Source organism: Micromys minutus (genome assembly GCF_963924665.1).
Source record: "Micromys minutus genome assembly, chromosome: 9".
Taxonomy (NCBI): domain Eukaryota; kingdom Metazoa; phylum Chordata; class Mammalia; order Rodentia; family Muridae; genus Micromys; species Micromys minutus.
This window is the reverse complement of record NC_137978.1, coordinates 44,629,102-44,699,521: the sequence shown is the minus strand read 5'-3', so window position 1 is coordinate 44,699,521 and position 70,420 is coordinate 44,629,102. Positions and strand designations below refer to the sequence as shown.

Genomic DNA, 70,420 nt, shown 5'->3' with positions numbered 1-70,420 from the left:
TGACTCACCCTGGGGCTGATAGAGTACACGGAGGCCAGCCAGGTTGTCATACACAGCCAGGCGATTTTACCCTTGAATAGGATTCTGTACCTCTGAGACTGGCCTGCACGTGCCCCAGTAGGAGAATTGTGGGAAGTCCTTCCTGCAGCCGCCCACAGCCTGCTATGCTCTAGGCTAAGGAGACCCAAGCCTGAGTAGCTGTGTTGAAATACTGTGCCTTTTTAAGGCAGTTGCTTGCCTTCCCTGAGCTTCTTCAATTTATTTCCTAAAGCTCCTTCCATGCAAGTCCCAACTCGTTTGAGTGACAAAGGGTACTGGGAATGTCGTGGCTGGCATTCAGGTGAAACGACACGGACCCAGGCGGAGTCCCTGAAACAGCCTGTGTGTGGCAGCTTTCGTGGCAACCTGTGGATGCCCTAAGATGTAGTCTGTTTCTAGATTCCATTGGGTTGGGATTACCAGCAACCCCGGGAGGTTTCGGGCTACCCGGCCTTGAGGATTTGGCCATCTCTTCTTCTCTCCCTCTGGTAGGATGCATGCACGGGGGCCGGATCTACCCAGTCTTCGGAACCTATTGGAACAACTGCAACCGGTGGTGAGTATGAGACTGGGGTGGGCTCTCTTTGTCACATGGCAGATTTGGCACCAAACCCTGTCACCCATTTCCCAGGGATGAGTCCTTTCTGTTCTCCGGGCCTCGAGTGTTTTCATCTGTAATATGGAAATTTTTAAACTGACCACGCCATCTCGTACAATAAGATTCTAGGCACAAGCCTAGGAGCCGACAGTCATCGTGGCCTGGCTGGGGGGGCCACACCTAAGCCAGGAGTTTTCCTCCACTCCTCCTGGTTTGGGCTGGCCACCCTCCCAGATGGCTTGCTGTCACAGGAGAGTCCAAGGGGGACGCCAGGAAGGAAACCTCTGCAGCATCCGCTGTCCTGGGCGGGATGAGGGGTCAGGGATGACTGAGCTGGCCATCAGCCAGTGGCCTGAAGCAGGGCCTTCCCTGGAATGTGCCCTCTCCCTACCCTTAAACTTCTGGTTTCAGGCAGGGGGAGGAGGGGGCCATGGCTGGCCCATCCTCACTCTGAGCTGGGAAGCAGAGCAGGTGGGAGCTATAGATGCCTTCCTGGAAACTGCAGAGTCTCTGCTGCCCCGAGCCTGCCCCACCCCTCCCTCTGCCTGGACTGGGAGGCCCCAGGGAGAAGGAAACTTTTCGGAATGTGTTGCGCATAGCTGTTCGCTTTGCTTCACTGGGTGAGGGGTGCCGAGGTCACTGTGGGAATGGGGACCATGCGTGTGTGTGCGTGGGTGCTGGCGTGTGTCTGGGTGAGGGAGTGTGTGTGTGTGTGTGTGTGTGTGTGTGTGTGTGTGTGCTCAGAAGGGCGGTGTCTGCAGAATTCTGCCATTCTGATAGGGTGACTGCCAAGGGGTTAACGTTTCCATCGCTGTCCCAGGCCCCTCTGGAATGCTGGGACCTGCCGCTGTGAGTCCTGTCTAGACCTGCTTGAACAGCCCTGGGGCTCAATAGATGGGACAGGAAAGCATTAGCTGACCCCTTCAGGACTGGCCCTGGTGGCAGAGTGCCCCAAATATTCTAATTGAGAGGGGAAGATTGTCTATGTGCTTTCCAGGCTGAACACCACAACCAGGGACTCTTCTGCAGGTCGTATTGAGGGGTGTTGAGGAAGGTAGAAAGGGGGTCTCCCTACTCCCACAGGCTCCTCCAGCTCTCTTGAGCACCACCCGCAGGCTTGAAGGCTAAAGAGCCAGCCATATTGGGGCTTGACTCCCCTTGAGGCTCCTTATAAGGTGGCATTATAGGCGGATGCCCTGGGTTGCTTGGAAGGAGGCTGGTTAGCATCTTGTAATAGCAGAGTTATGAGCTTGTAAAAACATTGTAGAACCCCTAGAATTCATGCCTCCAGCTGATACCTAATCACCAAAGACCTGCTGTGTCACTGGCACTGTGTCAGGCTCAGGAGGTACAGCTGGAAAGAGACAAGCACAGGCCTTGACCCGTGGGAGCTTGTAGTCCCACAGAGAAGGGCACGGGAGAGCAACACACACAGGAAAAAAGATAGGGGGGACCCTAGCTTTATGATAGAGTGTAAGACAAACCAGGGACTTATGCACGGGGAGCACTTCTTGGTGAGACCCTCAAGCATCAGAGACTGGAGAAAGCTCAGCCATGTGCCAGCTTCTGAGTATCTAAGGGGACTTCCTTCCAGACCTCGAGTCTAACTGAAATCACTTCTGGATCTGCCTGGCCTCAGAGCATCTGGGGCAGGGACTGCTGAGTGAGCCAACCTGGTTTGGCACCAGAGGAGGAGGGGCATGAGGATGGGTTCATGATGTGTGTCTTTGGCATTCACTGATGGGGGCACATGTCAGATGTCACTGTAGACCCCAGCATCTGACAGCTAGGTACCATGTTCTGAGATGAGGATTGTGGGAGGAGCAGACCAGGGGAAGGCTGGTGGCTTTAATCTGAGATGCCATTGCACACCCAGAGGTGTGGTCAGCTGGACGTGAGCTGTAGAGCGGGAGTGGGGGCGGGGGTTCCTGATGCATGAACAATAAAAACCGAAAGCACCCACAATGGGTCAAGCCCTTCAGGGGCCTGCCACGGAATCCCTGGAAAGTACTGTCCTCCCTTTGCAAATGAGAACATAGGCAGAGGGGGTGGGGCTCTTAAAGAACCTCCCTAAGGCCACAAAACAGGCCAGCGTGAACCAGACCACAGTCTGAGTCACTTGGCAGTACTACCTCACTCTTTCATGCACTCAATGGCTATAAACTGGGATGCAGGTCCATGATCCCAGCTATGCTGAGGCAGGAGGATGCCAAGTACAAAGGTAGCTGGAACTCCAAAGTCATTTCCAAACCAGCCTGCACAACTTAGTGACACCCTGTCTCAAAAGACAGTTGGGACCGTGGCCCAGGGAAGAGCATTTGCTTAATACCCATGAGGTCTGGGTTCAGTTCCAAAGACAATAAAGCGTAATATTTACTGGATGCTCACCGCTTATGCCTTCCTTCCCCCCACCATGGGGGTAAGTGAGCTGAGAATGTAGCTCAGGTTGTTGAGTGCTAGCCAAGTAGGGAAAAGCTGATGTGGCAGACAGGTTTTTTTTTGGGGGGGGGGGCAACATATGGAATTCAAGGCCAGCTTCTGATACACGAGAGATGTTGTAAGAAAAAAAAAGCGGGGGAGGGGATGAAAACAGAATAAACCCCAATAGAACACCAGGTATTGGTGGCTAAGGGGCACAGTGAGGCAGGGATTGGGACAGTGGAGACCACTGAGCTTTAAGATAGACAGCCAGCCAAAGAACATAGGCTCATCCAAGGCCCACCAGCACTTATGTGCAGAGGGCTGCCTGGTCTGGTCTCAGTGGGAGAGGATGAGCCTAATCCTGTAGAGACTTGATGTCCCAGGGAAGAGGGATGCTGGCCTGGGTGAGGTGGTGCTGGGTGGGGAGGCACCCTCTCAGAGGCAAAGGGGAGGAGGAATGGGGTAAAGAACTCTTGGAGGGAGAACCAGGAAGGGACCAACATTTGAAATGTAAATTTTAGGAAGTACAGGGGAGAAAAAAAAAAAAAGATAGGTGACCAGAGAAGGCTTTTCTGGAAGGTGGTGTTTGAACAAGGACTTGGAGAAAATAAATGGGAACTGGGGAAGATGTGGTGGGAGAGCTGCTCGACTGGGCAGTAGTTTGGCAGGTGTGAGACGGGATGGGAGAACAGATCGAACAGATCACAGCACTTGTTGCCGCGACGGACTCTGGCTCCTTTTCTGTGGTGTGATGCCAGTGGAGGATTGGAGCAGAGGCGTGATGTGCCTTAGACTTAGCAGGATGGCTGAGGCCACCAGTTTAAAAATCTATTTCAGGAACGTGGGGTGGCGCAGGGCAGAGGCTAGAACAGGGAGACGGCAGCCGTGATCAGGTGAAAGGTGGCTGGACGGAGGTGGCCCTGGAGAGAATGAGGCATGGTCTGGATCTGGAGTGCCCTGGATCAACACGTGAGGGGTCAAAGGTGACTGCAGGCTTTGAGTCTGAGCTGCAGGAAGTAACAAGATCCGGAACTCACTCTGACCCACATGAAGCAGAACCTGCTGCTACACCCCCACAATGGCCATGTTGAGGAACCATGGGATCCTGACCAGCAGAGATGAACTTAAGACTTGTGAACGTGACTTACAAAGCCACCAGGCTGGGTGGGATCATTCAGGGGAACCACTCTAAAGATTGGTTCACAATCCCAGGTCCATGTGGACCTCTGGGGCCCCCTGCCCCTATTCACGTTTTTTTTTTTTTTTTTTTCCTTTTCAGCACTTGCCATGAGAGAGGACAGTGGGAGTGTGACCAGGAGCCATGCCTAGTGGACCCAGACATGATTAAAGCCATCAACCGGGGCAACTACGGGTGAGAGGCCCTGGGCACCAGAGGGTACAGGAGGGTCCATGCATGTTCACATATATGATCATCAGATGTGGTCATTGGGCTAGGTGCCCAGGCTGGGAATGACTTATTTCTATTATAGTCCTCACACAGAGGTTACAGGGCTTCTGGCCTTGGCAGGTCTGTGACGTCCCTTCTCTCCTCCAGGTGGCAGGCTGGGAACCATAGTGCCTTCTGGGGCATGACCCTGGATGAGGGCTTTCGCTACCGCCTGGGCACAATCCGCCCATCTTCCTCTGTCATGAATATGAATGAGATTTATGTAAGTCTGTTCTTGCCCACATCCCTACCACCTACCTCCCAATGGCTTAGCGCATGGGGATTGTATCTCCGCTTGTCTTGCCAAGGGCCTGTCCTCCAGGATGAGGCTGTGTGTCCTTGGGCCTATCACTGCCTTCTCTGTGCTTCTAAACCTTCTGGTGCTTGCAGCAGCCCCTCCTGTCTCCCCAGCCTGGGAAAAATGTTGCTGGGTCCAGTACAGCGAGGTTAAGACCCAAGGGGCCGGGGTGGTCACCTTGGTATTTTAGGAAAAGAGGGACAGACAGCTCTGGCCAGAAAGCAACAATTCTCGGAAAAAATGCCGACTCAGTGATGCCCCTAGGGAGGAGGGGGCTTCTGTTTTTCCACCAGACTCTGCCAGTCTTAGGGAGGGTGGGGTCTATAAAGACTCCCATGCAGCAGTCCTGGGCGGAGCTTTACTGTCCATTAAAGTAGACAGAGAGAGGCCAGGGGACTTCTGCTCAAGGCCAGGGTGACCAGCCTCTGGCCCTGCCTTTTCCCTGGGGCTGCTTGCTATTTTCTGCTGTTTGTCTTGGCGCCCCGCCTGGTCACGGGACCTTACTGTTTCTTCCCGCCCCTGTCCTTTGGGGCTTGGAGGCCACTACCGCGGCAGGAAGGAGGGTGTGGCTGATCAGAAGGTACAGAAGAAAGTGGCAGGAGAAGAGAGTGGGAAGTGGGTGGCCCCGGCCTCGGTGCCTCATTACCCACGTGCGATCTTTGGGGGAGGGGACCCTGAACAGTACTGATTATTCCACTCAAGTTCAAGTTGGAAGTAACAGGCATGCCATGCTCAACCCCCAGAAGCAGGGCAACACCAGATCCGAATGCTGGAGGTTCTGGCTTCTCATTGCGCCCACAAAGCCTGGGCTCGAGGCACTGCAGGACCATGCTAGGAAGCAAGTGGAATCGCCATTGTTTTACAGACGGTGCTGGGCCAAGGGGAAGTGCTACCCACTGCCTTTGAGGCTTCTGAGAAGTGGCCCAACCTGATCCATGAGCCGCTGGACCAGGGCAATTGCGCAGGCTCCTGGGCTTTCTCCACAGCAGGTGTGTCCAGGGGCAGGAACAGGTACCAGCGAGGAGGGCCACACCTTGGCTTCTGACAGCCCTTTCTGCCTTCCCCCACTAGCTGTCGCATCTGACCGAGTCTCCATCCATTCTTTGGGACACATGACACCCATCCTATCACCGCAGAACCTGCTGTCCTGCGATACCCACCACCAGCAGGGCTGCCGAGGCGGGCGCCTGGACGGTGCTTGGTGGTTCCTGCGACGCCGAGGGTACGCACACAGGGGTCGTGGGCTGGAAGGAAACAAAACACCCCGTGGGGCCTGGGCTTTGCTTTGCCACAGTATTAACGGCTCTTGATTCCTTCTCTAGGGTGGTATCTGACAACTGTTACCCCTTCTCCGGCCGAGAACAGAATGAGGCCAGCCCTACTCCTCGCTGTATGATGCACAGCCGCGCCATGGGGCGGGGCAAGCGCCAGGCCACTTCCCGCTGCCCCAATGGTCAGGTTGATTCCAACGACATTTACCAGGTCACTCCAGCCTACCGCCTGGGCTCCGATGTAAGTCGAAATATGGGGAGGGAGCAGAAACAAGAGGTGGGGGCTTGGTCTGCTAAATCTTACACTGATGGACCTCCCTTCCCAGGAGAAGGAGATCATGAAGGAGCTAATGGAAAACGGCCCAGTTCAAGGTAAACATCCCCAGGTTTTCTCTGGTTCCAGAAACTTCCTGCGGAAGGTTGAGTGTAGGGCCTAAGAGGTCTCTACAGCTTTAGGTACCAAGGGCAGTTGTAAGAGGAATAGGGAGTCTGTTACCCTTTCTTTGCAGGAAGCCCCTAGTTAATCCCATGTCTAATGTGAGGCTCTGGTGTCTGGATGCTTAGGCTAACAGGCCGAGCCCCGTCTTTGTTTCTTCCCACAGCACTCATGGAAGTACATGAGGACTTCTTCTTGTACCAGCGTGGCATCTACAGCCACACACCTGTCAGCCAGGGGAGGCCGGAGCAGTACCGCCGACACGGGACCCACTCTGTCAAGATCACAGGGTGAGGTTCTCGAGGGTACCTGGGGCCAGGAGCAGCAGCGTTTACACTGGGAATTCTTTGAAAATCTTTGTGTTCTCTGCCAAGCTGAGGCTGCTCCTCCCTCATCCCATTGCCAAAGAGGAAACAGACGCAGAGAGGAGGGGCTGCTTGCAGGGGTGCATGGACCCTGGGGAGCTTTGAAGGGTGAAATAGAGAATTCAAGAGTTAAGGGGGGGGTGCGCAGGCACATCTGGGATCTCAACACTGGGATGTGGGCTGAAGGATTAGGAATTAAAAGGCCATTTTTTTTGTATAGCAACTTCACGGCTAGTTTGGACTATGTGAAACCTTGTCTCAAAAAACAAACTTGCCCCAACTCTGGCCAACCACTGAGTGGCGGGCTCCGCAGAGAGGGGCAAACACTCATCAGGTCCCTGGCTGTGCTCAAATTTCAGAAGCCACAAGTGTGGCTTGGGGGTGCTGCGTTCCAGGTGTTCAGACTAGGTGCGAGCAGCACCCCCTCTCCCTCTTGCTTTGCCGCTAGGTGGGGAGAAGAGACGCTGCCAGACGGAAGGACGATCAAGTACTGGGTGAGTCTCTGGTGCCAGGCTGAGCCCCAAGTCCCCTGCCCATCCTTTGCCTCATGTCTCTCTCCTCTTCATTCCCAGACGGCTGCCAACTCGTGGGGACCATGGTGGGGTGAGAGGGGCCACTTCCGAATCGTGCGTGGTACCAATGAGTGTGACATCGAGACCTTTGTGCTGGGCGTCTGGGGCCGCGTGGGAATGGAGGACATGGGGCACCACTGAGTCTCAGCCACTGGGCTAGGTGGGATCCACAGCCGTGAACGAGGCCTTGGGGGCCACGCCCGATGAAGCCTTGGAACCAGGTGCTAATCCCCTCAGACTCAGATCCTCGAAAACACAGAGCCCCACCTGGGAGCCAAAGATGTGGGAGGCTGGCGGAGACCCCCAGACATCACAGCCAGAACTGGAAAGGGCCCGGTTTGGAAACTGCAGGGAATATAGTTCCCAGGCCCCTGGTCGGTCAGCCCAAGACCACGGGAGCTAAGACACCCCAACCTCTTCATCCTCCTACCCAACCTCAATCTCACTTTCTCGTTCTTTTTGGTGGATTCTGCCCTTCTCCCTGGCCACCAGTCCAGCTGGACCTTTCCACCCTCAGTACTGCTTTCTTACTCTTTAAAGATATTTATTTTTCTTTTCATTAAAATAAAACCAAAGATTGATAATTACAGTGTCTAGGAGTCTTCAAGATGAAAAAAACAAAACAAAACAAACAAACAAAAAAACCAACACCAAGTCAGAGCTGGGGTGGCCCATGGCTAGACAACAAAAAGAACTTCCTGAAAGCTGGGAACAAGCGTACAAGCTTGTGCTTCGAGCTCTGGGGAGATTGGAGGTACAGGGGTCTGAGTTTTAGGTTTTCACTGGATGAGGTAGCAAACTTGAGGACAGCCTTGGAGTGTGTGAGACCCTGACAGAAAGGGAAGGGAGGGATGGGAGAGAAGAATTACACATCACCGGGTGGCAGGCAGGGGTGGGTAAACAAGAAATCTTAGTGTCCTTTTTATTACAATCCTTGGTGCCCAGCCACTTGCAGGAGGGACATGGACAACATAACCTTTGACCTCTGGAGAAGCCCCAGCTTGGACCTTTCAGATGCTGAGGCAGGGACTGACCTCACCTTTCCCTACTCCTGAGACAAGATAGGCCTACCTCTCTACTGTGCATCCCAAGGTTTCCAGTGCCTAATAGCTGGTGGTGGGCAACCCTTCCCTCCCCTCACTCCCCTTCTCTTATCTCTCTTAGCCTCCCTCCTTTTTCTGTCAGGGTCTCCTATGATCAGTGAGATGTTCTCCCATCCCGGGCCCTAGCCTAACTTCAAGGACCCAGAGACCTATGTGACGAGCCTCCTACCCTGTGCCTCAGTGGTACAATCCCAGAACTTGGTGGGGCAGGAGGCTACAGAGCAAACAAGGCTAGCCTGGACTACATGAAACTCTGTCAGAATATGACAGCCCCAGGTCCTCACTGCTCCTCAAATGAGCATGTACCCAGACTGTTGGCTTATAGGCGATTTTGATAAGGTCCTCCCAGGGACCTAGCCACTGAGGCCACTAACTGGCCACCAGGTGTGTGCAACAAACCTGTAAAAGGACTGTTCCCTGTGGCCACCCCAGCTGGCTCTCTCTTTTCCTCTCTCTCTGTTCCCACATGTTTCTGCCTGGTATCCCCCCAAGCCTCCCTTTTCTGTCTGTCCTTTCTTTTCTTCTCTGTCCCCACTTCTCTGTCCTCCCTGCTCTGCTCCCATCTGTCTGCCTCTACCCCTTCCCCAGGCCCTCACTCTCTTCCCTTCCCCCAAATAAACCTCCTTTATACCAGGCCCGTTGCATGGAGTGGTTTCTCAGAGGACACCTTAGCATGGGCCTGCCAGACGCCCACAGCCCCATCATGTTTCAAAACACAGACTAGAGTCACTTTCCGGTTCCCAGTCCAGACACCTTCTCCTGCCACTCAGCTCTGCCCTCCTCTTACTTCAAAGCCAGCTCCTGGATTCTTTATTCACACAGTACCTATAAGGATTGGCTAATAGGTTGCTGAGCAAGGGATGCCCCCCGGACGCCCATCCAGCGAGGGTTAAACATCTCCTCCCACCATTCTCCTCTGCCAGACTTTTCACCTAAGACTTGCCTGTGTAGACTAGAAGCCCCTGGACTCTAGGCTCTAGAGGGAGACTAGGCCTGGACTGTGGGCTGGGTCCCTGTTCTTCCACCAGTAGGTAGGGTCTCACATAGCAAGTACCCCAGGTAGTACTCCAACTCTATGGGTAATGACTCTGAACACATAGATCCTCCTGCCTCTACCTCCCAAATCTTGAAACCATCGGCAAGCAATGCCACACCCTGCTGACCTTCTAGTTTGTTCTTTCACACCCCCTCCCTTTCAAAAGTACCTGTGGTACCCTCTGAGTGCTGATTCCAATAATGTGCTTAAGAGCTGCCTGGAGGGGTCCCTGAGTCACCCGTGAGGTCCTCACGGGGGCCCAGGCATCACCTGAAAGGAATTCGGGGCAGCCCGATAAGCGGTCGCCTTTGTCTCATTTCCTGTTTGCCAGGACGTCCCGAGCCCGTGGCCCTGGCCAGTCAGCTGGACTCAAGACCCAGGGCAACCTTGGAACAGCACAAACAGAGAGTCCCAAGGGGGCAAGGAGGCCTTGTCCTCCCTTCTGAAGCTGCAGTCCAAGAGGCACCCCAATGGAAAAACCCCTGTCCTGGGAGAGGCTGGAAATTTCTGCCAAAGGTCCTTTGGCGGAAACCGTAGGGGGCAGGGAAGAAAAGGGGACCCGAGAGGGAAATCGGGGAGTCGGTTGTGGCTGGGTCTGCAGGCTGAGGCTCCAGTATATCCCTTGGACCCCTGAGGACTGACCCAGCCCTACCTGCACCTCTTCTGAACTGGAGGTTGGAAGGGGTGAAGGGGGGAGACCTCAGCAGGTGTCCTGTGCCCACCAATCAGAAGCTACCCCTGTCCTCTGCACTACCGGTGAGCAGTGTCATGCTAAGAGGCAAGCCTCACCCCTGCTCAGTGGACCTCGGTCCTTAAGTGAGTATAAAGACACCCTTCCAACGCCATCCCCCACCCTTCACCGTGTATTCTCAGGCCAATCACATCCTCTCTGTTCTGGCCAAAACTCTTTAAACAAAGAGTCTAAAGAGTCCGTATCTGATCCACATAGATGGGTGTAACTTACGTCAGGTTTGTCTGTCTTGAGTGGAGACAGCAGTGGACTCTCAGTGCTCAGAACTTCTTGGTTTTGACCAAGGTCTCATGTAGCCCAGGCTGGCCTCAAACTGTCTAAGTAGTTAAGAGTGACCTGAACTTCTGATCCTCCTGCCCAGTTAATGAGGTGCTGGGGAATCGAGCCCAGAGCTGTGTGTACGATCTCCAAACACTTGACTAACGAAGCTTTGAAGCTCAGGAAATAGTAACAGCCACGATCACTTGAAGGAATCGTACGTGACCATGTAAAAGATTTCATAATGAGCTATATACATTTGCTGAGTGCTTTGCCCACAGATGTCTGCAAACAGGCTGTTTGTGGTATTTTACATATATTACCTCATTCAAGTCTTTAAAGCAAACAGTTTCTGGGGCTGGGTAGATAGCTCAGCACTTTTTTTTTTTTTTTTTTTTTTTTTTTTTTTTTTTTTTAGATTTATCTATTTTATGTATGTGAGCACACTGTCACTGTCTTAAGATACACCAGAAGAGGGCATCAGATCCCATTACAGATGGTTGTGAGCCACCATGTGGTTGGTTGCTGAAATTTGAACTCAGGACCTCTGGAAGAGCAGTCAGTGCTCTTAACCACTGAGCCATCTCTCCAGCCCAATGGCTCAGCACTTAAGAGTGAAGGTCTTGGTGCTCTTGCAGAGGCTCCAGGTTCTGTCCCTAGCATCCTCTCAGGCAGCTCACAGCCACCTGTAACTGTAGCTCCAGAGGATTCATACACTTGTGGCATATACAACACACACACACACACACACACACACACACACACACACACACACACAAATAAATAAACTTTAGAGTTTCTTTTGCATTTAAACAGAGAGTGGGAACTAGTCTTAAGCTTGGTAAGTAGGGAGGCAGGAACCAGTCCAGGGTGTCTCAGTCCCCAGACCAAAAACTAGGTCTGGACTAATTTGTAGTTAAGATGGGTAGAGAAGGGCTGGGGAGGATGGCTTCTTTCATAAAGCCCTTGCCATGCAAACATAAAGACTAGAATTCTGATGCCCAGCACCCACGTAAAAGCCAGGCAAGTGTGATGGCCTGCCTGTGATCCCAGCTCTCAAGGGTGCAGGCAGAGGCAAGGGATCCCAGAGGGCTAACTGGTTAGCATCCGGGAAATCATTGAGTTTCTGAGCTTAGGGCTCAGCCAGAGTCCTTGCCTCCATAAAGTGGGGAGTGATAGAGTAACATGTTCTGTGTCAGCCCCAGGCCACATATACCACACACAGGTAAACATACACACAAATACACAACACCCTTTCCCAATCTTTTTACCTGCCTGGAACGTTCTTGCTCATCCTTGAAAACCTAGCTTACCTGTCTCCTTCTTCCCTCCTCAGCAATACCTGTCCTGACTGTCCCCTTCTGGGTCACAACTGATATAAACTCCCAGGGACAGAAGATGCACTTGCTGACAACTCCCACAACACATTGGAACGGGATCTCTGTTATCTCGGCTCTAAGCTCTGCAGCTCCCAGTATGGTGCTTGGATTTCATACTGGTGTCCCCAGGGACTCCGAGGCATCTGACTCAGAATCCCGCAACCTTCGTAAAGCTCTGTCACGTCGAGAGAAGTGAGGCTCCATTATCCCCCGGATAACTTGCCAAACCCTATCCCTGCCTGGTGTCCATTTAGGGAAAGGAATTCGTGAGTCTGAGCTAGAGTGTGGGCCAGTCCTTGGAACTAAGCACCATCCCATTAGCTCTCCAGGTCCCGTCCATGCTGGTGGGGAAGCATAGCTCTTGAAACCCAAAGCCAGCCAGTGAGAGACTTAGCATAGCTGCTGTCAGCACCCCAATACTGCTGGATGATTCTCATACTCTCTCTTTTCTTCTACCTTTTAACTTACATTTATCTAACCATTTTTGTGCGCGTTTGTGGGTGCGTGTGCATACGTGCATACCCATATGGAGGTCAGAGGACATCCTGTGAAGGTTGATTCCTTGTTCCTGTGTGAGTCCTGGGGCTGGATTTCATATTATCAGGCTTGATGGCGATCAGCAAGCACCCTTACCTGCTGAGCCACTCAGCAATCAGCTGCCTTCTCCTCTCTCTTTAGAACAGTCTTCCGAGAAGAGAAGAGGGGTGAAGGGCCAGGGGCCATTCCTGAGCCTCTGGCTCAAAGCCCCTTTCTTTGGATTAGTTTAGCTCTAACCCGGTGTCAACCAATAGGCCAGTCACATATGAACAAAGGACAGTCACAGACCCTTAGGAATCACCACTATCGGAGGAGATCTCCAAGGACAGAGACGTCTACTGTCCCCCTGGAATACTGGACAAAGGACAGAGTGTGTCCACAACAGCCAGGAACTGTTGTGATACTGTAACTCGATGGGAGATAAAATGGAGACTCAGGAGGGTGTGGCTTGGCAAACATTGCGGACAGAGCCTGGAGTGGACCGTATCTCCTTCTGCTGAACTTGAAGTTCAATCTAGAGAGATGACTCCTGCCTCAGTTTCTCCCAGGCAAACCCCCTGGCCCACAATGAGTTTGTTTTTTAGAATCCCACCCACATGGTGAATTCACTGTGCTGAGAGAGAGCAGCTTTAGCAATAGCATCCTGTTCTCTGCTCCACAATTCTCCTGCACAAGGTGAGGTGGTTCTCAGACTGTCGTAAGTATCACCATCATACCTTTCTGATGATACATGCTACAGATAGGACTGTTTGTTCTTTCTGTACATGGAGGAAACTGAGGCAGGGGTGGAAAAAGGGGACGGTGACATGATGTGCCAAGGTCACAGAGCGCAGAAGGAATGGATGTGATATTATGACACATCCTGTTTTGGTCTTGGTTTATGACTCCTGTCCCATTGGCCAGTCACAGAAACCAATCTCTTCCTCCAAACACTTGCATTTTTTCCCCCACCTTCTGGTCTTGGGGCTAGGCCTAAAGGAATTCTTTAACTTACCCTTATCCAAAAGTAGGTCATGAGACTCTCATTCTGCCTCAAACTCTAGAGTAAGACGTGCCACACAGAGAAGCCAAGAACAAACAGGCAGTCGGGTCTGGCTGGCTTTCAGCACGTATTCTCAACAGCATCAGATATGCAGTGAAGGCTCCAGAAACCTCAAAGGTCAGATAAAGTCAGCTCCCCTCCCGAGAGGGTCTTGCATGCCTCACCTCCAGCATCTCCTCATTCCTGTCCTCTGTGACAATATTTGTAACAGTTTGCTCAAGGTGTTTCCCTAGTCTGGGGAGATGGCTCTGTCAATAAAGGGCTTGCCACACAAGCACAGGGACCTGAGTTCAAACCCTCAGCATTCACAGAAATAGCTGAGAACTAGCATTGAAGAAGCAGAGACAGATTTAAAAAAAAAAAAAAAGGAGCTCACTGGCCAGTCAGCCTGGCTGAATCTGTGATCTCCAGGCTTGACAAGAAAGACACCCTGCCTCAAAAAGCAAGATGGAGGGCGGTCAATGAGGATTCCTGATGCCAACTTCTGGTGCACTCACACACACGTGCACATGCACACATGCACACACAAGTTCTCTCATCTTACAGGGGAGTGGGGTGGTGTGCTACACAAATACTGTCTACCACTGTGCTACATTCCATCCGTTGGTGACAGCCCTGATATGAAGACCAGCTTGGCCTCAAGGTTTCAGCTGGCCTCCTGCTTCAGACTTCTGTGTGCTGGCACCACAGATGTGTGCCAGCAAATTCTGCTTTGTGGAGCTCTTGAGCAAATTAACTGAACTTAGAGATGGGGTCATGAGAACCCTGCCTCTGAGCCTGCCTATCTAAAGCCCAGATGAATCTGGGTATGGTAGCCCACACCTGTAATTATAGCAGTTGGGAGATGGAGAATGAAGGACAAACAACTGAAGGTCATTCTTGGGTAGTTGGTGAGTTCAAACCCATCTGGGGCTACATAAGACCTTGTTTCAAAAAAAAAAAAAAAAAGAAAAGAAAAAGAAAAAGAAAAACACACACACACACACACACACACACACACACACACACACATTCACAAAAACCCCCAAAATAGCAACAAAGAAACAAACAAAATCACAAAGATCCAAGAGACACAGAGGCACAGAGATTGCTGTATCTAAAGTGATGTGCTGTGCTCTCGAGGGGACACTTTCTGTAGGTACCAGGTTAAACAAATCAGAGAACACCCAGAGTGTTGTCTCTTCTGAAGAGCATCTTTGCCTGGTGGTAGGCAAAAGCCCCTACACCTTTCAACAGGGTTTAGATCATTTATTACCTTATGTGCATGAGTGTTTTGCTTACATGTATGTATTATGTATGCATGTATGTATGTATGTATACCATATGTATGCCTGGTGCCTGTAGAGGTCAGAAGAAGGCATTGGATTCCCTGGGGCTGGAGTTACAGATGGTTGTGAGCCACCATGTGGGTGCTAAGAATCAAACCTGGGTCCTCTGCAAGAGCCACAAATTCTCTTAACCACGGAGCCATCTCTCCAGCCCGCCCTTCTACCTTTGAGATTATAGAGCCCTGTGTTGGTTGCTGTGCTGTGAGTGCCCAGTAGGGGAAACTGAGTCATCAGCCCAAGCTTTTTATGTCTATAGTAGGGAAATCTCATTTGCCAGACATCAAAGCCTGAACAACATCCCACCGCACCCCTCTTCCCCCAGCTACAGTTCAGCTTGGACCAAGCCGGCGCTTTAGCCTCCAGCTGTGCAGTTTCCAAAGCCTGAAATCTGTGCCTCAGGGATGTGGCTCACCAAGGGGCTACTTGAAGAAAAAGGCAGTAGGCCTTGATTGAGCTGGGGCTGCAGGGAGCTGAAACAGTCCCTCCTCCAAGAAGCACCTCCCCCAACATGCTCGAGCACATATGTGCATTCTCGGCCTCATGGACCAGACTTCCTCCACCACAGAAGAGCTGCCCTCCTCCAGCCCCTTCCTGACAGTTTCCAGGATGCCATCTCTGCATTTGAGATTCATGTTTAAGGCAGCAGTGATATTTTCTTTTCCTATTTTTAACATAGTTTATTTTTATTTTATGTTTGTGCATGGCTGTGTGAAGGTATCAGAAATCCTGGAATTGGAGTTACAGTTGTGAGCTGCCATGTGGGTGGTGGGAATTGAAGCTGGGTCCTCTGGAAGAGCAGCCAGTGCTCCTAAACACTGAGCCATCTTTCCAGGTCCCTCCTTTCTCTTTTTAAAAAAATTTAATTTAATTAAAAAATTTTGTGTATATGTATTTTGCATGCATGTATGTCTTTGTACCACACATGTGCCTGGCGAGAGCAGAGACCAGAAGAGGGCATCAGATCCCCTGGAATTAGAGTTATAAGCATCCATGTAGGGGCCAAGATTAGAACTCAGGTCCTCTGGAGGAGCAGCCGGTCTCACTGCCGAGCTGTCTCTCCAGCACAAACGGCACTGTTTTGTAAGAGAACAGGAGAGAGGAAATACTACAACTCACACCGGAAAGCCAGGGGCTTGTGATCCAACAGCAGTGCCTTCCGGCAGCTAAATTCCCTCTTACTGCCACGGCAGAGGGGAACAGTGCAGAAGGCACTTGTGCAGGGTCTCAACGGAGTACAGACTGTTCAGCATGCTTCACGTGCCTTCCTGCTTCTCTTAGCTGCTCAGAGAGGTCAGGGCACTGACACACGGGAAAACAGGAAGTGACAGGACTGACAATGAGTCTCAGCCTGTGTGGCCATGGGGTGGGAGGCGGGCAGAACACTGGTGAAAACCCCCACTCTGTTGGCCTTGCTAAGATATTGTGCCCCAGCCTGACCAAAGAGGGTCTGTGTTTAATCCTGAGAACTCCTCCTCCTATTGCACTATCCTGTTCTGCTTCTGTTCAATGGTCCCCTGTGTGTCCCCAGAAAACTCAGGTCCAGGCAGACCCATGTTGCAGCTCCAGCTGTACCAGACACCCTGAGCTCACGTCTCACTCCAAGTTCCCAGACAATAGGGCTGGAGCAGCTTTTCTACTGTCCCTGAACGGGAGTGGCCCTAGACTAGAGCTCTACTGAAGGACGAGGGGACCTAAAGAAGGAAAGTCAAGCCCAGTATGGTGACATGCTCCTGCAGCCCCAAGAAGAAGCAGAAGGATCAGGAGTTCAAGGCCATCCTCCACCATAGAATGAGTGTCATGTTAGCCTGGGCTAGCCAGCCATTACAACAATAAAAAGAGTAGAGATGCATCAAGTCACCAGGGGGCCAGGCTCACTCTGGAGTCTGAAAAGCTGCAGAGGCCCGTCTATAGCATCTTGTGACAAGTGATCTGAGAGGTAAGAGACATTGTGCCCGTTGCAGGGCCTTGGTCCTGAAGGACACAGGAAAGGGCTTTGCTCAGTTCTTTTCCTCACTGCTGGATGGGGCTCTGGAGACCCGGGTGTGGTGGGTTCTCTAAGCTAGGGTCTCAGCTTCAGATGCCTTGGGATCAGGCTGAGACAGGGATGAGCTTTGGGGGTTTGGAGCAGAGTGGCGAGGTCCACGTCTAGGTTGTCAGAGATTACAGATTTACCCAAAGTCATTCAAAGCTAGGGACTTTTCAAAACACACCAGCCTGTATCACTCAGGGCGCCAACAGGAAACAGATGGTAAGGTCTAATTAGGAGACTTTGGGCAGAATTTATTTCAAAACATCTCAACAAAGCAGGGTGACGGAGTTTCTGTGGGGATGCAGGGTTCTGAGATTAACAACAGTAGCTTAGAGCTGCAGGGCAGAGGGAACAGGATGTCACTGGACTCTGAAAGGACAATCCAAGCAGAGGTCACCTGCTCGAGGAGCTGGGGAAGGAACATTTCACAATCTCCCTGCTGAGCTCCTCATGACTAAATCTCAGATCTCACAGGAAGCTGGAGGGCAGGGGAGTATGTCTGTGGACCAATAAATAGAATAAGAAACAAATTTTGTGTGTGTGTGTGTGTGTATGGGGAGAGGTGTATGTGTACATGTATGTGTTGTGTATTTATGTGTGTGTTGTGTGTATATGTGTGTATATGAGGGAGATGTGTATATGTACATGTGTGTGTCATGCATGTGTATGGGGAGAAGTGTATATGTACATGTGTTGTGTGTGTTTGGATGTGTTGTGTGTATGTGTGTGTACATGTGTGTGTTGTGTTGTGTGTGTATGTGTATATGGGGGAGAGGTATATGTGTACATGTGTGTTGTATGTGTGTTGTGTGTGTACATGTGTGTATGTTTGTATGTGTATGTAGATTTATGTTAAGTCAATACATGACTGGACAGGGAGAGGAGGTGGAAAAGAGAGGAGATGAAACAGGAGGAGTCAGAGGAGGAGAAGAAGAAGGAACGGGAACAGGAGGACAGCTAACGGCAAGTGAGAAGGGATCTCCTAGGAGGGGACTAGAGAGTGTAGTGGTAAATCTGCCCAATATAGATGCGCAGTTTGTGTTCCTAATTACTGAGTTGTGCTTTCATTGGATGGGTTTATTTGGGTTGAAGAGGATATTGCAACATGTATGTGTGTGTATATGGGGAGAGGTGTATGTGTTTTGTGTGTGTGTATATGGGGGAGATGTGTATATGCACATGTGTGTTGTGTGCATTATATATGTGTGTGTCTATGAAGGAGAGGGGTAGGTGTACATGTGTATGTTTTGTGTGTGCTGTTGTGTGTATGTGTACATGGGTGTGTATGTAGATATGCATACATACAGCACCCAGAAGACATGGTGTATCATCTTGTATCACTGTCCACATTGTTTCTTTGAGGCATGTTCTCTCCATGAAGCTGGAGCTCATATATTTTCACTAGGCTGGAGCCAGCAGGCACGAGCCATCCTTCTGACTCCAGCTCCCGCCGTGCTAGGGTTGCCAGCCTGCAGAGGGGCACACTCAGCTTTGACCGTGGGTGCTGGGATCCATTCCTCATGCTATGCTCTCTCTCAACAGCTGAGCCATCTCTGCCGTCCCAGGAAATAAATTACTATTCCATTTAAGCCACTGTTTCTTTTCAGGCCTTTGGTAGCAATAGTCTAACCCACAGCCTAAGCCAAAGACTCATTCTGGGAAACACCTGCCAAGAAGCTGCAATGATCAGGAGTCGATATGTTCCTGGCAGCGCTAAGCTAGCTTGCTGAGACATAGAAAGCAGATCTGGCAGGGCCACAAGGATAAAGTCAGGAATCTCCAAAGTGGAAATGTCAGTTGGGCTTTCTTAAATCTGATGAGTCAAGGGCTGGAGAGATGGCCCAGTGGTTAAGAGCACTGTCTGTTCTTCCAAAGGATCTAGGTTCGAGCCACATGGTGCCTCATAACTGTTTGTAACTCCAGTTCCAGGGAATCTGACACCCTTGCATAGGCGACGTGCAGGCAAAACATCAATGCACATAAAACAAAAAACAAACACACTTCTTTCTGAGACCTGGTGGTGCGTGCTGCAGAGCTCTATCCAGTCTGCTCCATCCTGACTCGTCGCTGTTCGCTCCTGCAGAGGAACAAGTCGGTCAGGAAGCTGCGCCTCAGCCATGGCATTTGAAGATACTGGAAAGATGCCCATAGAGCCCGAAGTGGCGATTCACCGAGTTCGAATCATGCTCACCGCGAAGGCGCTGGAGAAGGTTTGTGGGGACTTCATCAGAGGTGCAGAGGAAAAGAATCCAAAAGTGAAAGAACCAGTGCGCATGCATGCTGAGACATTGAGACTCACTACCAGAAAAACACCTTGTTTGTGGTGAAGGTTCCAAGACATGGGCTCGCTCCCAGATGAGGATCCACAACCGACTCGGTGACTTACACAGTCCTTCTGAGACTGTTGAGCAGATCACTTCCATCAGTATTGAGCCAGGACTGAAGATTGAAGTCACCATTGCAGATGCCTAAGTCAACTGTTGAAATAAATTGACTGTATTTGTTTAAAAAACAAACACACATACTGTCTTAGTTAGGGTTTTATTGCTGTGAACAGACACCATGATCAAGGCAAGTCTTATAAATGACAACATTTAATTGGGGCAGACTTACAGGTTTAGAGGTTCAGTTCAGTATTAAGGCAGGAACATGGCAGCATCCGGGCAGGCATGGTGCAGGAGGAGCTGTGAGTTCTACATCTTCATCCAAAGGAAGCCAGAAACTGACTGAGCATCCTCAGGCAGCTAGGAGGAGTGTCTCCAAGCCCACCCCCAGAGTGACACACTTCCTCCAACAAGACCACACCTTCTACTAGTGCCATTCCCTGGGCTAAGCATATGCAAATCATAACACACACACACCAAACCCACTAGTGTGTCAAGTAGCACTTGGTAGTGTAGTGGGGAATGCAAAGGTTTGTGTCCTGTAAGGAAGGTGGCTGATCTATCAAGTATATTCACACCCAGCAGAAAACTTGTTGATTATGCACTCAATGATATATAATAATAATTACATTATTAATAATATATTATTCATTGACAAATAAATATATTTGTTATCAATACATTTATTATTGATAAAAATTATTCATAAATTATTGTTATTGTTATTATTAAGCACTGATACTTAGAGGCTCATGTCTACAACTCTAGCATTTGGGAGACTGATGCAGGAGGTGGTGAGTTCAAGGTCAGCCTGAACGAGGCAATCATTTTAATTAACTATACAAACAACACTGAATACTTAGAAATAAGGGAAGTTTTAAAAAATCGAATTATTAACATGAGGTCAAGGGTGTATTTCAGAGGCAGAATAATTGTTCAGCATGGCTTAGCATGTCCCAGGCTCTGGGTTAATGCTCAGTGCTGCAAACAAAATGAAGGAACATAAAAATAAAGAATCAATACCATTTGGTCACATTTTCTAATCCCAATATAACAAAATTCAAAATCATCACTAAAACGTTCACTAAAGAAAATCCAATATGTTTGGTGACTTACAAACTCACTTCTTAATAATGCACAGGGAAAAGGGGGCATTGTCGGGAAGCTGCAAGATACTTAAAGATGAATAGCAATGAGCTGAAGTTGAACTCAGAGGAAAAGTTATAGCCTTCACCGTGTTTATTAAAAAAAAGAAAAACACAAAGAACTAGCAACAAATGAATCTAGCTACCAGCTCCAGACACTGGGAAGAGACAATCAGGGAACCCAGAGAGAGAGAGTAAAAGAGAGAGAGAGAGAGAAGAGAAAGCAGAGATGCAGGCTACAGCTGAGATTTGAGCCGGTTCTTTTAAAAGCCTTAATAAAATAAGCAAATCACAAGCCTGTAGGCAGGCTGCAGGGAACTGGAAAATGCAGATGATTAGTTACCTATGCTACAAAAAACAAAAACAAAATCACTAGACTATATTCTGGGGACTTGAGGCCCTAAGACATCAGACTAAGAGAACAGAACTCCAGGATACTTCCAGACCCAGAAGAAGTAGCCGGAAGGAGGAGAGCAAAGATTTACTAAACTTGGGAGAGTCTTGCAAGTTCAGATTGGAGGGAAAGCATTGAAAGGCTGGTTAAAGGAGGACAGTGAATCCAGCATGTGGGGGTTGGAACAGGAAGATCTTGTGCTGATTGAGGCAGCCTGGGCTACACAGTGAGACTGTTTGAAACAACAAAACAAGACCATGTGGTGTCATCTGCCTGTAATGTCACCTTGCTCCAGAGGGTTCTAAGTTCGAGGCTAGCCTGAGCTACTCAGTGGGTCCTGTCTCAAAATAGCAATGAAAATGAGCGGGCTGAGGTAGTCAGTGGCAGGCGCTTGCCTAGCTTATGCCAGACCCAGAGTGTAGTCCGGGGACAACAAGACAAAGCTGGTCAAGACTAAACATCTGGAGAACAGTGACACTAGAGTCAGGAAGCCATGGTAAAGTGCAAAGGCATTCTACAACTACTCTAGATGTGGGCCCACACTTTGAAGAGGAGACCCAAGGATGGATAATGACAGAGTGGAATGATTCTAAACCCTCAGGGAGGAAAGAGAGAGTGTGTGAAGAAAATCCAGTCAGAAACGAGCCAGACAAGAACAAGGGAGAGTCTGGTGTCGACATTCTCCTCTCAAGACTGGCTGGAGGCAGTATATCTTCTGTCCAATAGAAAGGTACGGTAGGCACAAGGGCATGCCAGCCGCTGCTGGGGAGGGCTGGATTCCTGGGTTCCATCCTTACAAGGCTCCCATGCCCAGCTTAATGAAGCACCCCACTTGAAATTCTTATTTATAAGTTACTTTAGTTTTTGAGACAGTGTCTCATGTGGCCCAGTCTGTGCAGCTCTGGATGGCCCCGAACTCCCAAATCTCCTGTGTCACTACCCGAGTGATGTGATTTCAAGTACGTGCCAACACCCCTGGCAGAGGTTTCAAATCCCTGAGCACAGTTTCCCTCTACAGTATTGAGAACCGAGCCCAGGCGTCGTGCTTGCTTAAGTGTTCTACCACCGAGCCACATCCGTAACCCACCTGACTGTCTGTCTGTCTGTCTGTCTGTCTGTCTGTCTGTCTGTCTGTCTGTCTGTCTATCTATCTATCTATCTATCTATCTATCTATCTATCTACCTACCTACCTACCTTCCTATATCTATAGACAGGGTTTCTCTGTGTAGCCCTGGCTACCTTGGAACTCTCTCTGTAGACCAGGCTGGCCTCAGACTCAGATCCGTTTCCCAAGTGCTGGGTTTAAAGACCTGCGTTACCATTCTCAGTAATTTTTGTTTGAAATTTTTAAATCTTTTTTTCATCATTTTATGACATGAGTGTTTCACTGTCTAGTGTTTCATACATGACTGGTGTCCTCGGAGACCAGAGAGGGCACCAGGTTGTGCTGGGACTGGAATTAATGTGACAGCTTATAGCCTCATTGTGAACACTGGGAATCGAACCCAGGTCCTCTGGAAGAGCTGACAGTGCCCTTAACTGAGCCACCTCTCAATACTCTCTTTTATTTTAATGGGGTTCCTATCAACTATTGCACACACCCCTTTCCTCTTCTTTTTTTTCTTTTTCCTTTTTTTTTTTTCCCTTCAAGACAGTGTTTCTCCGTGCAGCCCTGATGGTGCTGGAACTTGATCTGTAAGCCAAACTGGCCTTGAACTCAGAGATCACCTGCTTCTGCCTCCTGAGTGCTAGGATTAAAGGTGTTACCACCACCACCTGTCTGCCCATAAGCTTTCTACGTAGGTCATATGATTGATAAATTGTGACAGCTAAGTATTTGAGACAGGGACTCAGGTACCCCAGATGACTTGAAGGTAGACTTGAAAGGGTCTTGAATGTCTGGTCCTCCTGCCCCTACTCAGTGCTGGGATTACAGATGTGTTCCACCATCCCTACTTTTATATGATATGGGGGGTCCAGTTCAGGGTTTCGTATTAAGTAATCACTCTACTGACTAAGCCACCACATCCAGATGCCTAATTTTATCAATTTTTCCTTCCCAAGTGTTCCCCCCAACCCCCACATGGAAGAAAAGTAGGTTTGTGTGTTGTTCTGTTGACGTCATAGCTTAAAAGTGACCGTTTCTAATGTTAAAGTTTCTCAAATCCTTGGAAGAAGTCCAGTTTTGTCCTTATGCATTTTTAATAGTTTGGGATATTTGCGTCTGTGATCACCATTGAAAATGACCTACATACAACCTTCTTGTCTCACGTGGTCATCATCTAGGTTGGATATCAAGGTTACAGTCCTCACATAAAACATGGTAAGTACTTTCCCCTCGTTTTCTGTCATTTGAGGCAATTTGTATAAGATATGGACTCTGCTACCTGAACATGTACCAGAGTTCGTGGTATTCCGTTGTCATAGCTACGTGCAATTCCCCAAAACCTTTCCTTTCTGATGACAGGATTTACCACCAGGTCAAGTTCCCAGTGTACTTCTGCTTGGTCTGTGGGAGGACTCTGTCCCAGGAGGCGTCTCAGCTCCTAAAATCACTTCCCTAACACCACAGCCACACCGGGACAGCCAGAGTGGGTGGAAGAGGGAAGAGGGAGACCATGGCTCAGCACAGGAGACAGCAGGTCAGGCTTGAGGCTCCTGCAATGTTCTCACTCCCTGCTGCCAGCCAGGTCTCCCGCTTTAGAACAGTGATAACAACAGAGACTTCCTGTCTTCTGTCATTGCACATTCGCTGTATTTTCCAGTGTGTGTGTCAGAATCTGGGCGAGGAAAAGGGCTATTTAAAGACGATGGTCTGTGGAACTCAAGCCAGAAGGCAGGAAAAGGATCTGCTTAGGAGTTAGGCCACTGATCAGAAGACAATCCGACCGACACGGTAAACAACCAGAGATATTCCCTCCCAAGAACGCCGTAAGGATACCCATTAGTGCAAGATGCATGAATTCTATTATTCGGAGAGTTAGGTTATGGTTACAGTGTGGATTAGAAGATAGAGCTAGAGGGTCCAGGATACAGCTTAGGTGGCGTTGTGCTTGTGGAGCACGCAGGAAGTACTGGGTTCAGTCCCCAGCACAGCACAAATGATGGCTCACAATTCTAACTCTAGTGCCCTTAGGAGGATCAGGAGTTCAACGTCATTCTCACCAGCACAGAGAAGTTAAGGCCAACATGGGGCACATGACACATTGTCTCAAAAAAAGGAGGGATGGGGGCCTAGAGAGATGGCCCAGCACTGAAGAACATTTGTCTCTTCCAGAGGACCCTTGTTCCAATCCCAGTACCCCCATGGTGCCTCACAACCATTTGTAACTCCAGATCCGGTGGATGTGACCCCGTGTTCTGGCCTCTGTGACACTGAAGTATCATGAAACACAGACATATATACAGGCAAGATACCCATACACATAAAAATACATGCATACATACATACTACATACATGCTGGGGGGGATGACTTGTTGGTAAGGTTCTTGCCCCATATGTATGAGGACCAGAGTTTGGATTCCCATAACCTGTGTTTAAAAAAAAAAAAAAAAAAAAAAAAAAAAAAAACAGACACAGTAGTGTATGCTTGTAATTCCCCCAGCTGTGAAGACACAAACGGGAATTTCGCTGGGGCTTCCTGACAGCTGATCTAGTTGGATAGATGAATTCCCTGTCTCAGATACTAGGATGGAAGGCAACTGAAAAAGATATTCACCTCTACATACACCCACATACTTGTGTATACATGTGAACACAAGTACCTCACAGAGAGACAAGACAGACAGACAGACAGAAGACATAGCTATAGCCAAGTGCTCTGGTAAACACATTTCCAATTCTAGACCTACAGAGGTGGAGCCGAGACCAGGAGTTCAGTCATCTTCAGGTACCTAGCTGGACTAACCTACATGATATAGTCTCAAGAGAGAGAGAAAGAAAGAAATCGAGCAAGCGAGAGGGGGAAGGGAGAGGGAGAAGCGGAGGGAGAGAGGTGGAATAGCTACCTGCTCTACAGATGTAGCTTTAGCATGACATCAAACATCCAAATGCACAGACTATAGGACTGGGCCAGTAATCGTAAAGAAAGGCAACGCAGAGAGAAGTTATGCTAAAGGATCGAGAAGGTGTGGCCAGTGCTAAGACATGAGAACAAAAGCCATCTGGGGGCTGAGGAAGCAGATCAGAGGAGAAACGTGCTGCCAAGCATAGAGACCCGAGTTCCACACTTTGGAAGGAGAGACCTGACTCCCAAAAGTTGTCCTCTGATCACACGGACCCTGTGGTGAAAGCATGCTGACACACACATACATGCACAGACGCACACACAATAAACGAAGATCTAAACATCATACAAATATTTTGTAAAGAAAAAAGTTTGGGAAATCGGTTTGTCAAAGCGTGTTTAGCACCGATCAAGTAAATATGAGCCTCAACTTCCCCCTGCCCTAACCACGAGAGTAGAAACACATGTACAGGGACAGGGACATGTTCTAAGATGAGGCAGACCCCATATCTCATGATGGTGGTGTCCCTAGTGTGAGTGTTGGTATCTACAGTGAGTCTCTCTTCACCCTGACCCCCGTGGTGACCTGGGCACTTGCCTGTGTACGATGTGTAAGCTGGGGCTCTATGCCCCAGCCTGCTATGGCTCCTTCCCACTTGGGCAGCCAAGGATGCATGAAAGACCTTTGCTCACATACAAAGATTCAGGCAGTCTTCCTTCCATGGACCTATTTTTAAATGCTAATTGAAGATGCACCTCTCAAAACAGACAGTCCAAGAATGAGAGGTTTCCCAGGTTTCCAAAGCACTAGAATTAACCCAAGGATCAACAACTCGAAATACCAGAGGTCCTCAGAGCCATCCATCAAAATTTAGAACAGGAAGTCCGGGGATCCAGAGAAGGCTTCAAGACAGAAGTGGGCCTTCATACAACAAATACTGCCGTTAAGATGTGAGAAAGTTTCGGTGTCTAGATTTAAAAAGGCAAACGTTTCTCCTCTGAAGAAGAAAAGAGAAATACAATTAGGAACTCCGGGAGAGCAGGAAGCTGTGTGAGGATGTTGTGGCGCAGCTAGGAAAGGAATGACCAAGCAGGGCATTAAAGGGAACGTGGGAGAGCACACTGAACTCAGTGCCTCGAGCATCTCTTACACCGAAGGTCAGAGGCCCTGACGAGCTGCTCAGCTCCACAACAGTATCCCTAAAACGCTTTATTGACTGTCAGTATTCGAAATCCATAGCTAGGCGTTTTAATTTGGATACAGAAGCAGTCACAGTTAGTAGAGGCGGGAATGGGGTGGACAGGAAAGGGTGATGAACCTCAGCTCATTTTATACACTGGGGAGTCCAGAAATGCTCTGTAAAACCAATGGTGGGGGACACTTGGTTAGTGTCTGAAAGGCCTCAGATCCACACCCAGCACCACAGTGAGGCAAAAGGAAATGAATGTCACCAGAAAGGAAAGTGGGGAAATGTAACCAAACTGGGGAGAAAGATGCCACTGCAAGGTTGTCACCAGTCTGGACGCTGTAGCTCTTCAGTAACCACCTGATTTCCTGAGTCATAAAACACCTAAGCCAGTGCATCATCTGCCGAAATGTCTCTCTGGAGAAAAAAACACATTTCCCAGCATCCCTTACAGCTACATTCATTCAGGTAATCAAATTCCGGTTACCTGGATATATGGAGAGATGACACTTCTTTTCATTACTTTGAATATGAATGTGACAGGCCTTCTCTGGCCCAGGCTGAGTCTCGTTATAAGTTACAGTGGGCAACATGCACACTGTATTCCTAAAATGCACACACACATGCACACACAGGCTGCATGTTAGGCACTTTCCTGAGGGCTCTGCACATTTTAACTCACCTAGCCTACTGATGTGTGTTCTTTCCCTGTGGCTGTTACACAAAGGACAACAGATGGCTTCGACTGCATTTCACTGTGTACGCATGTAGGCACCTGTGTGCACCTCTGTCAGGCTTGGTGGGAAATGCCTTTACCCACTGAGCTGTCTTGCTGCTCTTGTGCAGTGGTTTGAAAATGGGCCTGCCTGGAGGGTAGATGTCTAAAAACAGTGTTAGCTGGGAATGCTTCCTTCTTCAGGCTCAGGGGTGGGGGGATCACTTGCATTCCCCGGCTCACAGTGCTTTCCCTCCACATCCATGTGCTTCCGTCAGCAAAGCCTGACCAGTCCGATTTCCAGCCTTCTTCTTCAAGGGCCTCTTAGGATTATATTAGTCTCACCAAGGCAATCTAAAATAACACCCCATCTCAAGATTCTTTCTCTCCTTTCCCCTTTCTTCCCCTTTCCTCCCCTCCCCCCTCCCTCCATTGGTCCCTCTGTCCATCCCTCCATCCCTCTGTCTCTCTCTCTCTGTCTTTCTCTCCCTCTCTCTCTTCTCTCCTCTTCTCTCTCTCTCTCTCTCTCTCTCTCTCTCTCTCTCTCTCTCTCTCTCTCTCTCTCTCTCTCTCTCTCTCTCTCTCTCTCTTTTCCAGGCAACACTTGAGATAGTGCAGAGGCAGAGTCAGCCATATCTCTGTGAATTGCAGGCCAGCCTGGTCTACAAATGGAAACCTTGTCTCAAATAAAAACAAACACTTAAAAAACAACTGGGCTCTCATGTAATCTAGGTTGCTCTTGAACTTGCTATGTAGCTGAGAATTACTTTGAACTTCTGATCATCCAGCTTTTACCTCCCAGTGCTTGCATGGCAGGTATGTTTCACTAGGCCCAGTTTTTGCAGTAGTCCTGGGGATTAAACCAGTGTAAACCTTTGTGTGTGCTAAGGAAGCATCCTACTGGATAAGCTACATCCATACCCTTTCGAACATCTCAATCATTTTTGCAAATTCCATTTGGGATAGATTCTAGCAACCAGGATGTAGACACCCATTGGGGAACATTACTCTTTCCTCCACGGTTTGGTACAGTCTTGTTCCCATTTAGAGACGATGAAACCCAAGCACAGGGAAGCTAAGTAGTGTGTCAGAGTCACACAGCAGGAAAGTAGCTGATCCATGAATTTAAATCCAGTGTGGCTCCAGTGTCTCTGCACACAAGCCAGACTCCCCTCTATTCTAGCTGAGTGTTGGTGTCCTGGTAACGGCAGAGCTGCCTTGCCGGTCCTGGATGGCCTACAGAGAGAGATGCTGTTGTCTTTCGACACCGACATCATCTGTTATGGTAGCTATGATCAAATGCAAGGATCCATAACTACTCTACACAATTAAAAATGATCTTACTTTATTTTTTTTCCAAATGATTCACTTTGAAAGAGGAGAGTGTATTCTGTGTTCATTTTAAAAATCCTGAAGTTGCAGGGCAAGACTAATGATCTGTCTGCATCAGACCCTGCTGAAGCCCTGCAGAGGTTGTACTGCTCTTGGATGGACAGAACCCAAGCTCTTCAGTCTATGCTGGAGGCCAGGCCTTAACCCATCCCCCCCGTCCCTGTGTCTCTGTCTCTCTCCATCTCCCTATTTCTCTGTCTCCTTCTGTCTGTCTGTCTGCCTGTCTGTCTCTCTCTGGCTTCCTGTATCTCTGTATCTCTCCATTTCTCTGTCTGCCTGTGTCTCTGTGTCTCTCTGTATCTCTACATCTCTCTCTTTCTCCTTGTGTCTCTGCCTCTCTGTCTCTGTTTTCCTGTGTCTCTCTGTCTCCATCTCTCTGTCTCTTTCTCTAAGTACCTCTAAGTTTCTCTAAGTATCCCCTGGCTGGCCTGGAACTCCCCATGTATAACAGGCAGGGCTTGAACTCACAGAGATCTGCCTGTCTCTTTCTCCTGAGTACTGGGATACATACAGCCTGATTCAGCTTTCTATTTTGTTCCTATGGGGAACACCTGGGGCAAACAAAGTGCTGTTTTAGTAACCCTCGAACCAGCCCTGTCCCAGGCTGGACCACCTCCCCTTTTCCTTTCTTACTCTTGCCCACCATTTCTGTGTTACTTTCTTCTCTATGGCCATGACAAAACACCATGGTCAGGACAACTTATAAGAGAAAAAATTATTGAATGCTGACATTTTAGAGGATGCACCCATGATTACTGTGGCAGGAAGCATGGCAGCAGGCTGGCAGACCTGGCACTGTAGCTGAGAACACACATCTTGAGACAACAAGCATGAGGCAGAGGCACTAGGAATGAATAGCATTTATATTTGAAAACTTAAAGCCCCACCCCTGTGTCGTACCTCCCCTACAAGGCCATACCTCCTATCCTTTCCAAATAGTTCTACCACTAGACCAAATATTTTAATATATGAGCCATTCTCATCCAAAACACTACAACATCTCACTCAAAAAACAAAAACAAAACACAACAAAAAGCACCCACAAACTCCTATTCAGCCCTCAAGACCCAGCCCAAGTTGATTCTGGAATATTTTTGTCTTTAGATTTTCTTTCCTGGTTTAAGATTTTTTTCTCAAATACCTGGCTAGTCAATTGTTCTGACTCCTGCCCACCTCTTACCTCCTCTGACCTCTCCCATTCAGACCCACCCACACCCACACCCACACACACACACACACACACAGAAACAAGCCATTTCTTGTTTTTGTTCCTTCTGTTTTTCTGTGTGAGAATAACCACACCTATGCACATTCACAATGACTACTGTTCACACTAATTGCGCTGGCTAGTTTTATGTCAACTTGACACAAGCTGTAGTCACCTGAGAGGAGGGAACCTCAACTGAGAAGATGTCTCCAAACTATAGGGCTGTAAACAGTCCTGTGGGTCATTTTCTTAATTACTGATGAGTCGGGGGAGGGGGAGTCCAGACCACTGTGGGTAGCAATAACCCGGACTGATGGTTCTGGGTTCTATAATAAAAGATGGAGGAACAAGCCAGTAAACAGCACTCCTCCATGAGCTCTACACCAGTTCCTGCCTCCACATTCCTGCTCAGTTTGAGTTCCTGTCTTGGCTTCCCTCGATGGACAGTGACTTGGGAGGTGTAAGCCATGGCAAAGCTTTCCTTCCAAGTCCCTTTGATCACAGTGTTTCATTACAGCAAATGAAACCCTAAGATATTAATAGCAGTGTCATTTAATAATTTGGAGCTCTCACAGCCCCCAAGCACCAACTAACATATGCTCAAAATCTATGCAATACCAAGCCACAAGTTAAGCAGAAGCCTGTCTGACAGGGTTAATTCTTCCTCCGTGACTGATGTGATTTTAAAACGTAAGACTAGTATTGAAAGATCATGCATCCAAGGATGTCAGTCCTTACCTTACTGATGCCCAGCCCTGACACTCTCCACACCTGCCTGGTCTCAGCAAGTCCTGTTACAAACTTCCCTATGAAAAAAGCTACTGGTGTTTGATTTTAAGCAGCGTGTGTGTGTGTGTGTGTGTGTGTGTGTGTGTGTGTACGTGTGTGTATTTGCATACCACAGCAGCAATGTAAGGTTATTTCCAGTGCTGAAGGCTCACATCCTGATGAATCCTCAAGGAGGAAGACCAAGGAATAGGCAGGGCTGTAGCCCTTTGACAGGCTCTGGGGAGTGTCTCCCTCACTTCTCCAGTAACACTGTCTGAGGCTCCTAATTCACTCTTAGAAGCCACCTTGGTGTTCAGCATAATCTCCCCACCTCAAGAGCTTTATAATGTAGTCACATCTGTACAGTTTTCTAGCCTGGTTCTAGGGATAGTCTAGACTAGAGTTTTGCTTTTGGTTTTGAAGCATTAGTGTACAACCCCTGTAACTTTAATTTTTTTCAAATCCTATTTTCAGTGATGGTTCTTAAACACTTTGGTCTCCCTTGTAGCCCAGCACCCACCAGAAGTAGTGGAAAAGAAAGGATATGGTATGGGAGGAGCAGGGAGGGGACTGGACCTGTTTAGGAAGGTTCTTTGGAGCAGCTCCCACCTGTGTTGTCCGGAAATCGGCAGTTCAGTTCATAGGTCAGCAGCGGCAGCTCGACCCACTCACAAACACTTCACAGATGCACCAGCAGTGCCGTTCGGTAGAGTCGGGTTAGCCACAGTGGTAACTCAATCTAGAGGAGTCGGCCAGCGCTCAGCCTTGGCTTGAGTCAGCAGGAGGGACCAGGAGGAGCACCAGAAGTTCTCAGCTGTGGGTCTCTCAGTGAATCAAGGATCAGCAAAGACACAAGTCTCACAAGTGTGGTACAGCTAGTTCTATGAGCAAGCCTAGCTCAGCCTCTGACACTGTCTGTGGAGTCCTTTTTATATTCCCTCCAAACATCACGTGTCCTCCATGGGTCCTGCCTTAGCTCATGCCTCTACCCCAGCTGACACGCCTCTCTGCCAATCAGCCTGAGTCTGTTGAAGTGGCAAAAGGCTGCAGCACACCACCAGAAGTTTTTTGGTGAGGTTCTCTCTACGGAGTCCTGACAGGTGCATCTCAACTATGCAGTGTAAGGCAGACCAATGCATGCATGCTATTAGCAACGGGCTAACAACAGGTCCTTTATCACATGTCTTTTCGTGTGCTTGCTTTAGCAGAACATTTTTTCATTTGTCTGCTTCCGGGAAACATTCCTTCATGAGTCTGCCTTAACCTTTCACCTGTGTCTGCTTCAGCTAAATGTCCCTTCATATGTTTAGGGAAACACCATCTAACTGACTTTCTAGAGAACTCTTAAATTTCCAGGGCCTTCTGTATGCTAAGCAAGCACTCCACCTCTGAGCTACATCCTCAGACTGCAGACCTCAAATTTGACCACCTTAACCCTAAATCCCCTCGTTTGGTGTTAGAGATAGAACCCAAAGCCTTGCACATGCTCACAACTGCCCAACTGCTGAGCTCTATGTCAGATTACAGTCCTAACTATTACAGAGTTCTAGGGACACGGAAGTGACTATTCAGGAGTACATGTCAGAAAGCGCTGAGCTGGCAGTTAAGCCAGGCCTTTCTATCCCCAGAACCTGTGCCCCTGGCCTCCCCTCAACAACCTCTCGAGCAACTATAAGGGAAGGTTTACTTCCTGGACTCACATTGTGGACCCTAAACTCATTTCGCTGGAATCCGTCTCCTTACAATAACCCCCCATGCATTTGATTCCTCCTAACCACTTCTATGTAAGGGGCTCCCCAGCCTAAGCTGCAGGGTCTGCTCTGCTGCTGTGTGGCCCTCAGGGTTTCTTGAGTAATTAGCTAGCTGGGTGACCAAGCCCTTTCTCCTGTCCCACCCCTGTGTGGAAGATGTTGCCTAAGTCTCGGAGGGTCGTGATTCCAGCTCTTCCTCCAGGAGATGCAGACATCCTGTGTAGATGCTGAGGACATGAGGTATCTGGGTATCACTCTGGGGCATGACTATTTGGCTAACCCTTCTTAGAAGTCGTTGCCATTGAACTCACAGCTACCTCAGTTACTTTCCTAGCCCCTGTCCTTGGAACCCCCTTTCTGGAGCAAATAGAGCCCTGCACCCCAATTCAACCTCTTGTTTCCTGACTTAGAGACTTCTAAACAACATCTCTGCCCCCTGGCCATGGCTGCCCACCAACAGCCAGGCCTGAGGCATCCACAAATCGCAAAGCCAATTACTGTTCAATTGCTCCAGTCCTGGCCAGACAGAGAGGTTACTGTACGTCGCATTGGCATCAGGGGAGGGGGTGAAGCAGCGCCTTAGGACAGTGCCTGGGCTGATACTTGGAGATGGATGTGACAGGGACCTGTGGCTTGGAGGCTCAGGATTAAATCAACAAGGCTGGGGCTGGCTGGTTCCAGGAGAAAGGTCATTTGGACACGGTTTGACAGACAGCAGAGCATAGGCTCCAGGCTGGCCTTCCCTCAGCAGAGAAAGCACCAGGGCTTGTGGGCCCAGTCCAAAGATGGAAAACCTGAAGTCCTTGTTGCCTCTTGGGCACTGGCATTTTGCCAGGAGCTCCCAGGAGCCAGTACCATCATACCTAAGAACTAAGCAACCGCAGTTCCCAACAGTCTTCCAGAGCACGCCCAGCTCAGGAGCAGACATTCAGGGCCTCTCTCTCCCGTGTTTCTCTAGGCACCTGTCGCTGAACTGGGGCACCTGACTCAGGACCAGACAGTCCTGGGTCCTATAGTCTCCTGCTGATCAGGGTCAGATAGGTGAAGAACAGAGATCTGCCATCTTCAGGAGTCCCTCCTGACGCCCCTCTTAAAGGGCAGCCATCTCTGGAATACAGAATTAAAGGGGGGGAGAAGTGAGCAACTGGAGATACCTGGTCAGTGGGGCTGGGACTGGCGCTAAGACACTGCATGTTCTCAGTGGTTTAAAGGAATAGCAGCCAGTCTCCCTGCACACACATGGACAAAGGCACTCCTCTTCCCCCTGTGCACACTGGTTTGAGAGAATGGAGGCTGTTGGTTCACTCCATCCTAGAGTGTCTGGGGGGCTTGGAATCCACAGCTCTGAGCTGTAGAGTCGGTGCAGAGCCTCGGCTGCCCACTGCCCACACAGGGCTCTTCCGCATCCCTGACTGCACCTTGCCTGCAGCAGCTGTTACTTGAGTGTCTTGCATGATTTTCCTCCCATCCCCCACATGCTGTAGCCTCCTCTGGGACCCCTACATGGCAAATGGTCGCAGCTCCAGATTGGTGTGTGTGCTGCCTGGGGGGGTTGCTGGGGGGGTGCGGGTGGGATGTAGCCGGATGAATCATCACCATGGGAGCAAGCTACCGAGTTCCACATTCACACTTACAGAGCTGTAGACACAAAGGCATGCCCGCATACACATTCCCACACTCACAGGGAGACACATGGAGAGGCCAGTGCTGGTCAAAACCGCAAATGTACACTGAGACCCAGACAAAAACCTCTCTACACACATGCACACACACACACATGCGTGCACGCACACACACAATCTTCAGACACAGATACTGAAACACAGGGACAAATCAAGACCCATACAGACATATCTTACCCAGAGGGAAGCCAGTCATCATCCGAGACTCTCCTACAGAGACACACACATACCCATGGCCACAGTCTAGATTGTTTAGACACAACCTAACCACCCTTCTGTGAATACACAAGCTCTCTCTCTCTCTCTCTCTCTCTCTCTCTCTCTCTCTCTCTCTCCTCCCCTTCTCACTCCCTCCCTCCCTCTCTCTTCCTCCCTCCCTCCCCTTCCCCACACACACATACATACACACACCACAGTCCCTCTTTTCTGGAGTCCTTCATCTATCCTCTGCCTCAGGCAGTACTCAGAGCAGACATGACAGTTTTAGAATCCTAGAGATCTATGACCCATATTCTTGCATACAGATGCCATAGCTACCCAAGGACAGAGTTTCTGCCTTGGGTCCAGCCACCTCCATTCACCAGACCCACAGAGGTGATGCCCTAGTCTGCTCAGATTCCTTGTTTGCATCTCTAGCACCTTAGAGGAGGGCCTGGCTGCCAAGGAAAGATGGTGGTCACATTCCCAGGAAGGAAGGGATGTGAGAGAAAGGAGACTTACTTGGATGACCCTGTCTTGAGGCAAGAGGTGGATAAAATTCCAACCTACCTGCTAGGATTCCCAGGAGACTCAAACCAATTATGTGCACCTGATGCTGCCTACCTTAAAGACCTCTCCTATACTCCCCACCTTAACCAGAGGGCCACTTGGTCATGCTTTATGGTTCAGAGCAGGTGCTCCTATTCTAAGAAGCCCTGGAAGAGCTCTTCTGCCCTGTTGTGACTCTCAGCCCCCTATATCTCTCCCAGCTTTGTGGACACCATAGGAAAATGTCTTACTCCAGGAAGCCTAGATCCTTTGCAGGACTGGGGGAGAGAGGGGCTCTGGGAGATTAGAGTGTGGAACACAGGTTCGAACCTCAGCTCTGCCTCTGACCTTGGGCCAAGCCCTGAGCTATGTGTACCCAAGGACTTATCTGTAAAATGGGGAGAATAATAACTATCTTACCAGGCTGACGTGGGGATTAAATGAGATCGTGCATTGGGTATCCTGTGGAAATGGCGGCCGGCCATATTATAGGCTCGTTGCTTGCCATAATATGAGCTTGGTAAATACTGAATTAACGAACGCCCCCAGCTTCCCTTCTTCTGCCTCCACCTCACGTCCCTGCTTTAGGACGGGGGAAAATAAGTGCGACCAAGAAGGATTTGGGGCAGAGAGATCCAGGCGAGATCAGGGCTCTCTGACGTCTCTGGACACTAGCTGCTCCAGTGCGTCTTGAGCTTGCTTTGGCCGACATTCTCTTACTCCTGGGCCACCCATCTGTGCCACCACCCTAATCGGTCAGGTGAGGCAGCATGTAGAGATGGGGTCCATCCCTGTCCTGTGGGACCCCGACACCCCCCACCTCAGGTGCGCGCTGAATGCGGGGTGGCGGGAGTGTAAGTGTTGAAAGGATGCTCAGGATATGAATGAGCCAGTGGACGCGTGAATGGAGGTGGATGGAAGCGTGAAGTACAAGGCGGGGCTCCAGCTGAGTGACCACGAGTGCAGACAGGCCGGGGCTCCCTCCCCTCCCCTCCGAGCCTCCCGCTTCGCTCCCCTCCCCGCGGCGCGCAGCCCTCCCGAACCCTCCCGAGCTACCGCGGGCACCGGAGCCCAGACCACGCAGCCACCGAGCGGACAGCACCGCCTCAGGAGGGGGCTACCCCGCCGCATCCCCAGCTCCGCAGCAAGGTGAAGTCCCGCGAGCAAGGTCCAGGTACCAGCAACCGAGCATGCCCGGGGCCGGGAGCCAACAGGTGCGGGGCGTGGGGGACCCCCAGGACTGACATGGGGATTCCAGAGGAGCAGCGGCAGGTGATGGAGGGAGCTGGAGTCTCTGGGGAGGAGGGGTGACCTGGGTGCTGGGAGACTGCGCCACCACCCACTCCGCTCACCTTCGGGCGGCTCCCGCGTACCCTTTAGCTCACTTGCTGCCCCTTCTGGGAATCCTCCCAGACTCCCTAAGGGGCAGGGAGGTCCCGTTGGGAAATCGGTAGGCCAGTGTCTCTGTCCCTTCCCCTAGGGCTTTCAGGGGAACTGTCCATCCTCCTACACCAGTCTGGGGTCGTCCCTACCCAGCCAAGGGAAAAAGGGGGCTGAGCAAGGGAGGAGGGAGCGGCCTGAGCCAGGCCGGATTTATGAATGGAGAGCGGCCTGCGCACCAACTCAGCGACCCCTGGCGGTCGTCGGGGAGCATCGCGGCCCCGGGGAGGTCTCCTAGCAAGGGGGTCTTGAGAAGCCTGGTATGAGGATCCTTTCCTCTCACCTAGGAAGTGCCTACCCTCACTTCTCTGGGCGGGTGTGTGCGCTCCCGCGCGTGCACACGCACTGAGGAGGATCTGTCAGGTCTGGTGGGCGGGACCTAGGTCTTCAGTATCTCCCTGAACCCTTTTCCCAACCATTAATCAAGATTGACTCAAGAGAAGATATTTGCTGTTGGGGATGGGTTTCCTTCCTAAATCCGTGATGGCTGGAGCACTCAGACAGACCTGGATTGGCTTTGTGACCTTGAGCAAGGGACTCAACGCTTAGCTTCCCGTCTCTCCATCCACACAGCAGGGCTCACTAATACTAGCAGACACTGACTAGAGGGCCGGCTTCCGGGGGACTGGACTCTGGGTGAAGTAGTTTCCAAATCTTAGAGCTCAATACTCCTTCCTCATCGTGGCGCTGGAAGGTAGGTGCCTTTGATACTCCTTTGAACCACTGGGTAGGGAAACTGAGGCTGAGAGAGGGAGGTAAGGTGACTACCTCCACCATTGCCATCCATGACTAAGAATAAGGAGATGAAAGGTAGTCTCTAAATGTTCCCTCCTTCTTTTCCTCCCTTCCTTCCCTCTTTCCTTTCCTCCCTTCTTTCTCTCCTCCAGGAAGTTTGGTCTGGGAGTCCAAAGATCTGAGTGCAAGACCAGGACCTTTGAAAGGAGTGGGCTGAGGGCTGTGGGAGTTTCTCTTCCTCCGCAGAGCCCAGGATGCTCCTCAGCTGAAGTAGCTCCTAAACTCATGGAACCCTCGGGCACTCCTGGGGCCCAGCCCGGTGTCCCCACTAGCAGTGGGGAGCCCTTCCATCTGTCTCCAGACTATGAGGACGAGTTCCTCCGCTACCTGTGGCGCGATTATCTCTACCCGAAGCAGTACGAGTGGGTTCTCATCGCAGCCTACGTGGCTGTGTTCCTCATAGCCTTGGTGGGCAACACCCTGGGTAGGTGTCTGCCTTCTTCTGAGAACTAGAGGGAGTCCTGGGCTTTCCCTACACACCCGTTCCTGTGGGTGAGGTCGGGACGGGGCCTCATTATCCCAGCAGAGCCTGAGTGGGTGTGGCCCTGCTAACCGGCTTTACCTCACCTTGCTGCTCTCTGCAGTTTGCCTGGCCGTGTGGCGGAACCACCACATGAGGACAGTCACCAACTACTTCATTGTCAACCTGTCCCTGGCAGATGTGCTAGTGACTGCTATCTGCCTGCCAGCCAGCCTGTTAGTGGACATCACCGAATCCTGGCTCTTCGGCCATGCCTTGTGCAAGGTCATTCCTTATCTCCAGGTTAGCTCTCCCATGGCTCTCAGTACCCTCTACCACATCTGTCCAAAACCTATGACCTTGGTGGCTCTCAGTAACCTTCAGGCTTGCCTTTCAGTCAAGTCATGGTGGCTTGGGACCCTTATAGGGTCATTCAGACCACTCACTAGGCTGGACACTGGGGAAAACAGACACAGTCCCACATACACACATAGACTTCCCCTCCTGGAGCCAGATACACACACACACACACACACACACTAGTTACTTCCAGGTCCACGGGCACATGTAGAGAGGAGACAGGAACTCACAGTGGGGACCAAGAGAGTCAAACAGAATTCTCTTTTTAGTCTCCTTTCCTGATACTGGACACCAGGACTCCCAGATAGTACCAGTGGAGTGGGAAGAGGGCTGGTCAGAGACCACCATGGCCTCTCAGTAGCGCTTGGTCCTCTTCCTGCATCCTGGGAAATGAAAAATGGAATGCCCTGGAGGCGATGCCTGCCTAGGCTGCCAGCCTATCTATCTGTGCTTCTCAACCGAGAGAACTTTCCCAACAGCACAGGGGTGACTGACCCTCCAGGGTGACAGACAGGCCTCAGGGGCTTCTTGATGCTTTAGGTTTTCTACTCAACTGATCCCCTTGCTACAGAAGAGGAGATGCCCCACAGTGCCTACCTCATAGGTTGTAAAAGTAGAGAAAGGAGGGGCTGGAGAGATGGCTCAGGGATTAAGAGCACTGGCTGCTCTTCCAGAGGCCCCGGGTTCAGTCCCTAGCACCCACATGGCGGCTCACAACTGTCTGTAACTCCTGTTCCAGGGGACCCAACACCCTCACACAGACATACATGCAGGCAAAACATCAGTGGACATAAAAAGATAAATTATTTGGAAAAAGATAGGCAGAGGAGTGTTGGCCACGCAGAGTCTCAACGTGTCTGTCAGGTCTCCAGCTGGACATTTTCCATACATGGTTTCATTTATTCTTACCAGCATCCTGCCAGATAGATGCTATATTCCCATTCTTCAGATGAGGCTCAGAGAGGGTGAGTGACTTGCCCAAATTCACACAGCACAAAGGGGTGGAGTCATCGTTTGCTGCACTGGTAGCTCTGGGCTGTGAACTGCCCCCTCTGCCCCACACCTCTGATGTTGTGTCCCCATGGGTCAGGCTGTGTCGGTGTCAGTGGCAGTGCTGACCCTCAGCTTCATCGCCCTGGACCGCTGGTATGCCATCTGCCACCCGCTGTTGTTCAAGAGCACAGCTCGCCGTGCCCGTGGGTCCATCCTGGGCATCTGGGCTGTGTCGCTGGCTGTCATGGTGCCCCAGGCCGCTGTCATGGAGTGCAGCAGTGTGCTGCCCGAGCTAGCCAATCGCACCCGGCTCTTCTCTGTCTGTGATGAGCATTGGGCAGGTAACGGGCACCTCTGGGGATGTATACCACCAGGGCAGGGGATTTTTCAGGATGGGTACCCCCAGGGCAGGCATCTCCTCTACTGTGAGTATCAGCTAAGGATCCCTCCAGGATGGCACCGCTAGACTGGGCAATTCTAGGCTCTCTCTCTACCATGGTGCCTAGGTGAAAGTCAGTTGTTCCCGGGTCTTGCTTTGGTTCGTGTTGGGACAGGGTGGCATTGCTGAGACAGATGGTGACCCCACCCCAGGGGAAACTTGACCCTTGCCTCTTCTGACTTACAGATGAACTCTATCCTAAGATCTACCACAGCTGCTTCTTCATTGTCACCTACATGGCCCCCCTGGGCCTCATGGCCATGGCCTATTTCCAGATCTTCCGCAAGCTCTGGGGCCGCCAGGTGAGGCTCTTCCGCTGTCGCTGTCTGGGCTGGGAAGGGGAAGCTGTTTGGCTACGGGAATAGATGGTCCCTGACATTGGAACATATTATCTGCACTGTGACTATGGCCAGGCCCAGGGACATGGGGAGCTGGAGGCCCCAAAGTGACTTGCTGCCTCTTTTAATTAATCAATTAACTTCTGGGGCCTCGGCATATGCTAGACAAGTGTCCCAGCACTGAAGAAAACACCCAGAGCTTTTCTCCCCGTCCAGGTTCCCTCCTTCCTTTGTTTTAACTGGTGAGGCAGGGTCTTGCTAAGTTGGCCTGACCACACTGAACTTACAATTCTGCCCGTCTCCTGTGTAGCTAGGGTTATAGAGCCAGCTTTAGCCACCATATCTAATCCCCTTCCCCCCTAAATATGTGAGAAAACAGACCTGGAGAAGCAACACAATGTCCCCCAAAGCATTCAGCTAGCCAGCAGAAAATCAGAGGTCAACCCCCCAAATCTGAGGATCCAAAGCTCAGCTTAGTATCAGAACGTTAACCCTTGCAGTTCCGGACCGCTTGTCCAGCTAGATTTCACGTCCGGAGAAGTCACACAGCTCACAAAGGTATGAGCAGTCTCTAAACTCCAGCTTCTTGCATTCTGGATCCATGCCTCTTGGTTGTGGGATGGTTGTAAGGCATCTACCCAGGCAGAGAGCTGGTGTCCAGGCCTTTCCCGAGGCCTTCCTGATGCCCAGGCCTCCCCACAGTGTGACACATCTCCTTATGACTCAGCTTTTCACCCCATCCCAAAGACAGAGATGCAGATCTCAGGAAGATGGGAGGGTAGTTGGGAAGGTGTTCAGACCCCACAGTGTGGCAGTTTCCTTGTATGTCCCTGCCTTGCTCACCAGGCCCTAGGAGTGACATCCACCTTTCCCTCGTGTGTGTGTGTGTGTGTGTGTGTGTGTGTGTGTGTGTGTGTGTGTGTGTGTGTGTGTGTGTTGGCTAGATCCCTGGTACCACATCAGCCTTGGTGCGGAACTGGAAGCGGCCCTCAGAGCAACTGGACCAGGGCCTGTGTACAGACCCCCAACCCCGGGCCCGAGCCTTCCTGGCCGAGGTGAAGCAGATGCGAGCTCGGAGGAAGACCGCTAAGATGCTGATGGTGGTTCTGCTGGTTTTCGCACTCTGTTATCTGCCCATCAGTGTCCTCAATGTCCTTAAAAGGTGAGGACAGGTGGGGAGCACATGGGTAGAAGAGGAACTTTGGGGCCTAAGAAAGACAGACACCTTCACTGCCCACCTCTCCACCCTGGGGCAGTTACTTTGTTCTGTTTCCACTTCCTCTATCTGTGCACCTGGGGGGCGGGGGTTATCAGGCTCAGCTCCAAGGGCAATTCTTTCCTCTGTGAACTCGGCTATCAAGTCCCGGGATGGCAGGGTACAAATGACAGACAAGAGCCCTGTCCTCACAGAGGCTGCATTCCAGCACAAAAGAAGACAAATCAATAGAAAAAGCAGTTGCTGGTCAGGCAGTGGGGCAGTGGAGAAAAATGAAATACCAAAAGAGAACAGAGTTTGGTTTTGTCTCGGATACATTGTTGCTGCTGCTGTTGCCAAGGCTTCTCTAAGAAGCTGGGAGGTGTTGGCCTGCAATCTCAGCACTGAGCAGCCAAGGCAAGAGGATCGAGAGTTCAAAATCAGGAGCAAGCATCAAGGGTCTGGAGGATAGCCGTTTAGGCAGGGCACAGGACGCAGCAGTGAGGAGTCATGGGCTGTCAGTGGAAGGTCATGGAGGACTGACGCGGTCGGTCTCGGCTTGTCGTGTCCCGTCTTGTATGATTGTGGCTATGTATTTCTCTAAGCCTCAGCTGCTTTAACCGAAAAAACAATGGATGCTGTCCATGATGTTAGGTAGATGGAGTGGCTCCGGGGAACCAGGTAGCTGGAGTCTGAGCAGATTACTGGTCGCTGTCCCAAGGCCCATTCTAGTCATATCCATGCTTGGGTAGCGAAAATAGTGGTCAAGATCTCAGACCGAGAGCCCCAGGGAACAGCAGTGAGCAGTAAGGACATCTAGTTAGAGTCCTGTGGGCACCTCCTACCTTCCGCGCGCCCACCTATCCTGATTCTCACGATCCTTCTCCCTGGCACTAGAGTGTTTGGGATGTTCCGCCAAGCCAGCGACCGGGAAGCCATCTATGCCTGCTTCACTTTCTCCCACTGGCTGGTGTACGCCAACAGTGCCGCCAACCCTATCATCTACAACTTCCTCAGTGGTAGGTGGACCGTGAACATGGTTACCGAGGGTGGCTATCTATGGTCCCTAGGTCCAACCCAGGCTGGGAGGGGAGGATGCACCCGCCCTCAAGCTCTCTCTGGGAACCCCTCACTCACAGGGGAGATTCAAATACACCGTCCCCTGACCCCCGCCAGGAACCATGATCTGAGCTCTGACCCATAGATGTACCCAGGATGGAGTGTGACATTCCTACACAACAGTGTCTATAAGGAAGGCCTGGGCCCACGCAGGGAGCATGCTCAGTGAGACTTCCTACTAGTTCCTCTCTGGCTGGTGCAGACATAGCAATCTATGTTCCAAGAGGGAACCAGACCCGAGGGAAGAGGACTCTGGAGGCCCTGCAGGGAAATTGTATAGTCTAGCTAAGGGACAAGGAGTAGTCATCAGCATAGACACAAAGTAGGATGGCTTGACTACCCTTAGATCCATGAGCCTCAAAGCAAACAACTCTCTCTTTCCTACTCCCACCATACCCTATGCCCACCTGTCTCAGTGGGGCCCCTACCGTTGGTTTAGCAGAAGTGACTCATTGGACCTCACACTGGGAACAAGGCTTCGGAGGAGCCATCAAGAGGACTGCCCAAGCATGGATACACATTTTTCAAAACTAGGGTGTTTGAGAAAAGGTCAGAGATCACTAGTGTTAACTCTCGCTGGGACTCAGGAATTACTCAGCCAGGCTGCCTGGCTGCTTCTCAGGTCAGAGGACAGGACAGAAGAGAGGAATAGTACTGAGGAGAAATAGGCAGCCACCCAGATGCATATGCCTTGCCTGGCCCGTGTTTGCTAAGCAACTACTGTGTGCTCTTCCCCGAGCTGGATCCTAGAGAATGGCAGGCTGGTAACACAATTTGGGGTTGGTTTGGCTTCAAGGAAAACCTCTGCCCCCTGGCATAAGCGCATGACCTGAATACATTCTGTGCAGTCCCTCTTCTCCTATGTCACCCTCCCCTTTGCAAGATGGGCATGGGGTTGGATGCCCAGGTTCAACTTCTGACTGGATGGCCTTGGGCAAGCCATAGTCTCATCCGTGATGTGAAAAAGTCTCACACGGTGTGAAGATGCTCCTGGGTGGGGGGTGGAGTCTGAGGGACTGGCACAGCCCCTGGTGTAGTGTGACTGTCACCTGCAAGGCTTGCTGCTTTCATCTCCATACCATTGGACCTGGGGGGTGGGGCTAGCAACAGTGCGACCTCTGAGCTCCCTCCACATACACATCATGGAGACACACAGGTGAGCCCCTGAGCCAGACACCAAAACTTGAGCCAGGCTCCTTGCCAGAGTATAGTCAAGGAATCAAGACAATTGAATTTTGCTCCAGGAACCAGCTGGGGCCCTTTCACCCTCTCTGGCTGGCAGGGCTGAGGTAGCCTTGGGCTCTCCCTCCCCGCTCTGTCCTCCCTCCCCGCTCCTCCCTCCTCCCTGTGCTCCTCGAGCTTAAACCCCTTCCTGGTGCATTTGTCTCCTTATGGCTGTATCTTTTGTCTCCCAACCAAGGCAAATTCCGGGAGCAGTTCAAGGCCGCCTTCTCCTGCTGCCTGCCTGGTCTGGGTCCCAGCTCTTCTGCCAGACACAAGCCCTTGTCCTTGCAGAGTCGGTGTTCTGTCTCCAAAGTCTCTGAGCATGTTGTGCTGACCACCGTCACTACAGTGCTGTCCTGAGTAGGGCTGGCCCAGGCTCTGGGAGGCCTGATCTTTTGCCTGGGATCCGCCCCAGCACTCATGGAAAGACTGCTGCCGCTCAGTGAAAGGCCATGATTCCAGTCCTGGCTTTCTGCCTGAGTGACTCGGCCAGAGTCATTCTCTCTCTGAGGCTGTGTCCCCTAAGCTGGGTTGATAGGGGCTTAAGCGTGCTCAAGAAAGCAGAGAGCGCTGTGAACTGTCTAGTGCTGTGGACGTGGTTACTGTCATTCCTGTCTCGTAAGGCTATACCCTACACTGTTACTTCACCCTATCCGAGCTTGGCTTTCCTCCCAAAGACCTGTCTCCTACTCAATTATAGGCCTTCCCTGCTGGAGTCTACTCCAAAGGTCCCCACAGGCATATTCACCTGGCCTGAAAGCCACCCAAAGCCCGGACTGCACATGGCCAGCTGCACCGATGTGTCCCTGTGAACCAATTTGGTTTCAGCCCTTCCTCCTCAGTGAGCTCTGAAGCTCGGTCCACCCTCTGCAGGTGTGGACTGCCCGCAGCAAAGGCTGGATCTTGTTGGCACTGTGGAGTGCTTAAACACTCTCCATGTGGCCGTTCGGCATGGAGGCCAACAGCCCGTAGCAACTGTAATTAAAAACCTGGCACTGAATGTTCCCTTTCTTTGTCATTGCACAAAATCGGTGCTGCTCAGGTTAGTAGTGGGAGGTAAGGTAGCTGAGGGATGGCACAAGAAGGCACTGGAATTGGAATTATCTGTGAAGCCCCGTCCTCCCCCAGATGGACTGACTTCGGGCTATGCTGCCTCAGGCAGTGCCCAGCCTCTGGTGCCCAGGACTCCGATCTCTGACACATTTTCTGTTTCCTGCCCGATGGCCTCTGGACTGGAAGGTAAGGAGGTAGGTGGGTAGGCAGTGGGTTGACAGATTTACTATTTGTAACCTTCTTGGAAAGCAGGGCTTTATTTATTTTCTATGAACTCACAGAATACAAAGAGAGCGTCATGAACTCAGCCAGCCATGCTCCAGCTTCCACTGAGCTGATTACAAGGCTGCCCAAAAGGCCCTAATACTTGTTGCCAGAGCAGAAGGTGAGCTCATTCTGGAGTGCCACTCTGCTAAGTGGAGCAGGGAACATCTGGCTGAGGCCACTGGGGGTGAGCACACCAGCAGGTGTTAACAGATCACCAGTCAGGAAGTAGGGCAGGGCCTTGGGGCCCAGCCTCGGAGTCCCTGACATCATGGCCCACTGTAGGCATGTCCTTTTATCCAGATCAGGTGTGTTCAGTAGCCCCTCTGCTTTATAAACTCATCAGCCCAGCAGTCATAGCTGGCCAGCAGGGGTGAGCAGTCCTGACATTGGTCAGGGAATCCAAATGTGTAAGGCAGGTATGGAGGTGCAGAGCTTGGGACAAGGCGTGAGGACTGGATCCCATAGGTCTTGAGTTCTCAGAAAAAAAGAAAAAAAAGGTAGATTGTGATTGACACCACTCTAAAGATGGGTTTGGGGGCTAGAGGCGTAGTGAGGTGGCAGAGAACTTGTCTAACATGAGGCGCTGGGTTCCATCAGCACCACATAAAAAAACCCAAAGATTTCCAGTGGCTACATGGAGCTGCAGGAGCAGGGTTGACAGGGGCTTCCTGTGGGGGTGCAGCACCAGGGTGGGCTTTACACCTCTCCTTGGGGAGCTGACACACTCAAGCACACCCGGGGAGGTAGCCAGGATGCTCAGGGAGAGGTACAAGAAAACCTGGGCTGGGGAACGGCAGGTAAGCCCAGGGCTACCTGGTGGCTGACAGAAGTTGGGGTGTGGTTGGGGAGATTTGGTAGTAGGCCCGACTACCCAGAACAATGGCATGCAGAAAGGAGGGAGTTTGCTCTGGTCAGCCCAAGAGAGAAAACTAGGGCCAGCAGACGGTGTTTCTAAAGCTATGGGTTAGAACAGGAAGACACTTCTGCCAGTAGAAGATAAGAAAGGAAACCTGGGGCTGGAGAGGTGGCTCAGCAGTTAAGAACACTGACTGTTCTTCCAGAGGTCCTGAGTTCAATTCCCAGCACCCACATGGTGGCTCACAACCATCTGTAATAGGATCTGATGCCTTCTTCTGGTGTGTCTGAAGACAGTGACAGTGTACTCACACACATAAAATATATAAAACAGGTAACCTGCAACACTGCTCCATCCCCCTTTTCTTTTGGTTACTGGAAGTTGGCAAATAGAGGCTGGAGTCCTAAAGAGGTGCCCCCTCCAGAAATGATGGCGCTGGCCTCTGGGATTTGGACGAATCATTCTGGGACTACAGAGCCACAGCGGCCCAGAGGAGCTGAAATGGCTGAGTCTGACAGGCCTGTTGGCCTCTGTGACCTGGAAAACAACAGTCCCAGGCACTGTCCACCCCCACCCTGCAGGGAGGACTGCCCTGCTGAAGGCCTCAGTCTCAGAGCTCTTATCTCCATCTCCCAAAGCCAGAGGATAATCACACCATCATCTGTGATACGGCCTCCTAGCAAACTAGAATGTCTGGTGTCTTCAGCTTTTGATTGAAATTCTGTCAGCTCATTACAGACACGGTGCAGACTGGGTATCATGCTGATCTAGAAATGCAACTGGCAGGTACTGGTGTCTGTGCTTAATAAAAGTAGGGGGAGAGTTATGACTTCATAAATGGAGTTTGTCTGGGAGATAAAACTCAGGCCTAAGATAATAAAAGGACCATGCTGTGAGAGGTCTGGGGTGGTTGCTTTCAGCCCAGAATGGTAGCCCTAAAACTTTAAGAAACACAGGCAGCCTTTTGGGCAGATCCTAGACACAGAGAAACCTGGCAGGGCCCCGACTTCACCTTGGCAAATAATACGGTCACTAAAGGCCCTAACACGGCTTCTTTCCCATGGCTTGGTAAGCAGCTGACACCTCCATAGTGAGGGAAGGGATAGACAGATGGACAGACAGCCGAGAAGTCATGGGACTGCAGAGTCTGTCTTTTATTGACACTTACAGTTTCCTGGACTTTTGGCCCCAAATGGGAAGGAAAAACAAAGCAAATTAGAAACAATGTTGGCAGTAGGATTTGACAGTGTCCCTGGGGAGGGAAGCTGAGTGGAACGTGGCAGGCCAGCAAGGGGTCTGAGTTTTGGAGAGCGTAAGCCTCATCAGATATGGCCGAGATGGCAGAATGTCCAAGCTTCGTGTGCAGGCAAAGCCTCAGGAAAATGAGTGTTAACATACAAGGATTAAGGAGGCTGAGGAATCCCAGGATCTGCTCCAAGCAAATCTCCCTCACGCTCAGTCTGACTCCACTGTGCAGACACTGGGCTTCTGACCTGGTCTCAGTGAGGGATGACAGGTAGGCCAGCCATGAGCACTTGGCTCTGGCATCAGGGATTGGAAGGGGAAAAGCCAGAGGCCAGGACAGCTGACCAGACACCAACTCCATTGCTACTTTAGGGCCCCTACTCCAAGGCCGTGCCACTCCACAGCCCAGGATAGCCAACCCCTGTCCCTGCCTAGCTCAGGCTAGCAAACACTTTTTGCTAGGAGAGGAGGAAAGAGGCCCACATCCCCAGGTGTGCTCCACTCCCCTTAGGTAGGCTGGGTCATAGCATCCTTGAAGCTGTCATGGTGACAAAGTCCTCAAAGCTGAGCCGAATGTTGCCCTGTACAGCGGTATCCTTCTCCCGGAAGGCCTCAGTCAACACCTGCAGCTGGGTACACACCTTGATGAAGCAGTCAAGCTGCATGGCGGGAATGGCAGAGCGCGGGCAGTAGCGGGAAACCAGGAGCTGTGTGAACTGAGGGCTCAGGTTGTAGCCCATCTGGGACAGCGCTGGGGAGGAAGGGCACAGAAGAGACCTGATGTGAGCACTTCACAGGAGTTACAACACAGCAGATCAGGGGACCTGGGGGAGCAGCTCAGAAACATGAAGACAGAAGTCTTGGGAAGCCAGTCAGATGTCAGGAACACAGGAGCTTTCTTTGGATGTGCCCCACGTGCCACTTCTTCACTATCAAGACTCACGAGAGCCCAGAGAAGCCAGTGGTCTACCTGGGACCATCTGATGCATGTGTGCTAGAGAAGGATGCGTGTGCCCTATGAAAGAGGGGGACACCAGAGAGAGCTGCTCAGCACAAGGGTCACAGCTGTTCTGGAGACAGGCGGCTCTCGTCTCCCTGCTTACCTTACTAGCCCCTTAGTGCCATTCATGCAGGGATGGTACTTAACCTGTGCTCCAATCGGATTAAAGGCAATCATGAAGGCACTTGGCACAGTGCCTCCCACACTGTCCTGTTTTAAATAAAAGTCACATCCCCCCCGCCCCAGGCCACAATCGGCATGCCACTTCCTGTCTCCACCGAGAGCCTCTCGCTTCTTCTGCATCCCTTGCCTGCCCAGAAACCATCTGAGCTTCCTGCACTGAGAGCCCCTGCGCAAGGAACTAAGCTTCCGTTCTGCCACTTCTCAAAGGGAAACCAGAAGGGATCCTTCACCAATCTGTGCGGAATGGCAAACAGGACCAAACTCTTGGGAAGATGAATTCCAGGAATCCACCGAAATTCGTATCACAGTGCCTGGGGCAAGGCAGACGTCGGGTGCTAATTTTGTTGTCCCTATAACTTCACCAACATCCATGAAAGCTGGCAAGGTAGCATTCTGCACTGATCATCCTTCCCTTCTAGCAGGGGCAGGCATGGCGTGCTCATCCCCAACCACAGACTTTTGTCTGAATGAACTTCATGGCTGGACGAAGGACCAGAACTCTCTGGGCAGCCCTTTCCTGAGATGATGAAATTCTTCACATTAGCCATCTGTCCTTCTAACCTACTGGCCTTAGCCCAGGCTGTAGGCTTGACTTAGAGTCAGATTGGAACCAGATGTGGCACTGTGGCCCCAGGGTCGCTCCCCCCTCCAGCTCTGAGAAGGCCAAATGACAACAGAAGTGAGCTCTGAAGCATGGGGCATGCTGGGACAAGAAAGAGCTGCACTGCTGTCCAAGGTCCCATCTCTCCAATGCCAGAGACTGTTCCACTCAGCACTGTCTGGAGTCCTGCCACCAGGAAGCCCAGCACTGACTTAGAGCAGTGTTGTCTGACCCCAGAGCTTGGCTCAAGGCCCCATCCAGGTTCAGAAGGGAAACTCTTCAAGGCTATAAGAAATAAAGAGGAGTCAGGCTGTGCCACAGCCACTGTGCCCGTATGGCCCTTACCTTGCTGCAGCTCTGTGGGGCTAATGGACCCCGAGCGGTCCCGGTCATACTGCTGAAAGAGGTTCCTCCACTGTTGGAGGAATTTCCATAAGGCTGAGAAGCCGATGACATCAATGCGGCCAGACTTGGTCTTGTCAAACATGTCTGAGTGGTAGAAAAGGAAGGAGGAAAGACAACTTCAAGACTGAGGACCAAGGGACCACTGAGGAAGCCTGTCTCCCTGTGCCTGAGTCACAGGACCAACTGCAGCACCAGTCCTCTCCCTGGCCACTCAGCCCTGTCCCATCAGATTCTGCAGGGCTGGAAGCTTAGCTCTAAGGCTTGGGTCTGTTCTTACCAGGGAAGGAAAGGCCTATCTGCAGAATGGGAAAACTGGACCAGCCTGTAACTTAGCAACCTAGAACTTGACAATGATCCAAGGTAAAGGAGAGCGTATCTTGAACCCAGCTTCCCCCTTAGCTACAGTTCTCTTCAGACTGAGTGCATGCAGACTTCTGCCAACTGCAGGGTAGTTTTGACCTGGCTCAAGCCTGCATGCTTGAGGAACTGCACGTGGAACTCACTTATCATCATGAGGCACGTCTCGTCATTGAATGAGGACCAGTTGGAGTTGACTAGGGCCTGCTTCAGCTCCCTGAGGGAGATATAGCCACTGTGATCAGCATCCACTGACTGGAACCAGGAGTAGGCCTCAGGATCCACATTGGGGGGGACACCACCTGGAGAAAGGGATGTGAACCATGGTAGTCAGACCCAGGTCAAAGAAATGTTGGCGAGCCACTCTGAGAACCTCCTCTGGCCACAGGTTTTCCCTTATGTTCTAGTTAGCTTTAATCACCAACTTGACACAACCTGGAGTCATCTGAAAAAGGAGTTCAACTGAAGGTTGAATTGCCAGATCAGACTGGCCTGCGGGAGACTGTCATATTGTTAATTGAAGGAGAAGGGTCCATTCCCTGGGTTGGCACCATTCCCTGGGTTGTTTAAGACCACTCAGAATGTGTAAGTTTGCAAGGGAGCCAGCAAACAGCGTTCCTCCGTGGTTCCTTCTTCCTAGTTCTCATCCTGATTTCTCTCAATAATGGGCTATAGCCTATAAGCTCAAGTAAACCTCTTCCTCCCCTAATCAGAGTTTTGCCACGGCAAAAGAAAGCACCCTCAAATGCCTGCCCACAAGGCCTCACTATCCGTCCTGCAAGTCTCCTCTGAGGGAGGCCTGCAGTTGATTTCTACAGCACAGTCCTGCAACACTTTGTGTATCATCCCAATAGCTTCTCTAATTACACCCTGCCCCTCAAATGCAGCAAGAAATCTCTGTAAATGGCTTAAGGGACAAAGAGAAGCAGAGTCAGGATGTCTGAGTGAAGCAGGGTTGACAGGCCACACAAGGGGTTTCTTTACACATGAAGGTATCGGAAACAGACATGCGCAGTGTGGAGGGCAGACCCAGAGGAGGCCAGAAGGTGAGGTTCCTGACTGAAGATTTAGTATAGGAAGCCCAGGCAGGCTTGCCCACTTAAAACAACAGTGCACTGGTTAGTGTTTACTGTCGACTGGAGGCACCTGGGTAGAGGGGCTGCAACTGAGGACTACCCAGACCAGGGCTAAGGGACAGGTCAGTGGAGGACAACAAAGGACACTTAGTGTGACAAGTGGCGAGAGCAGACTTTGCACATTTACTGGCCTACAAGGGTGGTGCCTCCAAACCCTTCAGCTCAGCATCTGAGGATCCAGGAAAATGAGCCCTCCAACAGGATCTGAGAATCAGATTTTGCAGTGGAGAGTAGGGATGGGGTGGGGGCTGTTTCATGAGGCCAGACCCAGAAACTCTTTTTCTGGATAAACTTTTCAGAAACTGCGGTGTGGGAGAGAAGTCAGACTGCCTTTCTGAAACTAGGGCTCACTTTCTGGAATTCCATCAGCAGCAGGTTCCTTAAAGTTCTAGGCCCATTTTATGGTCCTGGTTTTGGGGAAAGAGATTGCCTTTAACCTTAGCCTGTGGGCACGCCTGTTGACATCTTACCTGGTTGACACAGAAGCTCATGGTGGCAGCATCATCCTTGGGTTGGTGGGTCTGTGCTAAACAGAGAAGCTAGCTGAGCATGGGGCGGGGCAAAAGGTCTAGGCAGTACCAGCTCTCCTCCTGGGTTTCTGCTTTAAGCGTCCTGCCTTGGTTCATGTCAGTAATGCACCAAATAAACCCTTCCTTCATCTAAGCTGCCTTTGGTCATGGTGCTCATCACAACAGAAACCAAAATGGAACAAGCAGGGTCACTGGGGAAGGACAGCCAACACACTGGCAGCTGGTTTCTGTGACAAGTGTAGCTATGTGCTTCAACAGAAGAACTTGGCTTTAGATTCAAGTCCTGACTGGTTTTTGCTAGTTGTGTAATTTCAGGTGAAATAAGTAATTTCTTTGAATGCCAACTTCCATATTTAGAATACGAACCACATCCAAGGGCGGCGGGAATGAATTACATGAGACAACATTGAAACAAAGTCTGCAGCAAAGGCTGGCATGGGGGAGGGGAGAGACCGTTTTAGAGAAGAGTATTTCAGCTGTATTTGAAGGGATGAAGAGCTGTGGAGGAAGGAAGGTGGCAAAGGCTCAGGATGTGTGCACAGCACTTTGAGCAATCTCTGCTGGCGGAGGAGCAGCTCTGCCGGTAAGTAGTGATCCTCTACTTTGGAGGTGGAACTCCCCAGGACTCTAAGACAAGTGATGCACACATCAATACCACCCTGGCCACCCTGGAGAGGAGCAATATAGCCAATGAGAGGAGGCAGCAAAGGAGGCTGAGCATGTGACCCATGTCCTGCCTTTCCTCTCCTGCCCTAGAGATTAGTGCCATTCTTGTGCTGGGGGGAGGGGGAGCAGGCCTCGGAGTAAGGGCTCCTTTGCCCTCAGACTTTCTATGAGCTCAGACACAGTGTTCTGGATGATATGGAAATCCAGTGCAGAGCTGCTGAGCTGAAAGCTAACAGCCAGAGTTTGGCTCCGAGAAGACAAATGTCACTGGCTGGCAGTGCTCAGAACCCCAGAGGATTCAGCATCTCCCTCGAGGCTACCTGCCTGGGTACATCTACTCAGCTGCAGCTTGCTTCCTAAGCACAACATTCCCTGGAGCCCCTTCTCACGGGGCCCAGGCAGTTCCACGCCACATAACTGGTGCTTAGCCTCCTGAGAATAGTCACTCTGGAAAGGAGCTCACTAAAATAAGTCCCAGAAAAGCAAGGACAGGCACCCACTCCTCCCACCCCCTGTTCTTCAATCTCTGCCCTCCAGCCTGCATCTTCCTTCCCCTTCTCTTCCACCCTCTGGTTTACCACAGCTGCCATCACAGTGAATGCCGATACTGTTCAGCCATATAACAAGTCCTCCCACAGAATGTTGTCTGTCCATTAAGCCCAGATGCTGTGCCCAGTATTAAGCTGCAGCTTCACATTTATACAGCCTATGAGGTTGGCTGTAGCACTGTCCCTACTTTACAGAGGTGGACACTGAGGTTTAAAGAGGCAGTCTGCTCAGGTCACTAAGCGTCTGACCTTTAAAGCTAAGCTTCCATTGATGACACCATCTTTCCTTCCTATGGATGAGGTCAGTCCCCCTCCCTCAGTAATGGAGTTTCTTCTCTTGTGGACTACACTGCTGTGGCCAGGTATCTGCTGACTACCTTCCCAGTCCAAGCACTGGACGCCCCCTCCCGCTGCCTGGTAGCCTAAGGATCTCCCTGTGAGAGATGTACCACCTCCTCCTGGGGTCATGCTTGAGGGAAAAGAACATGAGTGGATAAGACATCAGTCTTGAGAAGAGTCTTCTGAGGACCCACCCAGCCCTGCTAGCTTCTTACTCTTTTTCTCTACCCTAAGGACATGTCCCCAAAATGGAATGCTCCTTCAGCACTGATCCCAGAATGAAAAGACACTTGAAGCAGAAACTCAGCTACTGACACACAAGCAAGAGTGAGCAAGTAACAGAAACACTTGCTGAAAGCCAAGAGGACATTAGAGATGTTAGCCCAAAAAAGCTAACTGATGACCCTCTTCTGCAGGACAGAGCAGGAAGCAAGGGGCTGTGGTGACAGTGAGCAGGACACTCGCACATCTACAGGAGGATAAGAATGGGATGTGGATAGCTTAGAGCAGGTCTGGGGTTCCAGGACTGGGTTCTAGAGCTGGAGATTCTACTTACCCTGTCCATAAGGTCCAGGCTGCTGAGTGCCATAGGGACCCCCTGGAGGTACACCACCATATGGTCCGCTTGGAGTTCCAGAGGGGATTCCTCCAGCACTGGGGTATCCATAGGGTCCTCCAGGGGCAGGAGCTCCGTAACCAGCACCAGGAGGGAGTCCACTGCCATACTGGCCCCCACCATGGGGAGGTCCAGGATAATAGCCACCCGGGGGTGGTCCTGCAGCTCCTGGGTAACTCTGTAGGAAGAAAAGACACGACCAGGATGACGAAGGAAACCACAGCATAGCACTTACAGCTACAGAGCACCCACACTGCTGTCCTCAGGACTGATTCTTCAGGTGAGGCTGGACTTTCAGCTCTATGCATAGGTGGCCTTGAGGCTTCCAGGGGAGCCACCAGTTACTCAAGGTCATGCCAAGGACATACAGAGTATAGGTTGAAATTTTGTCTGTCCTCCTGATTCCTCTTTCCTGAACATCAAAGGTCCTATAAGATCTGGGATCACACCTGGCTTGTGGCTTTATCCTCAGCTTCCAGTATACAGTATACAATGGACTCTCAGTAATGCTCATCTGAACAGGTGAATGAATCAAGCAGAATGCTCTCAGTCTTTGGGACTTCCACCTCTACCCACAGAACTCAAAGCACAAGCACAATCTCTGCCACTCAGCCCTGGTCCTCATCACCTGCCAGTGATGTACCCACAGCATGGACCCTGCACAGCAGCCCTTGCCTACGTTAGCTGGCAATGCATGAATATTCCCTATCCTCATGTCTTTGAGGCAGGCAGGGAGCTTATCCCCAGGGAGATAGGAACAATGACCAAACACCACAGTTCAGGTTTGGCTCCCACTAACTCATGCAATAAGGAAAGAGAATAAAATGACTTCTTTTTGGAGTGGTTAAACAAGATACAACCCAAATATGAACCCTCCACTCTCTCCCTCTGCCTTTTGTGAGACCCTAACAAAGAACAGCTAGTGTGTTAGAAACAGGATGTGTAGTTTTTGGAGAAAGTACACATGGAAGTAATGGGATTCTAGAGTCTTTATAGGACAGAATGAAAGTTTTGTTCCTCCCTCCCCCACCTTAGTTAGGGTTTTACTACTGTGAACAGATACCATGACCAAAGCAACTCTTAAAAAGAATATTTAGTTGGGGCTGGCTTACAAGTTCAGAGGTTCAGTTCATTATCAAAGTAGGAATATGGCAGTGTCCAAGCAGGCATGGTGCAGGAGGAGTTGAGTCCTACATCTTGTTCTGAAGGCTGCTAGCAGAATACTGACTTTCAGGCAGCTAGGACAAAGGCTTTAAAGCCCACACCCACAGTGGCATACATACTCCAACAAGGCCACACCTCCTAATAGTGCCACTCCCTGGGCCAGGCATATTCAAACCAGGACACCCCCCCCCCCAAATAAATTCTTCTGACGTTTGTAAAAGAAAGTTGAAATTGTTTTGAGATACAAAAGGATAAAAAAAATATCAAGGACTTGTCCAGTGAGTTGGATAGTTCTGGGTCTGTGCTGTTAAGTACGAATCATTCTGTTGGAGAGATGGCTTACAGGTTAAGAGCACTGACCGCTTACCTCTTCCAGAGGACATGGGTTCAATTCCCAGTACCCATATGGCAGCTCACAATTGTCTATAACTCTAAGATCTGACACCCTCACACAGACAAAATGCCAATGCACATAAAATAATAATAAATAAATAAGTAATTTAAAAAAAGAAGAGTCACTCTGTTGGTTTGGCAGAGAAAAGATTATTGGAAAGAAACAACCATCAAAAAATGGCTAAAAACAGTTCATAACTGCAAGGAAAATAGAAGTATTTAAGATAGACAGACAGAGAAGGGTAAATCTAAGCATCTTTGAGAAGCTGTCTTTGTTCCAGGACTCAAACTACCAGCTGTAACTAGCATGGAACATCTAGCTGAACTTGGCTGGGGCAAGCTATAAATGAACAAAGATTTGCACTGAAGTTTGCAAATTCTTTAAAAACAGATTTATATCTTTAATAGAGTAGGCTAGTGGTGCCAAGGACTAGCCTGGACTTGGGAGAGGGACCCGAGGAAGGGGTGAATAGGATATTTGAAGAACGACTCAAAATCAATGATGGGTGCAGGCCGACAGCTCTGTATTCTGTTCAAAATAGGTCTCTCATGCAGACCAAAAAAAAAAAAAAAAAAAACCTGTCTTTTGTTCACATAAGCTACTTCTCTAAAACTGTATATCAGTTCAATTATTTATCCCACTAATCAGCATTTTATGACCTTAGCCCCTGACACTTAAAAAAAGACAGCAAGTATATACTTTTAAAACACAGCAAGTCCTATGTGGTTCACTGGGCACAATGTTTGTGGTGGTCAAGTCTAGACATATAGGCTATCTTTATGTGAGAGAGTTAGCTTTCTGTTTCCCAACTCACTGTCTAAGCTTGGCTGAGCTAGAACTTGCTCTGTAGACAGACCTGGAACTTAGAGATCCGAATGATTCTCTCTCTTGAATGCTGCTGGGATTAAAGGTATGTACCACCATACCTGGACATAAGCTTTTCTTTATCTAGAACTTGCTCAGTCTCTGAACTTGTTCTCAGGCTGGCCGTGAACTCAGAAATCTACTTGCCTTTGTCTCCTGGATTAAAGGTGTGTACTACCATGTCCCGGCCTAAGTTTTTCATGGCCACAGTTCCTTAAGATCCAAACCAAAAGCCTGTGTTTTCCAGCCTCAAGATCTGGATCACAAATGTGCTCTCCATTTCTGGATTGTAGTTCATTCCAGAATAAAAGCCCAAACTATTCCTTATTTAACTGCAAACACAAACAATAAACTTAGCTTGGTGAGATCTTGCCCTGAGATCACCACTTCCAAAATCTCTTTATCTTCTCAAACACAGGATTCAGTTCCATTTCACTTCCTGGTGCCCTTTTATTACCTGAACCATACATTTTGTATTTCGTTTAGAGAGTTGTTTGTGCTAATGCAAGCAGTATTAAGGCTCCTTTTTATAATCCCTAGTAGAATATCTGGGTCAAATTTAGTTGTTGATGGTTTCTGTGTCTCCAAGACAAGCATCTTACCACTAATATCATAGAACCATCTATCTGAGCCTTGTCTTTAACTTTCTTTCTCTCATCATCCAGGTTTTTTCCTCTACTGACCAAATCATGTCTCCTTCCTTAACATCTTCCTGACTGACTCATTAGTGCAGCTGTCTCTGTTCTTTCAGGTCCATGAAGCCCCTCCTACAATTCACACTTCCTCTTTATATTTTGCATAGTTGAGAAATCCTGTAAAGAACAGTTCTTACACTAACATATATTCTTAAATTCATGTTTTCAGAGTTCTTTCCCACAGCCTTACAGGATGTCCTGAAGGACACAGCATTATCATCGTGCTGAGGAACATCAGGCACACTATTGCTTCAGGAACTGCGCTGTTTCAGACTGCTATGGAATCATTAGCCTTGGCAGGGAGAACATTCCCCAATAACTTTGGCAGGGGGAACATTCCCTGAAGGAGGAACATGAAGTAAAATATGTATATTATCATGCAAAGAAGCCCTACTCCTACAGCAACTGTCAGCACTTGAGAAGCCCCACGTCCAGTTGGCCCTGCTCCAGGGGCAGGAACCATGTATGGCACACCATCCCTTCTCTCCCCTTTTCTGCTTCAATTCAAGAGTGTGAACATTGATTGTGAGTGTGGTTACTAAGTGCTTAACTTGGCTTGATGCAGACTAGAAGGTGAAACAAAACCAGTAAGAATAAATCAACTGCGATTCCTCCAATCTGCAAAGTTGTCCAGGAAGATGAAGAAGTGAACTCATAGACAGTAGAGAAAAGGGCTGCAGACACTTCCTTAATCCAAGTGGATCCCATTCTAGATTTAATAATATCTATGATCCTATTATTTAGGGAGTCCATATTCAAAGCCAAACTAGAATTGTTCCAAACACCTTTTAAATGAGACTGAATTTTAAATCAGTCATGTTCAGAGGTGCTCAACTCTAAGGGAATTGCACTGACCCACAGAACAGCAAATTGTTTGTGCTATTCACTGGGAACCTAGTCTGAACATTCTGATTTTGATTTCCTATATAGAACTGTTTTCTCTAAAGCATTAAGCCTATCCTGAAGTCACCTGTCAATATTCTCCTGGATCATGAGTGCTATTGACACATTTTTTTTGGGGTAATTGATCTACATGATGTGCTGGGTGAATCTCTTTTAACCAAGGATGTAGTGGATAAGGCTATTATCCTATTAAAGCTACAATTCCCAATATCAAGGCTGCAACAAATCTTTTCCATCTCTTGAGAGCTAAAGTGGCCCTATGCAAAGCCTCTATACCTGGGTTGGAAAACCACAAGCCAGTGACATTAACAAGCGATAAAACATATGGAAATTGTCTAAGTATAGCATAAACATCTTTGGATAAAAACCCTACTCAGTTGGATAAAACAGTCTGTGCATCTAATATGATAGGAGCGGTGCAGTGACTGCATGAGCTGCCGGTTTCCCCGTTCCTTGATATAGTACAGAGAACGGTGCTGCAACACATGCTAACTTGGGGGCTGAGGTTTGCTTATTGGCACCTTGAGGAAGCAAAAGAGTTACTTTATCTGTGGCAGCAAACAGCCTAACAAATCTGACTGAGAAGGGTACTCTCTCCTGAGGAAATGTAGCTGCAGCATGGGAAAGGCCCAGCCTGGAGGATTCCAGGCACTCACTGGCTATCTCTTTTGGCAAGGAAGGCTTTTCATAAGTATATTTATCATTCAGTTGAATCTTATAATCATGGTCTGGACTACTGACAAACCAATCCATGAGCTTAAAAGGAAAGTAATGTACAGTTGTAGACTTAAAGCCACAACTAAACCATAGAAGATATCTTCCCTTAGGAACTCTTTCCCTAACAGTTTCTAAATCCTCAGCCAGCTGACAAGAAGAAAGCTTTGGGGAAGTGAATAATTTCCTGTATAGTAATGAGCAGTGCTATAAAGCTTTGGCAGGAACAGTTTTAAAAACCATACCTCCCTCTCATCTTGATGGGCACCATCACCTCTTGTCTGAACTGAAGGAGAGGAGAATCAGCAATCAATGTATGTTCTTGAAGAGAAAGCATCGTTACACAGACATCCCAATTGAAAAGCAAACTGGCAAGGAGTCAGACTGACCCTCATAAGTAAAATTATCATTTGTCTTTCAAGTTAAGAACTAGATTCCCCTCCAAGCATATTGGTATTGTAAGTGAGCAGTGACCTCAGTAAGTCCATAACGCCAGGATTTAGGATGAAATACTGGCAGCAGGCAAACAAGCCCAATAAGCAGCTAAAAGCTGAGCCACACCAACAGGAAGAGACAAGCAAAAAAGTTAAACACAAGCAAAAGAAAGCATAGCCAAAAACAGATTTCGAGCAGTAGAGGGCAGGCGACTAGCTGCCTAGGAGCTTCCAAATTTGGGGTCAAAGATTTGACCCCAAGATGGAATGATGTCCTCGCATGAAGATGCTGCACACAAACCAGAGTGGGTCTCTCCTAAGGAGTGGGTCTTTCCTTGCCAGCCGGCAGGAGACGATTGAGAACTTCCAGGACCTCCTTTGTTTTATCAGGAGAGTCAGGGAGTTGTGTCTGCATCATTTTTGATGACTGCTTGAAAAATTGTGTCTTCACAGGAAGAAGAGTCATCTGTCTCTTCTCTCTCTGGTGCTGCCTCCTGGTCTTGAAGAGGGTAGGTACAACCCAGGGTCTGCTGAGTCTATTGGGTACCCAGACTAGATTTTGGCATCTTTGGAAAAAACACAAGCATAGCCTTGACCATATGTCAAAAGGACATCTAGGCTTTTCCATTCTTACGTTAACAAGTCTCTCCATTTTACCATAGGCAGAGTGTTTCTGACCTTACAGCCCAGTGGTGTTCCATGGGGCTTAGGCCTTTAAATCTTTGTTGATATAATTTAAAAATTTAAATCTTTGTTGATTCGGGTATGATTCAAAATGTGGTGTGGGAAATAGTATTTGGATTCTCCTTCCTGCAATTTTATAAGTTGAGATTTTAGCATCTGATGAGATCTCTCAACAACTGCCTGTCCTTTTGGATTATAGGCATTCCCATAGTTTGAGTAACAGAGCAGGCTACACAACTGCCTTAAAGCTCTGCCTGTATAAGCAGGAGTGTTTCTGTCTTTATACACACAGGAAATCCAAGGTAAGAAGAGCAATGAAGCCTATGTTGTATCACAGCCTTAACAGCCTTTCCTGTGCTGGCAGAGGCCATAATTACATGGAAACAGGTATCCATACAGACACAGACATATGTAAGTCTTCCAAAGGAAGGAACATAAGTCACAACCATTTGCCATAAAGAGCCAGGCTTTAGACCTCATAGATTCATTCCCATGGGTAAAGTAACATGAATTTTTTTTTTTTTTTTTTTTTTTTAAACGATTTCCCTTGCAGCTTCCTGGGTTAGATGACATGATATCTCAGCACTTGGGAATTTTGATGATGTAAAGTGTGAGAGGCTTGGGCCTGTTGTACAGGATCTACAACTACAGAAATGACTGTATGTGTCAGGGAGTCAGCATTCTGATTTCCTTCTGACAAGGGAGCAGAGAGATTAGTATATGACCTTATATGGGGTATAAAATAAGGAAATATATTTTGGACCAAGTCTTGCAAGTGTTGTAGTAACGTATTAATTTGACTTTTATTTACATTAATTATAGCTGTTTCAACATGTGCAAACAGCCTAACCTTGTATTATGAATCTATATAAACATTAATAGGGGAGTTTTCACTCATTTCAAAAGCCCAGATTACAGCTGCTACCTCAGCCTTTTGAGCCGACTTAAAGTCAACCCTGTCTGAAAAGAACTTTACATTTTTAACTATAGCTGCTATACCATTTAAAGTTCTGTTTGTAAATATCAAGTCTGTCTATTCAATAGGACTTGTTCTAGAACTAGTAAGAAATATAATCTTTTGAGTCTTTAGAAAATGTAGTAATGGATGTTTGGGGAAATGAAAAGATCTATTTACCTTGCTATACCAATTTGTCAATCTTCTGAGAGGCCACTATCTTACCACTAATATCATAGAACCATCTATCTGAGCCTTGTCTTTAACTTTCTTTCTCTCATCATCCAGGTTTTTTCCTCTACTGACCAAATCATGTCTCCTTCCTTAACATCTTCCTGACTGACTCATTAGTGCAGCTGTCTCTGTTCTTTCAGGTCCATGAAGCCCCTCCTACAATTCACACTTCCTCTTTATATTTTGCATAGTTGAGAAATCCTGTAAAGAACAGTTCTTACACTAACATATATTCTTAAATTCATGTTTTCAGAGTTCTTTCCCACAGCCTTACAGGATGTCCTGAAGGACACAGCATTATCATCGTGCTGAGGAACATCAGGCACACTATTGCTTCAGGAACTGCGCTGTTTCAGATTGCTATGGAATCATTAGCCTTGGCAGGGAGAACATTCCCCAATAACTTTGGCAGGGGGAACATTCCCTGAAGGAGGAACATGAAGTGAAATATGTATATTATCATGCAAAGAAGCCCCACGTCCAGTTGGCCCTGCTCCAGGGGCAGGAACCATGCATGACACACCATCCCTTCTGCAACCATGCCAGACCTGGCATAATAGGATATCATCCATATAGTGAAATATGTGTCAGTCCAGTTTTGTCTAATAAGGTGAATTCATGGTAGGCATTGTATACCTACTCCTGAAAGTTGGCAAAATACTTTTCATTGGAAGTGAAATAGGTGCCTGCTTATGACAGAAGACACTAAAAACTCATATCAGGTGTAATGGAACAGTAAAAAAGACAAAGTAGTCTTTCAAATCAGTAACTATATATAACATGGTAGTTGTGAGGGAATTCTAGTGGGGTGGCACCAAGGAGAAGACAAGCATCAGCAGCACAGAGAGCATGTGAAAGCCTCCAGACTTTGGGAAGTACAGAAGACAGGACTATTCTAGGAAGTAAGTAATGCTGCTTTATGATCTGTCTGAAGTCGTGCCTGGATTAGTTGATGTAGCTGTTTAAGTTTTTCCCTATTAATTGGCCGATGATCACCCCAATCAGGGGGACCTTGTATCCAAGAAAGTTTGGGTAGATATTTCTCATGGCCCCAATGACAAAAGACATTCAGGTACAGAACTGTCACTACCCCATTGAGACAGGGAGTCTCTACCCCAGGGGAGGAAGGTAAGGGTAACATAATCAGATGTAAAAATGGCAGCTTGATTTTGGAAAACTATTACTTTTGTCACTAACTCACTCAAAGTCTAAAACTAGGGAATGTGCCAATTGGAAGGCCGGGATTATTTAGCTGTAATAGAAATGCCAGCTGCTGTGTCTCTAATGCTTTTCCTGGGGATTCATACAAACACCAACTGAGTCCACTGTGCTCTGAGGAATCAAGTTCTTACCTTAGCAACCATTATCAAGGGTCTGTGGGGTTGCATACAGAGTAATGATCAATTTTGCTAATTTGGAATTTCTTGGAGCAGCTAGGAATAAACTGTAATCTGACCAGTATGATCTGAATCAATGCATCTGGAGGAAAAGAGATCTGGGTAAGCTCCAATCTGATTAATCTAAAGTCAAGTCAAACATTGTTGGAGGGGATACTCGCACATCTGTGGGAGCTTCTTTACCTCTCCTACTACATCTAATTTTGTATCTTTAACTATAGATAAATCTAAACTAGAATTACTTTTATTAATCAACTCTCAATATTTTAGGTTTGGGATGGAGCTGGGTGGCATGTGGCAGAGGCACCATAAGGTATAGAAACTGATTTCAGACTGTGCTGTCACAGAGGCAGCGCAGGGGGAGGGCACTGGGTCCGCTTGTATCACCAAGCCAGTCCTGGCACTCAGTCTTGTGATCCCCAAACTAGATTACCTTTGTTATCACCTCTAGATGGACACCGACTGTCCCAGTAAAACCATTTTCCCATTCAGGGCCTACTTTAGGAAGGGATTTACCATACTGGTGTTACCAGTGAGTTTTGTTTGCACTGTTTTTGGAACTGGCCTCTTTTTCCACATTTGAAACCCAGAAGGCTACAAAGCTGCCGCATTATGCCAGCCTGCAGCTCCTCTGTGCAAAGCTTTTGCCAGCTTTTATCCTATCAGTTTGCCATGAAAAAGATTAGCAAGTACACAGTGAAGAAGAGGGATTTTTGTTTTATTTTTTCAAGACAGTTTCACTGTGTAGCACTGGCTGTCCTAGAACCAGCTCTATAGACCAGGCCAACATCAAACTCAGAGACCTGCCTGTCTCTGCCCCCTGAGTGCTGGGACTGAAAGCTGCAAGACCACTGCCAGGCAGAGGATGTTTTTCTGTTCTGTAGTCAGAATTTGTACTTTTGTGAGTAATGAAAGGTAAGGTGACAGTAACGTCTTTATTATCTGTCTGTTTTCCACAGCTTGCTGTGTGCGTGACCAACATTGGCTATAAAGGGCTCTGTAAACTTTTGTCTAATAATGGAAATGGACCTTGAGGAACTATTAGGATCAGGAACTTTGACCCCAGTCATTAGAGTAGCCGAGGGCTCAAAAGCTGCTGAGCCTGGGTTTCAACATTTCCTTATCTGATAAACTGATCATAAGCAGCATTTTATGTGTGTGGGGTGGGGGTGCTGCCCTGGGTTGTAAGCAGCAACTGACAGGCATTTGTTCATTCATTCCCAGAACCATTATTGAACAGTGGTAAAAACTGTTTCTATAAGGGCTTCCTAATCAAAAGGTATTACTTATATGCATTTGCAATAACATCATTGCTCATCTAGTAAAATGGTTTGAACCTCATTCTCTGAAACAAGTTTTGTGAGACAGGGGTGAATGGAGCCCTTCGTGGGCAGGGTTTGGTCCTACTCTAGACTAGAAATGCAGGCACCAATTCTCCTGCCTGAGAAGCTTCCTTAAGGCCACTTCATGGATGTGGATAATTTATTATATTACCAGTTGGTAGAGGCAGTGGAGATGCAAAAGATTCAATAGGAGACATCCCCGGGACACCTCTCTTCTAGAAAGCTGTATGGCTAACCCAACCTGGTTCCAAAGGACCAAATGTTTTAGTTGAACTGGTCATTCAGAGCAATGTAATTGGTTGCCCATTCTTTCCCAAGACTCCAGAATCATGGGAGTATTCTATGGTTAGGATACCAGATTATTTATATATATATATATATATATATATATATATATCTTATAGTTTATAAATCTGTCTTAATAACATTTTAGTTCCAATCCCTTTAAGTAAACTTTTCACTTGCTCTGTATGCCTGTGAGCTTCAGCACACAGAAGTCCTCACAGTAAGAGCAGTCTGAGCACCAAAGAGAGAAGACAGAGGCAACAGGCATTTGGGAAAGCTTGCCTGCTCCTTGTGACTAATTGAGAAGTGGAGCCACACTGGTTGTGATAGAGAGAAAAAGAAAAAAGTAAGCATGGGTGTGTATGTGTCTCCTGCTTCTGGGACCTGCCTACCGATGTAGCCAATCTGAGAAGTCCTATTTCCCTTGTCTCTGAGATCGCTCCACCCTGCAGGTAGACAAGGAAGGAGCTTTGGGAAGATTCCATTTGTTTTAGAGACCAAGCTGTCCAAAATGAAAAATCCCTTTTTCCTAGGGTTCTTCAGATGCTCATGTGAGTTTAGATCCATCAATCGTGCTGGGGACACAAACTAAGTCAGGTATTGGGGCACACATGCACTCAGGAGCAGAAGGCAGATGAGATCTCTGTGAGCTTGAGGCCAGCTTGGTCTGTAGACTCTCTCAGGACCGCCAGGGCTATGTAGAAAAACTGTCTCAAAACAAACAACAGAACCACCACCACCACCACCGCCACCACCATCTCACATAAGGAATGAAAATGGAGCAATTCCTGTTAGAGTGAGTGGACAAAAGCCCAACTGCGGTGTCCCCACCTCTCCCAGTGTCTTCTGTTGGACTCAAACACAGGTCTTTGGTCTTTATTTACCGAACAGCACAGAAAAATGGCACAGGAAGGAAATGAAGGATACTTTTCTTTGTTTTGAGACAGAGTTTCTCTATGCAGTCCTGGCTGTCTTGGAACTCACTCTGTAGACCAGGCTGGCTTCAAACTCACAAGATCCTGCCTATCTCTGCCTCCTGAGTGCTGGGATTAAACACACACACACACACACACACACACACACCACCATGCAGCTCTTAAGGGACCCTTTTCTACAGAGACCTTTAGTGGGGTTTTACAAGTAAGAAGTTATTTCATTGACCCAGAACAGTGCTTAAAACCTTGCTGGCTGCTTCCAGTAAATAACTACGATGCACACACATTATTCTGGGTCGGGGCATGAGAGCTCTGCCTTTAGCTTGGGTCATAAAAGCTGACTGCATGGGGAATCCAAGGCAGGTAAGGTTGGTTATGCTTTTCTCTTAAAGGCAGGTTAAGCTTACACAGTAGGACAGCAGATCGAGTACCCAGTCTTTACTGATCTCAAGGCTTTTTAACTTCTCTGCTAGGTCTGGAAAACGTTCAGTCTCTTTGAATGAACAAGGTATTTTCAGGAAAAGGTATCAGCACACTGAGGGACTCGCCTTCACTAAGCCTCAGGAGCCTTAGGTCAGTGCCTGGCTCACACTGCCTGCTACAGGAATGAAATGAGGCTTGTCACATGAAGCCTGATGGAACTAGATCTTAACAAGCAGTAACTATTAATGACAGTGCCCCTCTAGAGGAAAGGAAACCTGAGTTCAGAGAAGTCGCACTTAGACTGTGGAGGCAGGTGCAGAAGCTAGGTCTCCTGGAAGAGATCTCCAGCTTTTATAGCTACATCCCCTCTCCTGTCCACCTCTGTGCACTTCTAGCTAGGGGCTCAGAGTGTCCAATGTCCCATCCCTACATGAGTTTGGAAGAGCACAATCCAAATAAACAAACAAGCATATGCATTGCTTCTTTACTTTATGTATTAATCTATCCCTCTCCCAAAGTTGCTTTGATCAAAGCTAGTAGTGACATGCTGGTCTGTGAAGGACGCAGGGGTAGTCTCTACCAAAATAAGCAGAGAGAAACACTACACACACAAGCAGACAGACAAAACAGACTTATGAGTGAGCATGGTGTAGTCAGGGAATGGCAAGAGCACACTGTGAACCCAGAAAGGAAGGCTCTTCACACCCTCCTTGACCAAGCACTGCTCTTGCTGCTTTTCAGTTGGTGGATGAGCTATTTGTGCCCATCCAATGTCTCCCTCACCTAATAGAAGGTTCGCTAGGGGTAGGCAGAGCTTCTTTCATCATCACCACCACCATCATCCCACCACCATCATCCCATCACCACCATCATCCCATCACCACCACCACCATACCACCATCACCACCACCATACCACCATCATCACCACCATCATCCCACCACCACCACCACCACCACCACCATCATCCCACCACCACCACCATCACTACCACCATCACCACTACCACCCTCATACCACCATCATCCACCACCATCACCACGGCCACCATCATCCCACCACCATCACCACCACCACCACCATCATCCACCACCATCATCACCCACAGGCCCAGCACAGTGCCTGGTAAGCCTCCAGAGCTGTGTGAACAAATAAACACTGCTCTGCAGAGTTACGCTGGAGAAAGCAGAGCACCACAGAAGGGCTTCCAATGGAGGAGGGATGCGGTGTGAGCCTTGTTTGTTGAATTAGCCAATGTGTGTTTGGAGGATGAGCTGGGGCTGGGGGGAAGGCAGCAGGCCAGGTGCTGGGCAGGCAGGGCATGAACCAGACAGCAGGCGCAGGGATGGAAAGAACGGGTGAATTCCGAAGCTATTTCAGAGATAGACTAGACATGACTTGGCAACTAATTGGATCAGGCAAGAGATGGGGGTGAGGTGGGGTGAAGAAAGCCAAGTGTTTAGAATGACTCAGGGTTCAGCCTGCACATGATGAACAAGGCAGGACCATCAACTAAGGCATAACAGGCTGGGGAGGAAGCTTGTGTAAGGCTTTGGGTTGGTCCCAGGGTCACTGAATTGTAAGTTTAGGTCTGAACCAGAAATGAGAGCCAGATCTTTGACTCTGTGTTCCCCTCCCAGGCCTTAGCAGACACTTCCTAGCAGCATTTCAGACCCATAAACACAAACTAAGGGCAGAGGGCAAAAGACAAGAGTTCAGTAACCATGGTTTCTGAAGCATTACAGAAAAATTACCTCTAGGTCCTAGCTGATGAAAATAAGCTATATTTGGAAATTTTCAGGGTTTTGGAGCTCTGTGAGGTGCTTTAAGTTAATCAGCTTTTGCTGGTTCCTTGATCCTGAGAGCTAAATGCACATCCCCATTTTAGAGATGAGAAAATGAAGATACCCAACATTTAGTCTATTTTAAATTATGCAGCTAAAATGAGAAATGGACTCAAAATAGCACCTGCACACATAAGGCCCCAGTATATGTCTGTGCCAGAAGCTGTGCTAAACACCTGTCAGGTCTCATGGCTTTCCACTGGACACAGGTAGTGGGAAAGGCGAGGTGATCTTTCAGCACCCAGGAGAGGGAGTCTCAGATCACATTCTTTTTTCACTGTGGTGCCTAGACCTCAGGAATAGTCTCTATTTGCACTGCAGGTGACAAGAACGCTCAGACTGACCCCTCCCGCCCCTGAATTCAGAAATTCCTGCACTCTTTTAGCTCCACAGGCTCCTTTTTCAACCACCAAGCCCTTGAGAGGCTCAGAGGTATCAAAGCAGGTCCATACTGACTCCTCATAAGGAAGGGAAGAGATTGCCTGCAAAGGCAAGCCTGCTTAGAGCTACCTTTCAAGTGCCTGATGGGAGAGGATGGAGCTTGAGCCAAGGGGTTAAAGAGCCACAAGAAGACAGACGGAATGGTCTGGCAATCACCAGCAGAGCCTTCTAAAATATTTAAAGGACAGAGACATACAACCAATGAACAATGAGCCAAGAACTGTCCCAAGGCTTTAATTACCACCTCTGTGCTGACACTCCAAAATCTTTCTTTCCAGCTTCATGTCCCCTGAGCTGCAGACCCACATACACGACAGCTTCCTGACCTTCCCTCCCACCGTATGCGTCTTTGTTCTGATCTCCAAATACCTCCTGCCACCAAGTCATCCAAATCAAAGCCTTCATGACCTCTCAGGGGTCTTGCCTTCCGTCCTTTGTCACCTGAATTAAACGTGTTCCTTCAGCTCTTCCTCCCAACAGCCTGTCGGCCACACCAGCCTCTACCAGGTCATCATCCATTTTGTCAAGAGGACTGCAACCTCTTTAAAATCCACCCCTTGCCTCAACCTCTCCTATTTCCATCTCTTCTTTAAGACCCCATAGTTAGAGCTCTGAGAGACAAATGTGACAAACCCTCCCTCAATACTCTTAGGAGAAAATCAGTCTCCTCAAAATGATATACAAGACCCTTTGGAATTTGGCCCTTGCTTATATATCTAGTCTTATTTTTTGTTTGTTTGTTTTTTGGTTTCCTGGCCCCTCATCATTAAAACCAGATTAATCTTAAAATTGCCCCCCAAATACTGGACTCTCTTATTCTCTAAACACATGCTCAGATAATTCTGATACAAACAAGCCACTAAGAAAAATGTACTATGGAATGTACTTTCTTTCTTGCTTCCTGGTCTTTGTGAAATTTCTTCTGTAGCTGGAATATAACTTTTTTTCTTCCCCCAGCTTAGACCTCCTGGTGATTGTTCCTGCCCCACCCCTGGGCTGGCCCTCCTGTATCCTAACACCTTAAACTCACCCCCACTTTACACAGTCGACATATCTGCACTCCTCTATATGTCACACTCGACACTATCTCACTTCACAGCAGTCTGGTGTAGGGACTGCTATGACCCCATTCTACAGAACAGGAAACTGAGCTTCAGGTCTTTACAACAAATTTCTGCAAGCAAGTTGGCAGAGTAGGGATATTCAAACCAGTCAATCTCTTTGGCTCAGACACAAAACTCTTAAGCACTGAGTTCCATCAAGTAGCCTCCCCCACTGAACCAAATAGTACTTGACTTGTGCTACTCCAACACCAAGGCAGAGCCTGAGCACCCTGGGCCGGAGGCAATGGAAAATTACCAGAACCGTGACTCCCACCAACAGCTGTAATCCTCCAGAACTATCCAGTGGGTGGAAGGGAGGCAGCGCTGCCTGAGCCTTTGCATGATCTCAGACAACCAGTTTTCCTTTCTCAGAATACCTGGGATGAGGAGGCGGACAACTATAAGGTGGGGATGAAGGCTCCATTTCTTCTATTCCACATTTTCTCCTAGTGCTCCCTTTCAGTATTCTACCCTGAACAAGCCCAGGCAGCATGACAAAGCAAACATCATGGTGGCAAGTGTCACCACCGTGCCGCATCCTATGCACCAGTGATGTGCAGAGCTCCCTACATGCTTTGATGCATGCCTCCCTTCTTGCACCCTTCCCACGGGTCCTATTTCTCTTTTTCTGTGGTGAGGGAATTAAAACCCCGAGTCCTTAAATGATGTGTCCGAGGGAATGTAACACTTAAGTGGGAAGAGCTGCATTCTAGCTCAGGTCTGTCACTGTATACAAATCATCCCCAGATCCTAAGACTTAGAGGACAGCTCCATCGGTACTGTTTGCCATGCAAGCAAGACGACCTACTTGCACAATCGTCAGCATCTCAGTAGAAAAGGTGGCAAAGCACACCTTGGGAGGCAGAGGCAGTGAGGACCCTGCAATCTCTGGAGCTCCCTGGCCAGATAATCTAGCTCAGCGAGTTCCCTGCTCAGTGAGAGACTGCCTCAAAAAATAAGTTGGGGAGCAACTGAGGGAGCTACTCAACCGTCAACCTTTAGCTTCATAGATGCTCACCACTTCCACACAGGCAAGCACACACAGCCCTCTCACAATTGGGTGGGACCTCAGCCATCTAAGCTCAGAGAAGGTCTTAGATGGGACCCAAATCTGTCCTTTAAACAAGCTCTCAGGTAATTCTGATACAAAATAGCCACTAAAGATATGTAATATGGGAATGCTTTTCCAACCTGAGCTCCTCTGGAGCACCGGTGTGTCACAAAAAGTGAGCAGACATAATACAAGCCAGGAGCTCCCTGGCTAAGAAAGTTTTTAGGGGAAAAAAAAGGTTTTATGACATATTCTATGCATTTCTGGAAGATTTGCAGTGAACATCACCACGCTGTACTAACAGAGCAGTTCCCAGGCTTGCTTAACCACAGAATCCTCCTCTATTAACAGCACCATTAACATCTCACGAAACCCAGCAGGTGGACTGGAGTCTGGGAAGCTCAGCTGTGATGCTTCTTCCTACTGTGAGCCCGCACGGGCCTCTCTGCTCACTTCTGCTAAGTATGCAATAAATGGAATTCAAAACTCTAACCCTGGCCTCACCCTCGCTTGCTATGTGTGACCTTTAAGCCTCTCTGGGTTTGCTCCTCAGCTGTAAGATAAAATAACAAGCCACGCATGCCTACAGGGACTTCAGATGGGCATAATGGGGGTCCAACTGCTATGTAGGGGCCAGCATGGTGACTCAGTGGGTAAAGGTATTTGCTGCCAGGACCAAGAAGTTTGATCCCCAAGACCCACATGATAGAGAAAAAATAATTCTGTGCATGTGCACAGTGTACTCTCCCCCCCAACCCCTCCCCCCCCCACACAAAGTAAATGTAAGAAATGTAAAACTGCACAGGGCTTTAAACATCTTTCGGTCTGTGACTACGGCGTCAATCAAAGCTTGGTAATATCCCATTTGCTTTTACCTTCCACTTTCCTTTCAAGAGATTCATCTCTTAAACTACTCGGTGATCAGGGCGATTATTCTGTCCAAATTATTTCGAAGTGAGGGGCCTGCTTTGAAAAATCCTACAAAGTGATGCTATACTTTACTGCATAACATAGCCTATGTTTACAAGAATCACATCGTTCTTCTGGGGTGGAATCTACTACTGATCCGTTTTATAAAAGGAAACTGGCTCGGAGAAACGACTTAAAATTCGGCAAAGACAGGCTCCACTTTTAACTCAAAACTGCATTCAGCCACCTCACCACTCTGTCACCTAACTATGGCTATAAAAATCACACTGCAAATAATGTTCCTGGCTGGTTCAAGGCCAGTAAGGAAGGCTAGAAAGTAAGGAAAAAGCTTCGGCAGACAACCCAGGTTCTGACCTTGGCTCTGCTGCCAAACTACCTGGTAACTAAACTCCTTATCTTCTCTGGGTTTCACTTTTCCTACGTGTGAAATGACGCGGGACTACAGTGAGTAGTGTACTCTCACTTCTGGCACCATCTACCACTGATTGTTCTGATTATTCTGTTACAGTACGTCGTGCTAAGTGAGTCGGGAAAACTGTTTTTATCCTAAGCCCAGAAAGACTCCGAGAGAAACAGAGCTCTAACCGCCTAGTGAGCATAGAGGACTCCGCCCCACTGGAGAGCTGAGAGGTGAACTCTGGTCTGGTCGAGCCCGGATTTATTCAGTGCAAAACCCCCAAAGCCAGGCTTGCGCAACTCAACCCCCTGGAGTGGTCCTCGGTGACGTAAAACTAGCGCGACGGACTGGCCCTCTTATTTCTTGCTCGCGCAGAGCCAAGATGAAGTGAACCTCTGAGTGTAAAGAGCGCGGATCAAGTAGGGAGAAAGAGCCGAGGAGGGAGAGCGTTACCGGACCTATAAACAAAGCCCAGGTATTGACACAGGGGCCACTACAACTCACCTGCCCGTCTGGATAGCTGGCCATGGCGGTTATGACGTCACTCAACTGTGGTAGGCGGAGCTTCCTGCTCCAACACCTCTCCTCGTTGGGTTTTGGGGCGGGTCCACTAGTGATTGGACGGTGAGGCTGTCCATCTTCAGGTCAACAAACGGAAGTCACGGGCGGTGGGTGGGTACCTAACTGCGGGACAGGAGAGGCAGAGGGCCGGGTAGGAGTGTCCGGAAGTGTTGTTGGCCATAGCGGCGCGTTTGTTTTTGTTTTGCGTGACCT

At 49.2% G+C, this 70,420-nt stretch overlaps 3 protein-coding genes and 1 pseudogene across 4 annotated transcripts in view; 3 read left to right on the top strand and 1 right to left on the bottom strand.

Moving 5' to 3' along the window:
- TINAGL1 (tubulointerstitial nephritis antigen like 1) overlaps positions 1 to 8,031 on the top strand; it is a 9,221-nt gene extending 1,190 nt beyond the window's left edge. The window contains exons 3-12 of the mRNA XM_080920740.1: positions 532 to 595; positions 4,338 to 4,430; positions 4,614 to 4,728; positions 5,669 to 5,792; positions 5,875 to 6,025; positions 6,126 to 6,315; positions 6,401 to 6,446; positions 6,677 to 6,800; positions 7,324 to 7,369; positions 7,448 to 8,031. Coding sequence (XP_080776866.1) covers positions 532 to 595; positions 4,338 to 4,430; positions 4,614 to 4,728; positions 5,669 to 5,792; positions 5,875 to 6,025; positions 6,126 to 6,315; positions 6,401 to 6,446; positions 6,677 to 6,800; positions 7,324 to 7,369; positions 7,448 to 7,588 — 1,094 coding nt within the window. The 3' untranslated portion in view covers positions 7,589 to 8,031. The remainder of the gene's footprint in view (positions 1 to 531; positions 596 to 4,337; positions 4,431 to 4,613; positions 4,729 to 5,668; positions 5,793 to 5,874; positions 6,026 to 6,125; positions 6,316 to 6,400; positions 6,447 to 6,676; positions 6,801 to 7,323; positions 7,370 to 7,447) is intronic.
- Positions 8,032 to 19,027: 10,996 nt separating this feature from the next.
- LOC308423953 (small ribosomal subunit protein uS10-like) lies at positions 19,028 to 19,382 on the top strand (annotated as a pseudogene). The gene has a single exon. The product of its transcript is annotated as a small ribosomal subunit protein uS10-like (transcript).
- A 17,369-nt stretch (positions 19,383 to 36,751) lies between these two features.
- On the top strand, positions 36,752 to 43,014 carry HCRTR1 (hypocretin receptor 1; the record flags this gene model as incomplete). The annotated part of the gene is made up of 7 exons (XM_080921824.1): positions 36,752 to 36,950; positions 37,111 to 37,289; positions 38,437 to 38,680; positions 38,965 to 39,080; positions 40,061 to 40,278; positions 41,209 to 41,330; positions 42,851 to 43,014. The coding sequence occupies 7 exons, from the start codon at positions 36,752 to 36,754 to the stop codon at positions 43,012 to 43,014; spliced, it is 1,242 nt and encodes a 413-aa protein (XP_080777950.1).
- A 2,938-nt stretch (positions 43,015 to 45,952) lies between these two features.
- PEF1 (penta-EF-hand domain containing 1) lies at positions 45,953 to 70,180 on the bottom strand. Its single transcript, XM_080920604.1, has 5 exons — positions 70,151 to 70,180; positions 52,397 to 52,634; positions 48,768 to 48,923; positions 48,205 to 48,348; positions 45,953 to 46,826 (listed from the first exon to the last, which is right to left on the bottom strand). Exons 1-5 carry the CDS (start codon positions 70,172 to 70,174, stop codon positions 46,597 to 46,599), a joined length of 792 nt encoding a protein of 263 aa, XP_080776730.1. The 5' UTR covers positions 70,175 to 70,180; the 3' UTR covers positions 45,953 to 46,596.
- Between the last annotated feature and the right edge of the window lie 240 nt (positions 70,181 to 70,420).

Coding starts and splice junctions, on each gene's coding strand:
- PEF1 (XM_080920604.1), bottom strand. CDS start 70,174: ATGGCCAGCTATCCAGACGGGCAG. Junction 48,349..48,767: donor GACGTGCCTCATGATGATAA/GTGAGTTCCACG, acceptor TCTACCACTCAG/ACATGTTTGACAAGACCAAG. Junction 46,827..48,204: donor CCCCACAGAGCTGCAGCAAG/GTAAGGGCCATA, acceptor CTTCCTCCCCAG/CGCTGTCCCAGATGGGCTAC.